The following is a 72,089-nucleotide window of genomic DNA, read 5'->3' on the forward strand; positions in this document are numbered from 1 at the left end:
AGCACCCGCTGTGCTCAATGTAAGAAATATTGGAAAGACGCTAGTCACCAGGACCCAAGGAACCAAAATTGCATCTGATGGCCTCAAGGGTCGAGTGTTTGAAGTTAGTCTTGCTGATTTGCAGAACGATGAAGTTGCATTTAGGAAATTCAAGCTGATTACTGAAGATGTTCAGGGCAAAAACTGCCTGACTAACTTCCATGACATGGATCTTACCCGTGACAAAATGTGTTCCATGGTCAAAAAATGGCAGCTTAAATCATTACTGAAGCTCATGTTGATGTCAAGACTACTGATGGTTACTTGCTTCGTCTGTTCTGTGTTGGTTTTACTAAAAAACGCAACAATCAGATACGGAAGACCTCCTATGCTCAGCACCAACAGGTCTGCCAAATCCGGAAGAAGATGATGGAAATCATGACCCGAGAGGTGCGGATAAATGACTTGAAATAAGTGGTCAGTAAATTGATTCCAGACAGCATTGGGAAAGACATAGAAAAGGCTTGCCACTCTATTTATGCTTTCCATGATGTCTTTGTTAGAAAAGTAAAAATGCTGAAGAAGCCCAAGTTTGAATTGGGAAAACTCATGGAGCTTCATGGTGAAGGCAGTAGTTCTGGAAAAGCCACTGGGGATGAGATAGGTGCTAAAGTTGAACGAGCTGATGGATATGAACCACCAGTCCAAGAATCTGTTTAAAGTTCAGACTTATAATAGTGGCAAATAAAAAGTCTTACTTGTGAAAAAATAAAATAAAATAAAGAAGGCCTGGCCCAGTGGCTCACGACTGTAATCCCAACCTTTTGGGAAGTTGAGGTGGGTGGATCACCCGAGGACAAGAGTTCGAGGCCAGCCTGGTCAACATAGCAAAACTCCGCCTCTATTAAAAATACAAAAAATTAGCTGGGAGTGGTTGTGGGTGCCTGTAATCTCAGCTATTTGGGAGGCTGAGGCAGGAGAATCACTTGGACCAAGGAAGCGGAAGTTGCAGTGAGCTGAGATCACGCCATTGCACTCCAGTCTGGGTGACAGAACAAGACTCTGTCTCAGAAAAAAAAAGTAAAGAAATAAAAGAATGGCTACTCTATAGGCAGAGCAGCCCCAAGGGCTGCTGGTTGACAATTTTTATGGCTATTTCTTAGTTATATGCTAAACAAGGGGTGGATTATTCATGCCTCCCCCTTTCAGACCATATAGGGTAACTTCCTGATGTTGTAAGCTGTTAAAACACTGGTGGGAGTGTAGCAGTGAGGACGACCAGACGTCACTCTCATTACCATCCTGGTTTTGGGGGGTTTTAGCCGCTTCTTTTCTGCAACCTGTTTCATCAGCAAGGTCTTTATGACCTGTATTTTGTGCCGACCTTCTAACTCATCACACAAAGATTTTAAAGTAGTCAGTGTAAAATTACTTGAAGAAGTAATTATGGATTACTGTGAAGTAAATGAAAACAAGAGGATATCTGCCAAGTCATAGAAATTATAGAAAAGAAGAAAATGGAAATTATAACTAAAAAATGTGAGAAACAGGCTCTACAGTAGAATGGAGATGATGAAAGATATAATCAGTGAACCTGATTATATCTATGTTTCCCTGTTTTATATTTTACATAATCAGTGAACCTGATTATATGTTTTTTCTCTGCTTTCAGATTGAGTATATCATATTAATCTGTACATAAGTACTGTACTCATGCACAGTTATGCAGCATACTGTACTCATGTACATTAATCTGTACTCAGGTACAAATTAGTAGGATATACTCAATCTGAAAACAGAGAATAACAATTAAATAAAAATGAACAGAACTCTGGGATTAAAACAAAAGTTCTAACATTTGAATCACCAGAGCTTCAGGAAGAGAGAATAAGTATTTGGGGGCTAAAGACAATAATCAAGTATTGCTGAGGAACCAGGGAGCTATTCTGATATGTAACATGCTTGGAATTTCTTTGCAAAGAAATTTCTCAAACAGAGGAATTCTTCACACAGAATAAAACACCCATTCTTCAAACAGAATAAAACTGGACAAAATTAAAAATCAATGACTTTTCAAGATCCCATCAGATAACTGAGTTGTCAGGACAAACCACCATCCTGAAATTTGAGAAGTACATGAATCCAGAGCATCATAGCTAGGTAGATCACAGCTAAGATCTACTTAACAGGAACAGAAACTGGTTGAACCATAGCTGTTATAAATTTAAACTGTAATTTTGACAAATAGCTTGAGGTTGAGTGTGAATTAGAATCAGGGTGCTCGCCATGACCACAATCCTGTACCCAAAAAAAACCCCAAACTCCACTGGCAGAAGAACAGAGCAGTGCAGCAGAGAAGGAGAGACAAGAACAAGCCGCTGAATGTCTAGAGGAGAAACGGCAACTGAGCATCAGAGACTACAATAGATGTGGCTTGACATCAGATGGCAGGACTTTAGGGAGGAGCTTGGCCGCAGGAGACTAGGCTTCAGGGAAGATCACCTTCTTCCTGCACCATCTCCCTTCTAGTTCCCCTTCCACTGAAAGCCACTTCCACGGCTTAATAAAGTCTCTACATTCACCTTCCTTCAAGTCCCTGTGACCTGATTCTTCCTGGACACCATGGAAGAACCGGGGTACCAAGAGGGCAGAGTGTAACAAGCTGTCACCTTGACTCTCCACTGAGCTGGTTAACATTTAGCCATCCACAGATGGCAACTGCTAAAAGAGCATTAATTGTAACACACCCCTAGTTGCTGCGGTGGGGCCAGAGCTCAAAAGTGCTCAACCTGGCCCAGCAATCGCTCGCGTATGTGCTATCCCCTTCCTGCAAGGGGTTTGAGCTTGGTGGCAGAGCAAAATGAGTCATCCCCTGCCCCCATTCCATCACAAATCCCACAAGGGGGCCAGGAGGGAACCATCCCATCTCACTACATCTAGATTGTTCTTTTCCCTTTCATGAAGAATAGGGAGACAATGACCTTAAATTACTTTCAGCCACTGAATGGAGGACCCTGAGGACCTGGGGCCTGTTGGCACCATCTGTGCATGTGGAGCAACCCACCTACAGTCAGCCTGTGAAGGTCACTGAGTGAGTTGGCCCTCTGGGGATTAGCTGTAGCTTCAGGGAAATAGGACATGCTGTTTCCTTCATTTTGGGAGGCAGAGTGGTTTATCCTGCCCACCAGGCCATAAATAGCTGTTGGAACTGCTGCTGATTGGTTGATTAACTGGATATTTATTTTTAAGAAATAGAAAAAATTATGTGTGGACCATTTTCACATCCAGCCATGACTGTGATGAAATAACTTGTTACAATCCTACTCACCATGGACAAAAAGTTAAAAAGCTGGATGAAAGAAAAACAATGGGCCAGATGTGGTTACTCACACCTGTAATCCCAACACTTTGGGAGACAAAGGTGGGCAGATCATTTGAGGTCCGGAGTTCAAGACCAGCCTGGCCAATATGGTGAAACCCTGTCTCGACTAAAAATACAAAAAATTAACCGGGTGTGGTGGCAGGCACCACCCCAGCTACTCGGGAGGCTGAGACAAGAGAATCACTTGATCCCAGGAAGGGGAGGTTGCAGTGAGCTTAGATCACAGCTCTGCACTCCAGCCTGGATGACAGAACAAGGCTCTTTCTCTAAAAAAAAAATAAAAAGAAAAAAAAAAAGAAAATGTTATTTGAAGGCATCAGAGAACTTATATTGTGTCCAGGACATCAGTGGAAGAATCTAGAGGTTAGGGAAACTCACTGAGGGGAATTCAACAATCTTGTGCTGCTTTTTCCCTCAGATAATTTGCTAAATCCCAAACTGCCCTGTGTGAGAGGACATCACTCAACACACAAAACATTTGCTAAGAGGTAGAGAAGGTATCAGCTCTTCAGAAAGCTACGGAAACAAAACTTAGAGTTCAGACAACCAAACTTGTCAATATTTGAGAAGTCAAGATCTCAGGAAAAAGAAAAGCAGACAAAAGTGAGACCAATATGGGGTGGTTTTATTCCTAGAGGCATTTGTCCATACTTAAGCTACAGAAAACATGTGACTAAGAGGCTCAACAGACAGCACTTAAAAACCTCAGCAGATTTTTCAGCAGCTCCCAGCGTTGCGTAATAAAATACTGAATTCAGAAGTCGCCCAAAATGGGACTTCTACTAAATACCCCAGACTCATAGTTAAGAGCCCTGGCGAGCTGCAACTTGAGAGGGAAAAATCAGAGGTAGATGAAACTTTATAAAGTCTGAAGCATCCTTGAGTCAGCTGTCTCTGGATGGACGTGATTGTCCCTTCACTAACAACCTGCCAGAAGAGAGAATGAATCTTCTGGGGAGGGAGATAACATCATGTAGAGCCCATAAAACTTTTTTTTCCTTTTTTATCTATTTATTTCTGTTTTAAAGATACGGGGTTTCGCCATGTTGGCCAGGATGGTCTCGATCTCCTGACTTCATGATCCGCCCTCCTTGGCCTCCCAAAGTTCTGGGATTACAGGCATGAACCACTGTGCCTGGCTGAAACTTTTTGATTAGTAATGCCTGACATTTAATTCAATTACCAGACTTATCAAGAAACAGATCCAGAGAATAAAAAGACAGAAAAAAATACCAACACCCCAATATTGGAGCAAGATAATTATGATTAATATATTCAAGAATATGGATAACAAAGTTCGGATTTCATCAGAAAACTGGAATTTGAGCATCAATTGCTATGGCTTGAATATGATCTGATCTCAACAAAACTCATGTTGCAACCTTAATTCCCAGAGCAACCATGTTCAAAGGTGAAACCTTTAAGAGGCGGGGCCCAATGGAAGGCATTTAAGTCATGGGGACCCTGCCTTCATGGGTGGTTTGGTGCCTTTCTCTTAAGAGTGACTCAGTTCTTGTTTTCCTGAAGCTGGATTAGGTCTCTCAGGAATAGATTACTTCCCAAGAGAGCAAACTGTAATAAAGTGAGGTTGCCTTTCATGTTTGGCCTCTTTGTATGTGTCCACTTCCCCTTTGACCTTGCCCATGATATGACACAGCATAAAAGCCCTCACCAGAAGCCAAGCGGATTCCAGCACCATACCCCTTGAGCTTCCCAGCCTGCAGAACCATGAGCTAAGTAAGCTTCTTTTCTTTATAAATTACCGAGTCTCAGATATTCTGCTATACAGAATGGACTAAGACATCAATCAAATGGATTCACTGAAAAATGGAGAACTGAAAATTTTAAACCTGAAACTAATAATTCAATATTTGAGTTTAACTGAGTATTGGAAACAGAAGAATAGAAGAAGGAAAGGCCAAATAGAAATCACATGTTTGTAAGGTTTGTTCCTTCATAGATCCACCTGCATAGAACTGGCAAGGACAAATAATGGTGAATGTGGTAGCTATTGGGAACCAGCCCAACCCTGTGCGTGGGTGCCCCATGTCCCAGCGGTGTAGACGGAGTGAGAAAAGGAAATAAAGACAAAGACACAAAAGTAGAAGTTTACAGCAGGGGTCCAGGGGTCCAACACACTCATGCGAGGGGTGAACTGCGTTGGCCCCAAGCTCTGGGCTCCAAACACTTCTTTTTTGTTTTTTTTGTGTGTGTGTGTGAGAGAGTTTCGCTCTTGTTGCCCAGGCTGGGGTGCAATGGCGCAATCTCCGCTCACCACAACCTCCACCTCCCGGGTTCAAGCGATTCTTCTGCCTCAACCTCCTGAGTAGCTGGGATTACAGGCATGCACCACCACACCTGGCTAATTTTTGTAATTTTTTAGTAGAGATGTGGTTTCACCACGTTGCTCATGCTGGTCTCAAATTCCTGACCTGTAATCCGCAGCCTCTGCCTCCTAAAGTGCCAGGATTATAGGCTGAGCCACCAGGCCCGGCCTCCAAACACTTTCATTATGTGCACAATCTGATTGATTTTATGGGCGTGGAAGGGGAGGGTGAAGGCGTAGGTAAGACTTGGGGGGAGAGCACTTGAGATTCTTCAAAGACATGCTAAACTAGTGCTCAGAGTTTATCACTGATTGTTATCAGGGTGCGCTGAATTAGAAGTGTAGCAGAGGAGGAGCAACCCGGTCTGACCACACCCAATGCATTCAGGGGCTTTTATCTCCCAGCGTTGAGGACATGGAGCAATTAAAATCACTCCATATTCCGAAAACCTAGGCAGAGCCTGAGGCATTCCATGATTTCTGTCCTACAAGGCTTTTCTCCTCCTCACCAGCTCCCATCTGCAAAGAACCTCCGGGTGTGAGCAGAGGTCACCTCCCTTCTCAGAGATCTTTGCACAAGCTCTTTTTACGAGACCCTCATGCAGTCTCCTTGTGGGGAGGCATTTGTGGGACCAGAGCAGTTTTGCCTACTCTGCAACCACCCGGCGGTGTTCCCTGGGGTTATTGCGCTCTTAAATGGTCTTTACCTTTGGCCTCCTGTTGCCACTTGATTTCTAATTAACTGCACCAATAATATAGTTTAGTTCGGTGTATAAACTTCAGTGTACTCTGAGCCAAGCAAGCTTGTAATTATTTAGCTAGAGTTAGCATAGATCTCCCCCTAGCCATCTTGACCCACAGTAGCTAATATCTATGGCAACTAATACCAATACCAGCACTGTGTGATGGACACTGTCTGGACTACAGTCATTATCCAGAGACAGAATATAGGTGTCACATATGTTCAAATCATTACATGAAATATGCCTCACGCTGTGCTGAGCAAACAATAGATCTCTTTTCCTTCCTCTGTTGGTGTTTCCCATGGTGATTTGGGGAATCTTCAGAAGTGATTATGACCAGTGGCACAGGGAAAAATCATGCCCCATGAAGTCACCAACCAGAATGCTGATTAAACCATGTGGCCCCTTCTAACTGGGCTTCTATTCTAGTCCCTCATACATAACATGGATATAATGCCAATTTTTGCTTTGTAGAACTGTTGTGAGTACTGAACAATGTAGCAGATAAAAAAAGGAAGTTCCCTGGACACAGTATATGGCTTAGTTACTGTGAGTTTATTCCTTTCAGTCCATATTCTATCCTTGCCCCTGACTCTTGTTTTTGATCCTAGGAGTTCTGCTTTGTCACTGGCTTTGTCAATTGCTGGCCCAACAGCCTCTCCCACCAATATCAGGTGGTAAACACACTGATTTTGTTCAAGGAAGCAATATGTCCAGTCCTGGGGGGCCCCATCAAGATTCTTCTAATCATGGCTATCACAATCCCCTTTGTCAAACGATGGTTTTCAACCTCCCCTGCAGCTAGTAGTGGACATGGGACCCGGGTGTGCCCAGTGAGGTGTACAGAAAATGTCTGGGAGTCTTCTGTAGAAAAAGATAGTTTCTTAAAAAGATGTCAAAGGAAAGAATGCTGACACTCGGAATGCAACACAGATGCCTGGAGTCATGCTGTGACAAGCAAGAAGTCATAGAGACAACTTGTTGAAAATGGCGAAGCAGTATGGAAGCCTTGATGTTTTTGTGGGTCTCTGAGCAGCTGAATCAGGACACGTGTACTTTCAGCCTTCTTATCACAAGAAATTAAAAGAATGAGGCCCTGTTGATCTTTGGCTTTAAACTTTAGCTTAAGCACATTTGAAGGTAGTTTTAGAAATATTAATGCTCTGGCCCCATATCCAGAAACTCTGAATTCAGCAGTCTACATTGTGATGGATTTGGACATTTTAAAAAAACAATCTGTTATAAACATTGTCAAGCAGATACACGACAAGCTATTATATGATAAGGAACCTACATATAGATCATACTCCACTTCAACAATCATAAACTCTTGGTCAATCTTATTCATGTATACCCACTAACTTCCCCCACCCCTCCAGCTTAGCTTCAGGGAAATGCCAGACATCATATCAGTTAATCCATATATACCGCTGAATATATCTGTCAGAGAAAAAGACAACCTAAAAACGCTACTTAAAAATATAATGCGTTCCATTATCATGCTTAAACAATAATTAATAAGTGCCAAATATCTTCAATCTTCATTCACAGCTAATATTTCCCTTATTGTGTCATAAGTACTAATGTTTTCCTTTGAGTTTTTCAACTCCAGACCCCATTTAGTCTCTCGCATTGTAATTGGTTGTTATGCCTGTTAATCTTTAGTAAAATTCACTCTCTCTGTCTCCCTATCTTTCTTTTGCGAAATGAGTCCTTTATTCTATAATGGCTCCCACATGCTGGGGTTTGCTGATTTCTTTTCATTGACATTGTTTAACACACTCCCGTTTCCTCCCTTTCCTGTGAATTCAGAGTTAGATCTGGAGTTTCCATCATATTTGGCTTGATATTTTAGCAAAGGTACCTCAGAGGCAGAGTTGCATAAATCCATTAGGGACACATTCTGAATGGTTGTCTGTCCTTTGCAATGGGAGCAGATATTGGTGGTCATTGCCTAGATCATGTGTCATTTGGAGGCTTACTATGAGGTCTTTACCTCTACGTATCCTTCTTCATTTGTCAGATGGAAATCTTCTCTGAAAAGAAACTTCTCTGATCTCCTACTTGGTAATCAAGTATTATAGCTTATATGACACAGTTAATTGTTTCAATTTTTCCTCAGTTTACCCAGTTTCAAAATAATGAATTTGTTCCCTAGCATCTAACATTTTTAGACATTTTTTTCTTTTCTTTATTTGCCTTTTTTCTTTATTTTTAATAGCATAATAAAAATTGTAATGTGTACAACATGTTGTTTTAATTATGTATTCATTGTAGACTGGCTAAATTGGGCTAATTAACAAATGAATTTCCTCACTGCTTATCTTTTTTTTTTTTGATACAGAGTCTCGCTCTGTCACCCACACTGGAGTGCAGTGGCACCATCTCAGCTCACTGCAACCTCTGCCTCCTGGGTTCAAGTGATTCTCTTACCTCAGACTCTTGAGTAGCTGGGACTACAGGCGCACGCCACGCTTGGCTAATTTTTGTATTTTTAATACAGACGGGATTTCACTATATTGTCCAGGCTTGTCTTGAACTCCTGACCTCGTGATCCACGTACCTCGGCCTCCCAAAGTGCTGGGATTACAGGCATGAGCCACCACGCCCGACCTATATTCTGTCAGCAATTTTTAAGACCTAGAATTTTATCATGGAGGAAATGATATTTTCTTTTAGAGCTAACTATGCACTCAAAATGTACTTGTATTTGAATGTATGTCAGTTATTATTTTATGGACACTAACATTTTTCCCACATGATGCAAACTTCCCATCCGAATCTGCCTGCTAGAACACAGGGGCACTCACAAAGCAGGTGCTTAGTAAATGTGTGCTCAAAGTATGTCGAATGACTTAGTGAGGTATATTGACATCATACTTGATTGTTTTATTATAACATTACTGTTCCCGTCCTTCCATCAGATGTTTAAAACTGTCATTACTACTTTGCTGTCTCTGGCGTTATTCAAGTACGACTGCATTTGGAGACAGAAAAACTAAGACACACTCTCATTTACTGGATCTTGCTACTTATTAGGGAACAAGTGATCTCAACTAGGCTCATAGATTTGATTATCTTTTGGCTTGCAAAATTCATTTCTTCACATTATCATTAATTCTCATTCACGCTGTTTGCTCTATGCTAGTCTGTGTAGTCATCTACTATTGCTCTACTTCCTACAGTCTTGCCCAGCTCAGATTTGCTCATTCCCTAACACACTTCCTCTTTACTGTAGTAGCAGCGCTCCTATGGTTGTAATTTGTCAATGAATCACCAAGATCCTCTTCTCTGCTTCTTAATCTCTATGTTTTTTATTTTTTATTATGGGTGTGCATTTTGAGGACTAATGAGTGTTTGGGTTTTGGCCACATCAAAGAATCTTTTGTGACCAGCCTTTTTTTCCTCAAACATCAATTTTCTGATTCCTAACATGGAGCTAAGAGCTTGCTCTCCTGTGTTATTGCATGCAAATTCTGGGATGTGTAAGATATATGTGCACATGTTTACTTGGTGACTTAGTCCATGAATGCTACTATAACAAAATACCTGAGACCACGTAATTTATAAAGAGCAAAAATTTGTTTTTCACAGTTCTGGAAACTGGAAGTCCAACATCAAGGTGTGGGCATTGCAAGAATTGGGGACTGCCTCAGAATGGATATGGTTTGGCTCTGTATCCCTACCCAAATCTCACCTTGAGTTGTAATAATCCCCATGTGCCATGGGAGTGACCCCGTGGGAGGTAATTGAATCACGAAGTGGGATTTTCCCATGCTTTTCTCATGATGGTGAATAAATCTCACGAGATCTGATGGTTTTATAAAGGGCAGTTTTCCTACACATGTTCTCTCTCTTGCCTGCTGCCATGTAAGACGTGAATAATGACCACAATCATACAGCACAACTGAGTCTCAAGGAGAGCTGCCACCTCTTTCACAGTTGGAGAGTTGAGGAATCAGGAGGCTTCCACTACAACTGCAAGTTGTTGGCATACAGTACCTTAGTTACCTTCCTAGAAATAGGAAACTCCACCAGAACTGGGAGATACATTTCCCAGCTAGGTCTGTACTTCCAAGTTATGCCTGCCTTACCCCACGTTGCTCTACACTTAGATTGGCTCTAAATGAAATCTGTCTAGGGTGCATCATATTGACAGAAGGTAAAATGCATTTGGAATCCTAGCAGCAAAACTCTAGGAAATGGAGGCTTAAGCTTTTTAGCATTTTCAGTACTGAGAAGCATATTTGTGAATGGGGCTGCCACATATGACAAGAGAACCAACATAAGGCACAGTGTTCTTAACTCTATGTTTACTAGCTCCTTAATATTTTTCTGTTCTCCTCTTTTCAGCCCACCATACACCACTGTTAGTCAAACCTGGATGAAGCTTAAGACTCTGCTTGTGCCCCAGGTTGCCCAATGATGCTAGATGTAAGATGGGGAAAGAGAGGAATCTCATCACCTAAAGCATTATGTGCTCTAGTCTGGTGCTGCTTTTGTTTACCTAAATTCTTTTTTTTTTTTTTTTTTTGAGATGGAGTCTCTCTCTGTGGTCAGGCTGGAGTGCAGTTGCGTGATCTCGGCTCACTTCAACCTCCGTCTCCTGGGTTCAAGCGATTCTCCTAACTCAGCCTCCCAAGTAGTTGGGACTACTGGTGCCTGCCACCACACCCAGCTGATTTTTGTAATTTTAGTAGAGATGGGGTTTCACCATGTTGGCCAGGGTGGTTTTGATCTCTTGACCTCGTGATCCGCCTGACTTGGCCTCCCAAAGTGCTGGGATTACAGGTGTGGGCCACTGCACCTGGCCTTGTTTACCTAATTTCTTTAAAAAATAATTTTATTACTCCCAAATCAGCTACCTCCCCAATACCATAAGAGCCTATTGTAAGTCCTCCCCTATTCGTAATTTTTCTTATTGCAGTTTTCCCTCACAATTTCCAATCTCTTACTTCAGGAAGGAAGCACAAATCCTCAGGAAAGAACTACACTGAATTATCCTTTCTCTCCTAAATTTGTTATATTTCCATTCTTTCCAGATAATCTAAGATTTTACTTTCTCCCTCTATTTGTGATTTAACCCTGCCAAATCTCCCCATTCCTTTCTTTACATATAATAGATGATACAAGCCAGTGTGGTCTTAGAATCACATTGTCTGTGTTTGAACTCCAAGTCTACTATTTATTAGCTATGCAACCTTGAGTAATTCCCCTGGCCTCTCTGAATGTTATTTTCTTACCTGTAAAAGAGAGTGATAAGACTACCTTCTTCACAGGATGGTAGGGAAAATTAAATGAGAGAATTCATATAAAATAATTGAAATATGACCTGCACTTAGGAAGCACTCAATGAAAGTGACTATCAGATAGATGCAATTCAACTATGAAATACTGGCAGAGAATACAGAGAGCATTTATGCAAAGGAAAAATGTTTATTTTTAATTATATTGATGGTGGTAGTACTGAGACTACTGTATGAATAGGTAAGATAATCAAATGAGTAATTACTTTATTTTCTAATTCTATCTATCTTTCCATGTTATCATTGAGAACCAGTATTTCCGGTTTGGCAGAAATTTGTAAAATTGGCCTGGTACATCTTGTCACACCATATAATAAGCAAACCATCAAGGACTACTAGCATAGTCTCAAAAGCGTTCAGAACTCAACCTGAAGAGGCATCCACTGTCAAATGATTATCAATAAGTATAGTCAGTAAAATTTCTCAAAATGACTCAAATATATGCAAATCCAATAATTCATAATTATTCCATTTAAAATCCTTATTTTGTCATCTGTGAAAGATTCTAGGGAACCAACTCATTATCTTTGAAAACTCCTAAATAACACAAAAGAATCAAACACTTTACCTGCATTTCCTTTACAATCTATATCTCAAAGTAACAAAATTGCTGAAAGAAAGTTTTTGAAGCAGCACTCCAGGTAATAAAAAAACAAAGAATGACAGAAGTGCAATATCACAATTATACAACCTCTAATATGTTTCTGCACAAGTATAAATAATTGTGGCTAACTGTAAAAAGAGTCACAACCCAACCTCATGTGCTTCTTGACGGAAATAATCAAAATTCCCTTGAAGTATTCTTGTCAAAAAAGTTGTGCCTGAGGCTGGGTGTGGTGGCTCATGCTTGTAATCCCAGCACTTTGGGAGGTTGAGACAGGTGGATCACCTGAGGTCAGGGGTTCAAAACCAGCCTGGGAAACATGGTGAAACCCTGTCTAAAAAAAAATAAATTTTTTTTCTTTTTTTTTTGAGACGGAGTTTCACTCTTGTTACCCAGGCTGGAGTGCAATGGCGCGATCTCGGCTCACTGCAACCTCCGCCTCCTGGGTTCAGGCAATTCTCCTGCCTCAGCCTCCTGAGTAGCTGGGATTACACGCACGCGCCACCATGCCCAGCTAATTTTTTGTATTTTTAGTAGAGACGGGGTTTCACCATGTTGACCAGGATGGTCTCGATCTCTTGACCTTGTGATCCACCTCCCAAAGTGCTGGGATTACAGGCGTGAGCCACCGTGCCCGGCTCAAAAAAAATAAAAATTTTTAAAGAAAAAATTTGTATCAGAATCTGGTCAAGCTAAAAGATTTAATTATTGATAAACTGGAAATACAGAGAACAAAGAAACATTGTAAACTCTACCATAGGGATACAGTCAGCAAAGCTGAGAATGAACAACAACAACAAAAAAGGATGCGAAGGACCTCTTCAAGGAGAACTACAAACCACTGCTCAAGGAAATAAGAGAGGGAACTAATCGATGGAAAAACATTCCATGCTCATGGTTAGGAAGACTCAATATTGTGAAAATGGCCATACCACCCAAAGTAATTTATAGATTCAATGCTATCCCCATCAAGCTATCATTAACTTTCTTCACATAATTAAAAAAATTAAAACCTTAAATTTCATATGAAATCAAAAAAGAGCCTGTATAGCCAAGAAAATCTTAAGAAAAAAAAAAGGGCTGGACGCAGTGGCTCACACCTGTACTCCCAGCACTTTGGGAGGTCGAGGTGGGTGGATCACAAGGTCAAGAGATCGAGACCATCCTGGTCAACATGGTGAAACCCCGTCTCTATTAAATATACAAAAATTAGCTGGGCATGATGGTGCATGCCTGTAATCCCAGCTACTCAGGAGGCTGAGGCAGAAGAACTGCCTGAACCCAGGAGGTGGAGGTTGCAGTGAGCCGAGACTGTGCCATTGCACTCCAGCCTGGGTAACAAGAGTGAAACTCCGTCTCAAACAATAGAAAAGAAAAAAAAAAAGCTGGAGGCATCACTCTACCTGACTTCAAACTATATTACAAGGCTACTATAATCAAAACAGCATGGAACTGGCACCAAAACAGAGATATAGAACAATGGAATAGAACAGAGGCCTCAGAAAGAATGCCACACAACTACCCACCATCTTATCTTTGACAAACCTGGCAAAAACAAGCAATATGGAAAGGATTCCCTATTTAATAAATGGTGTTAGGAAAACTGGCTAGCCATATGCAGAAGGCTGAAACTGGACCCCTTCCTTACACCTTATACAAAAATTAACTCTAGATGGATTAAAGATTTAAACATAAGACCTAACACCACAAAAACTCTAGAAGAAAACCTAAGCACTACCGTTCAAGACAGAGGCATGGGCAAGGACTTCACGACTAAATCAGCAAAAGCAAAGGCAACAAAAGCCAAAATAGACAAATGGGGTCTAATTAAACTTAACAGCTTCTGCACAGCAAAAGAAACTATCAATAGAGTGAACTGGTATCCAACAGAATGGGGAAAAAATTTTGCAATCTACCTGTCTGTCAGTGGGCTAATATCCAGAATCTACAGAGAACTTAAACAAATTTACAAGAAAAAAACAAACAACACTATCAAACAGTGGGCAAGCGATACTTTTCAAAAGAAGACATTTATGCAGTCAATAAACATATGAAAAAAAGCTTATCACCGGTCATTAGAGAGATGCAAATCAAAACCACATTGAGATACCACCTCAGAACAGTTAGAATGGCGATCATTAAAAAATCAGGAGACAACTGATGCTGGAGAGGATGTGGAGAAAAAGGAGGGCTTTTACACTGTTGTTGGGTGTGTAAATTAATTCAACCACTGTGGAAGACAGTGTGGCGATTCCTCAAGAATCTAGAAATAGAAATAGCATTTGACCCAGCAATCCCATTACTGGGTATATACCCAAAGGATCATAAATCATTCTATTATAAAGACACATGCAATGTATGTTCATTGCAGCACTGTTCACAATAACAAAGACTTGGAACCAACCCAAATGCCCATCAATAATAGATTCAATAAAGAAAATGTGGTACATATACACCATGGAATACTATGCAGCCATAAAAAAAGATGAGTTCGTGTCCTTTGCAACAACATGGATAAAACTGGAAACTATCATTCTCAGCAAACTGACACAAGAACAGGAAACCAAACACCGCATGTTCTCACTCATAAGTGGGTGCTGAACAACGAGAACATACGGACACAGGGAGGGGAATATCACACACCAGGGCCTGAGGGGTAGGGGGCTAGGGGAAAAATAGCAGGAGGTGGGGGAATTGGGGAGGGATAGCATTAGGAGAAATACCTAATGTAGATGATGGGGCAATGGATGCAGCAAACCACCACCATGGCACATGTATATCTATGTAACAAACCTGCACGATCTGCACATGTACTCCAGAACTTTAAGTATAATTTTAAAAAAAGAAAAAAAACCTCTACCAGTCACATCATCCACTTTCCTCAATAAATAAATAACATGAAAATGGGAAGGATAAATTAGGTACTTATAGATTAAAAGAGACTTAAAAGAAATATCAAAAAAGGCAAATCGAACTGTAGTGTCTGAGTATATACATTTGTATAATAAAACTATACAGAAAATTGTATAGGTTATTACAGTAAATGTCACAATAGAAGTTACATTGAGAGGTGGAGGAAGTCATTTGTGATTGAAAAGGGGGAGGTAGGCTTTCTGGGTTGGCTGGCAAATTTCTGTTAACTTGGATGGTTGTTACAAGTGTGTTTCCCTTCTCCTAAGTCAATAAGCTATAATTTTTTAGTGTGACTTTTTGTGTTTGTGCTATATTTTACAATAAAAAGTATTTTTAAAGGAGGAAACAGATTGAATTGAACAATGGTTAGATGTTACCTACACTCTTTTTTAAAGGTTTTGATGAGGAAAATTGTCTCATTTACTGATGAACTCTTAGGCAGAGAGACTGGAGACAAGCATCTCATCACACAAACCAAAACATTTTTGTCCAAGGCCAATCTCTCTGGAAACAATCTGGTCAGTGCCTCTCTCTCTCTCTTGGGTTGACCTGGGACCCCCAGCAATGATGGCTTATGAGGGCATTCACAGACTGTTTCTCATTTCTCCTTTATGATTCTAACAGTGAGGTAATCCTCTGTTCTCTGAGATATCACTAAGTAGCAGTCATGCCCATATGCTCATGACCAATGCATTTGACTCAGGTGAAAGAAAAATCCTAGATGTCCCTGCTTCCCTGCATGAATTACCTTATGTGAACATGACTGCCAAAACCTTGACGGGTTCTCCCAGAAATGTCCCTTGTAGGTTCACAGAATGTCCAAGAAGTCTCCCGCACTTGTGTGGAGTATTGTCCAGGGTCTCTCTGCACATTCCACCTCTCAATTCTTCCTGTTTATTGTGAATAACCATGCACATTCTCTTTATGTCACTGCACATAATGAAGCCATAACCAGAGGCAAAAAGAATGAAGGCGTTTGGTATCTAAAGGTTTGGAAACACTACAGAACTAGTAAAATAGTGGCAGCCCCAGAAAGAAAACATTGAGGGTACAAGTCTATCTTTTTTTTCTTATCCCTAAAGTCTGGAGAACACAATTCTCAAGTTATAAATCAGGTACTCGGTTTTATAATATTTAGCTTTGTTGTTGGATTTATTTAACCTGCAACTATGTGACACCATCTTGTACTAAGCAGATTGTTTGGACAGAACAATCTTTTTAGGTATGTCATAAAACCTGAATTCATAAAAGGAAAAGGTGGCAAATTTGAGTACATGAAGACTAAAAACAGATTTAGAGGAATAAGTTTATTTTTTCTATCACAGTTTGCACTAAATTAATTAACAAACAAGATCACTGAGGCTTTGGCTCAACTGTTAACACTTTCTGAGTGAGATTCTTTTGATTAGGGTCTTAAGGTCTTTGTTCATCTCAGAGGTCCTAATTGATTTAATTAGGCTGACTCCTACATCCCTGTCTCATTACCATAAATTGAAGAGGGGTTCAACAGGACACTGATTGTTTCTTAGACCAAAGCCAGCGCCAGCAGTGAGTAGGGTTCCAGGCCCCCCGAAATGAGGCAGGAAAACCCGAGGCCTGTGGACGCAGGGCGTACTCTGGGGAGGTGCTGGTGAGTAGCGGAGGTACACCCAGAATGCAGTTGGTTGGTAAAACAAGAGTGATCTGAGTGCTGTGTTTGTCTGTGTGATCCACCATTGAATGGTAAGCCAGCCATTGTGCAGGCATCTGCATATGAAGTGACTAGAAGCTTCATTGAAATAAGGATCTCCTTGGAAATTCTCTCCCCCCACACAGCCAGGGTGCTTAACATGAAAAGAAGTTGTAACCCTATCCTTAAACTATAGAAGCTATTAGCAGAAGCTACAGGCTTATGGGGGCCCACTGGAAAGGGAAAATCAAAAGGCCTGCGGATTTCAAATTAATAAGTGATCTTAAGTTGCATTTCCTAAGTTCAGCTACAAACTCATATATTTGTTGAGTCCCTCCCTACTCACTCCTTATCTCTCCCTTCAGTTATTGGGTTTCTGGATATCCGTCTAGTTAACCCTTATCATGCCTCCCATTTGTTCAATAGGAATGTTCACTTTTACTTGAATCTTTTTAGTAGAATTGTAAATCATGTGTGCCTGTCTAGGTTTAATCATCAGATTTTGGTCAAACTGCTCTGCCAGATCGTGTGAACAAAAAAGTGAATGGAAATTTTCGTTTTAAAAAATAGTACTTTTGGACTTAGTCCCTGGCTGAGAAGTAAGGAGGCCAAGCGTACGGATGGCAGCGAGGGGTCAATCCACCCCCGGCGTTGGGTCGGGGGTGGAGGAGTCGGAAGTGGTTGGGGTTTGGGGGAGGAGATCGGCTCACACACAAGAGGAGAGTGTTGAGCCGCCATATCTGCTGCTGCCGCCGCAGTTGCGAATGCAGCATCGGCGCTTAGCTGCTTTCACGGTGCCGCTAAGGTTCGCGTCGCTACCCCTTGGCCCTTCGCTCTTGCTGCCTTAACCCCGCCGGCGGAGCCCGCTCTTTCTGGCCTGTTGAGCCCGCTCCCTCACTGCCACACAGCAAGTCTTGAGACCATGGATTCGGGCAGCAGCAGCAGCGACTCGGCGCCCGACTGCTGGGACCAGGTGGACATGGAAGCCCCGGGGTCCAGCGGGGATGGAGTCTTCTCTGCGGTGGCCGAGGCCGGGCGCGAGCCCCTCAGCTCGGCTTTCAGCCGTCAGCTCAACGTCAACGCCAAGCCCTTCGTGCCTAACGTACATGCCGCGGAGTTCGTGCCGTCCTTCCTGCGGGGCCCGACTCAGCCGCCCACCCCGCTGGCCGGCTCCGGCCGCAACGCTGAAACCTGCACCGGCGCGGGATACCCTCAAGGTAAAAGGATGGGACGGGGGGCACCTGTGGAAACTTCCCGAGAGGAACCGTTAGTGTCGCTTGAAGGTTCCAATTCAGCCGTTACCATGGAACTTTCAGAACCTGTTGTAGAAAATGGAGAGGTGGAAATGGCCCTAGAAGAATCATGGGAGCACAGTAAAGAAGTAAGTGAAGCCGAGCCTGGGGGTGGTTCCACGGGACATTCAGGGCCCCCAGAAGAAAGTGGTCAGGAAATGATGGAGGAGAAAGAGGAAATAAGAAAATCCAAATCTGTGACCGTACCCTCAGGTGCTCCTAAGAAAGAACACGTAAATGTAGTATTCATTGGCCATGTAGACGCTGGCAAGTCAACCATCGGAGGACAGATAATGTTTTTGACTGGAATGGTTGACAAAAGAACACTGGAGAAATATGAAAGAGAAGCTAAGGAGAAAAACAGAGAAACCTGGTATTTGTCCTGGGCCTTAGATACAAATCAGGAAGAACGAGACAAGGGTAAAACAGTCGAAGTGGGTCGTGCCTATTTTGAAACAGAAAGGAAACATTTCACAATTTTAGATGCCCCTGGCCACAAGAGTTTTGTCCCAAATATGATTGGTGGTGCTTCTCAAGCTGATTTGGCTGTGCTGGTCATCTCTGCCAGGAAAGGAGAGTTTGAAACTGGATTCGAAAAAGGTGGACAGACAAGAGAACATGCGATGTTGGCAAAAACTGCCGGGGTAAAACATTTAGTAGTGCTTATTAATAAGATGGATGATCCCACAGTAAATTGGAGCATCGAGAGATATGAAGAATGTAAAGAAAAACTGGTACCCTTTTTGAAAAAAGTCGGCTTCAGTCCAAAAAAGGACATTCACTTTATGCCCTGCTCAGGACTGACCGGAGCAAATATTAAAGAGCAGTCAGATTTCTGCCCTTGGTACACTGGATTACCATTTATCGCATATTTGGATAACATGCCAAACTTCAACAGATCAATTGATGGACCAATTAGACTGCCAATTGTGGATAAGTACAAGGATATGGGCACTGTGGTCCTGGGAAAGCTGGAATCTGGGTCCATTTTTAAAGGCCAGCAGCTTGTGATGATGCCAAACAAGCACAATGTAGAAGTTCTTGGAATACTTTCTGATGATACTGAAACTGATTTTGTAGCCCCAGGTGAAAACCTCAAAATCAGACTGAAAGGAATTGAAGAAGAAGAGATTCTTCCAGGATTCATACTTTGTGATCCTAGTAACCTTTGCCATTCTGGACGCACCTTTGATGTTCAGATAGTGATTATTGAGCACAAATCCATCATCTGCCCAGGTTATAATGCGGTGCTGCACATTCATACTTGTATTGAGGAAGTTGAGATAACAGCCTTAATCTCCTTGGTAGACAAAAAATCAGGAGAAAAAAGTAAGGCACGACCCCGCTTTGTGAAACAAGATCAAGTGTGCATTGCACGTTTAAGGACAGCAGGAACCATCTGCCTCGAGACGTTCAAAGATTTTCCTCAGATGGGTCGTTTTACTTTAAGAGATGAGGGTAAGACCATTGCAATTGGAAAAGTTCTGAAACTGGTCCCAGAGAAGGACTAAGCAATTTTCTTGATGCCTCTGCAGATACTGTGAGGAGAATTGACAGCAAAAGTTCACCATCCACTCTTATTTACTAACCATTGACTGACTTTTCTTCATATTTTGCAAAGAAAATTTCACAGCAAAAATTCATGTTTTGTCAGCTTTCTCATGTTGAGATCTCAGTTATGTCACTGTTGAATTTACCCTCAAGTTTCCTTCCTCGGTACCACTCTGCTTCCTTGGACAATTATCAGTAATAGCTTTCTAAGTGATGTGGACATAATTGCCTATAGTAATGAGAAATTAATGTACTTTAATTTTTCATTTTCCTTTAGGATATTTAGACCACCCTTGTTCCACGCAGACCAGTCAGAGTGTGTCAGTGTTTGTACATGTTAAAATGATAACTAACATGTGAATAAAATACTCCATTTGAAACTCTATGGTTATTTGAAATGCTTTTGAATAATGTTTAAATTTCATTATGTAATGCTATTCAATTAGCTTTATTACTTTCTCAAATAGTTGAATATGTTCTATCACTTTTAAAAACTCTTCGCCACTTACTGTTTTAAGTGAGGAATTTACAAACAATGCATAAATGAATTAAAGGAAAAAATTTTAATTTTGAGAAAAACTTATGTTAAGGCTCTTCCCAGTGAGCTTTGTTTTCTCTGTCTAAGTCCAGTCAATAAAGGAGCTCTTCTGCTTCCCAACTTGTGATTTGAAAATGAAAGACTCAGGCTGTCTTTATTTGCATAGCAGTAGCTCACTCAACATTATCCATAGGTTCTTGAAGACTGCAACATTAAGCAAAACAATGTATACCACGTATACAAACAATGTACGACATTGTTCAGTGTTGTTTAGTTACAACATTGATGAGGTGAAAAAAATTCGTTTAGTTAGGTGTTATTTCACTTCAAATCACAATTTCCAAGAACCAGTGGACAATGTTAAGTGAGGACTTACTGTGTTCCATCAGGTCCCATCATGTTGAGCATGGCCAAATTACAAATACGCCTGGGGATTCAGACCATATGTTGAAAAGACCCCCCCCTTTTTTTTGAAGACAGTATCTCACTCTGTCACCCAGGCTGCAGTGCAGTGGCACAGTCATGGTTCACTGCAGCCTCAAACTCGCAGGCTCAAGGGATCATCCCACCTTAGCCTCCCAAAGTGCTGGGATTGCAGGTGTGAACCACTGTGCCCAACCTTGACTAGACTTATCTGTACTCCGTCATCTTAATAAACACAGCTCTTGGTTTTGTTCCTCGTGAAACTTGCATATGGGACACCACACAATAAGAGGTATGGCTATTGAGAAGATAAATGCTTGTAATATGGTCATTGGTCACTGAGTAAAAACTAAAGTTAGTGACACCTAGGCTGGGAAATGAGATTATTTCACCCTTGTATCTTTCGTGCTTCGGTTGGCAGGAAAGGGGGAAGTCATTTTTATAATCAGATCAGGACCTACACTTGGGGTCAGAGGCACTGGATATTTCTCTGAACAACTTCTTGAGGAAAACACCAATTATGGATTCTGAGGTGGCTAAATTATTGCCTTATAACCTGCATATAACTGTCAACAACTAAGGAACCTTCTGTCTTGTTAAGTGGGTAGTGCCTTAGGCACAGCAGTATAACTGGCATGAGAGACAGTTTGCTTTGTTTTCAGACCTCATGGGCTCATTCATGCTCAGATAAAGGCAGTGTCTCCTTCTACATTGTCCCCTTTGTGTGCACATATACCTCCAGGGTGTTTAACCTGTCAGAGATAGCCACACTCATCTGGTAGGATCATCAATTAGTATCAGTGCTGTACTGTGAATTATCCATAGTAGGTCTTCAGAGCACCCATGTGGGAAATGAGGATTTTTATTTTGTCATACATCAGCTAACTGATCCACATGGATATGCCTCATACATCTCGGACTCAGTTTTTTAATCATTAGAATGTCAGTGGTAAGTTTCATTTTTATCATAAGAGCTCTATGCACTGAACTTCATACAACATACACACCAATCCAGTACTTGGTACGTTTTGCCCTAGAAGCCACTTTGTAAAAAACTTTTTGCTGCTGCATCAATCTCATTGTTTTGCAATTTCAGTAATTTACTAATAGTAATTTGTGGCTGTCTTCCACTGATAGGCCAAAACCACAAGCCAGTACAGAACTCTTTGTCTCCATCCAATTTGGATGATTTCCCATCAAAAACTGGCTCCTAAATCTCTTTCTCATTAGCCAATTGTTTAGCAATTTCCCTACCAGAAGTTTTGAACTGTTTATAAAAACCTTCAGAGAAAAATACGCTTTTTGGAAATAGATTTTAGAAACCAATTCTTTGCATTTCAGTGAGAAGTAGATCTTCCAGGTGCTTGGAGACATGGGACTGTCTCTTTGAGAAAGTATGTTTCTCAAAACATACCGAACTCACGGTAACATTTCTTTCCACCTTCCTGGATACATTTCTTTATAGTTGTTAATATCTGACGTGTTCTCCAATACTCCAAATTGGGGCCATTCACAGAGTACTGGTTTCCCTAGGGCATCCAACTATTTATAAAACCGTGTTCAGGCCAGTTTCCCTTCAGAGATCCCATATTTTCTCTAATTCAAGTCAGTTTGATTTAAATGTCCTCAGAGCTTCATCTCTAATTCCCAGCAGCCAAGATAATATGGAGTCTTCTCAAATCTGGTTGCACACTGTAAGTACTTTATGAGCTTCCTACTTCACACTTTCTTAGTGTCTACCTATTTGTTCTTGGTAATAGTTTTACCAATTTTCCTTTATTCCTAGTCATTATGGGACAAATCTGAGGAGATTTAAGGAAAGGGGCCAACTTACTCTGTATGTCAGCAAAAACCTGAAAAGGAAAAAAGGGGGAGTGCTTGGGCCGGATGGAAGGTAGTAAACCACACTGCTCACTTTCAGTATCTTTCCCTAGTACCTGGGAAAAACAGCCATTGCTTTTACTATCCACTAAGGCCTCTGTTCCTGTCCTCAAAAGACAAATCCTCTCTCAAAATAGACCCTCCTTTCACAATATCATGATTTTGATTCATTGCAGTGCAAGCACTTGCCCTTTTTATTATTTACTTATAAACATTTTGCAGTATACATACTCATTTTGGTAAAAATGAAAGTGTAAACAAACTATCCACAACTAGAGAAGTTCTGTCAAAACCTGAGCATTTGAGTTGTTCCAGTGCCTGTTTTCATGTCCAATATTACTCTTTCTATATTTTCTGTTAAGACTATTGCCCTATTTTTAATTTTTCTAGTTTTCAATTACAGTATCTACTCATTGGCCATTGAGGGGAAGGAGAATTTGAGCCAAGGCTTCTCCCCAGGGGCACCACTTGTTACTTCCACAGAATGGGGAATTTAGACCTACCTTAGAATTTGGAAGAGGCTTTTTCTTTCTTTTGTTTTGTTTTGTTTTTGAGACGGAGTCTCACTCTGTCGCAGACGCTGAAGTGCAGTGGTACGATCTTGGCTCACTGCAACCTCTGCCTCCCTGGTTCAGGCAATTACCTACCTCAGCCTACCGAGTAGCTGGGATTACAAACACCTGCCACCACGCCCGACTAATTTTTGTATTCTTAGTAGAGACAGGGGTTTCACCATATGGGCCAGGCTGGTCTTGAACTCCTGACCTCGTGATCCATCTGCCTCGGCCTCCCAAAGTGCTAGGATTTACAGACATGAGCCACCGCTGCATGCCAGGAGAGGCTTTTTCAAAGCGCCTCGTGTGTGTGTCTGTGTGTGTGTGTGTGTGTGTGTGTGTGTGTTCAGCAAATAACCAAAATCAGCAAAGGAAAGGGAAAAGAAAAGAAGAACCTGCTGAGTAAATGTGCCATGTATCAGAACAAACAAGCGAACAAAAGCTTTACTTACATACAGAAGACATAGCTTACAACGTTACACTACGGCTCCTGGAAAATACTGAATATTGGCCCCACACACAGTTCAATCCTGCACTAGACTATGCCAAATGGTTTTAGAGAAAATTTGTCTAAACTCTAGGGAGCGTCTCTTTTCCTACACTTAGCCTTTAAAAATTCTATAATTTCTTTTTATAAATCAGTGTTGATAAAAGCTTCAGGCTCTGAGACTCAGACATCAATCAAAAGGAATTTCATTTCTGCAAAGCCCCTTGTTTTCTCCTTAGATTAATATGAAACACTAATATTAAATTTGCATAAACATAATTTGCAGACATGTCTCAGGCCTCTAAAGAAGATGTTTCTCAGCCAGGCGCGGTGGCTCAAGCCTGTAATCCCAGTTCTCTGGGAGGCTGAGGTGGGTGGATCACAAGGTCAAGAGATCCAGACTATCCTGGTCAACATGGTGAAACCCCGTCCCTACTAAAAAAATACAAAAAATTAGCTGGGCATGGTGGCGTGTGCCTGTGATCCCAGCTACTCAGGAGGCTGAGGCAGGAGAATTGCCTGAACCCAGGAGGCGGAGGTGGCGGTGAGCTGAGATGGCGCTATTGCACTCCAGCCTGGGTAACAAGTGAAAGTCCGTCTCAAAAAAAAAAAAAGAAGATGTTTATCTCTTTGCTGAACTTTTTCCAAAGTCCAAGCAGATAACATTGACACTTGACCTTGGTTTTGGTATACAAGTACAGAAAAGTGTTTGTTCATAGTCAGGTTGCTGTACACAATCATGCCATTACGTCTCTCACCTGGTAAGATATATGTACAAAATATATGCATCTGTAGCCCTTCTTTCACATTTGGGTCATTGAGTAACAGAAACTTACATGAATCATTTCCTCCTGAGACTGCCTTTACTTGTTCTATGGCAGTGTAACAGTGAACTTTTGCCAAACCAATAAATTCACAAAAGGACACTTTTGTCACATGGCAAGTGACCAAAAAATACCCCAAATAGCTTCTGCAGATTTAGCTGGCAGTTCCTGGGTTCAGTGTTAGTGTTTGATCTCCATCCTTGAATTTCTTTTTTCTCTCTTCTTTAATTGATGCTTCTATCACTTTCTAAACTGTCTTAACTTATTTTGTCAGTTAGGTAGTGTGTAAATGAATGGTGAAATCAAATGTATCATTACTTTTTTTTTTTTTTTTGAGCCAGAGTTTGGCTCTTGTCACCCAGGCTGGAGTGCAATGGTGCAATCTTGGCTCACTGCAACCTCCGCCTCCCGGGTTCAAGTGATTCTCATGCCTCAGCCCCACAAGTAGCTGGGATTACAGGCATGCACCTCTGCGCTCATCTCATTTTGTATTTTTAGTAGAGATGGGGTTTCACTATGTTGGTCAGGCTAGTCTCGAACTCCTGACCTTAGGTGATTAGCCCACCTTGACTTCCCAATCATTACATTTTTTAAACATCCAAAGGCATAGTTCTTGAGTGATGTTAATAACACAATGCTCCATCCGCAACCACAGTCATCAGTGCGTGCTAAATTAAAAGAAACTTGTCTGAGAGGGTAGGTGATCCACAAGCATAAATTTAATACATTCAAGAAGTGAAGGCTGGGCACGGTGGCTCACACCTGTAATCCCAGCACTTTGGGAGGCTGAGGCAGGTGGATCACCTAAAGGAGTTTGAAACCAGCCTGACCAATATGGTGAAACCCCGACTCAATTAAAAATACAAAAATTATCCAGTTATGGTGGCATGTGCCTGTAGTCCCAGCTGCTCGGGAGGCTGAGGCAGGAGAATAGCTTGAATCTAGGAGGCGGAGGTTGCAGTGAGTTGAGATCGTGCCATTGCACTCCAGCCTGGGCAACAGAGTGAGACTCGGTCTCAAAAAAAAGAGTGAGGCTTTGAAGGTCAGGAGCTATAGTTGAGGAAGCCCTAACTTTAAAGGATGATGATTGCAGACAGATGAAAGGTGGCTTCATAAGATCGTCATGATGAGTAAAATGTCCTAGTGACCAAATGTTAAGTCAAGAAGAACGGTTTGCCTCCATGGGTGGCACACTATTCAAGGCCTGGAGGAAAACTGGGGGCAGGAGAAAAATAATATTGATTTCCTAGCAGAATCTGAGCTGAGCTCAGAGATGGCTAGGGAACTAATGCATATCAGATTCATTCCATAAGACAAAGAAGTCAAAGCTGCTGGCAATATAGATAACATGGCAGCCAACTCTGAGGATGGTGAGATTGCCAAGCCTCACCGACTTCCAAGTATGAATGTTAGACCCCACATATCTACCAACACCTGACTGAGTTAGTGGCATCCAAGATACCACAAATGACCTGAGTGTGTAGCCTGGCAGTAGCTACAATGAAGAGCAAGTTCTATTCTGGGCCACCCTTGGGCCCTCAACTCTGCCAGCAGTTCCCACCATCAGACTAGGGGCCAGAATCAAAATACTTTCTCCTCCCAACGTGAAATATGCCTAGCACTGTGCTGAGCAAACAACAGACCCTCTTCCTTTCCCTGCTGGTATTTCTCATGGTGAACTTGGTATCTACAGAAGTGGCTATGATAATGAATGCCCCATGGAACCACCAATCAGAATTCTGAGCAAAGCACTTGGCCCCTCCCCTATAAGTCTCTTGTCCCTCATGCATAACAGGGAGATGATGCAGTTACTTGGTTTGTAGAACTGTTGTGAGGACCCAACAAGGTAGCAAATACAAAAATTGCCTGGATGCAGTATGTGGCTCAATTGCTTTGAGTTTCTTCCTTTCAGTCCATATTCAGTCCTTACTCCTCACTGTATTTTTGACCCTAGGAGCTCCGCTTCTCCTTTCTCACTGTATTTGCGAATTGATTACCCAACAGCCTTTCCTACTAATGCCCAGTGATAATAAAAACTGATTTTGTTCAAAGAAGGAATATGTTCAGTTGTGGGTCAAGGGTGGAGAGGCTCAGAAATTCTCCAATCCATGCATGGCTATCCTATTCTCCTTGGTTATATGATGGTTTTTCCAGCTTCCCCTACAGCTAGGGGTGAATGTGACCCATTTCTGCCCAATGGGTGTACAGGGAATACTTTTGGACTTCTGTAAAAGACGCTGTTTCTTAATAAGAAGGGCAGATGTGAGAGAGGTGGTACTTGGAATGTGATAGAGATGCCTGGAGCTGTTGCAGCCATGTTGTAACAAACATGAGGTCCCAGAGTAAACTTTATGAAATGGGCAAACTGGAATATGGAAGCTGTGGTGTCCTTCGGGCATATTTGAGCAACTGAACCAATGCAAGCATACTTCCAGACTTCTTATGGGGAGGGGAAAAAATTAAGATCCTGTTTGTTTATACCGTTGGCTCTAAACTTTAGCTGCACAGTAAACTTATTTGAAGGTAGCATTTAGAACTGTTAATGCCTTACCCCATATCTAGAAATTCTGATTTCATTAGTCCATATTGTAACTCTGTACACTTTTTTAAACTTTCTATTGTAAATAGTATGACATACATGACAAGATATAATATTATAAAGAATGCATTTAGATCTTACACAGCTTCATTAGTTAATAACTCTTGGTCAATATGATTTTATCTAAGCCCTCATCAACTTCTCTCCACCCAAAGATTAGTTTGAAGCTAATCTTAAACATCATATGACTTAATAAAGATTATTTTAGTATGTATCTGTAAAAGATGTAGACACTTTAAAAAATATAAGCAGAATAATATTATCACATGTAAAATATTAATTACAGGCTGGGTGTGGTGGCTCACTCCTGTAATCCCAGCACTTGGGGAGGCTGAGGTGGGTGGATCTCTTGAGTTCAAGACCAGCCTGGTCAACATGGTGAAACCTCATCTCTACAAAAAATACAAAAATTAGCTGGGTGTGGTGGCATGTGGCTATAGTCCCAGCTACTTGGGAGGCCGAAGTGGGAAGGTGGCTTGAGGCCAGAAGCCAGAGGTTGCAGTGAGCCGAAATTGTACCACTGCACTCCATCATATACTCATTCCTAGTTCAAATCGTCCAATTGCTTATAACTATTTAATTTTTGAAATTTGATTTTCAACTCACGATTCAATTTACTCTCATGCATTATAATTTGCTGATTTGCTTTTTGAATCTCTTTCAATCGATAGGTTTTCCCTTCTCTGCTTTTGTTTTTTCTTGCAATTTATTTGTTGAAGAATTGGGTCCTTTATCTCCAGAGTTTCTTACAGTCTGGCTTTTGCTGACATCCTTCCTTTGTCCTTGTTTAACACGTCCCTCTGTGTCCTGGCTTCTCTGTAAATTAGTTGTTGGAGCTAGAGGCTTCACTAGATTCAAGTTTGCTTTTTCTCTTTTATGGTTTTTTACTTGCATCTGTCCATCTGGAAATAGATAGAAATACATGGCACTACCTGGGAAGTGTCTGTTTATCCCCTTTTTTAGCAGACATTGATGATTATTGGCTAGAGCCAATATATTTCACTACAGATTGTAGAATGAAGACGTTCCATTTATCTGTCTACATTTATTAGCTAGATATTTTTTTCTTTTTTTTTTTTTGAGACGGAGTCTCACTCTGTTGCCCAGGCTGGAGTGCAGTGGTATGATTTCGGCTGACTGCAACCTCTACCTCCCGGGTTCAAGCGATTCTTCTGCCTCAGTCTGCTGAGTAGCTGGGACTACAGGTGCGCGCCACCACACCAGGCTAATTTTTGTATTTTTAGTAGAGGTGGAGTTTCATTATATTAGTCAGGCTGGTCTTGAATTCCTAACCTTGTGGTCTGCCTGCCTCGGCCTCCTAAAGTGCTGGGATTATAAGCGTGAGCCACTGCGCCCTGCCTAAGATAATTCTTTAAGAAGAATCTTCCCCGCATTGACTATTTGGTGACACAGTAAATAGTTTATATGCAAATAGAAGGCTAATTATTTGATTCTTTCCTTGCATTTATTAGCTTTCAAATAATGAATTTATTCCCTGGCACTTTTAGAGATGACCACAAAGTATATTTTAGAGTCATTATGAACACGATATTTAAACATACTTAATGCGTCTGTTTAAATCTGTTTAGTTGTCGTATATGCTCAAACTATTCCATTTTTAGGCATTCAGGCTCTTCAGGTTGGCTCTTGAGTTTTTTTTACATGGCCCCAGTAGTCTTTGATAGCTTCCTGCTTTCTTATACATCAGGTTGTTCAAGTCTCACCTTATATGTTTCCCCAAATCACCTCATTCATTATGCACTGATTTTTTTGGGTGAGAAATGCTTTTTAGGGAGTAAAATCATGGTGCTTTATGGCATGCCACTGAGTTCATCATGGTTTCTGATGCCTTGTAGAGAACTGAACTAAGAGATACATATTTAAGCAAAATGTATCATGAGTTTATACTCATACTTCCCATTCAAATTTAGGGCTCCAGGATATGTACTTTATGTCATTAATTTTACTTCGGTATATCCTTTCTGTGAAGCCACAAGCACTGACTCTGAATGATGCCAACAAAATTACTCATTATTGTTATCCACTAATTTACACCTGACAATATCTGAAAAACATGCCAACACTATCATTAAAAATGCTAAATCTCAAAACAGTTTAAACATTTTGTGTGGTTCTTTTGGTCCTTAGGTTGTATCTCACAAGGAATGGAATGTACAGAACAAATGACTATGTTTATAAATCATTTCAAATAGTTCCACTCTGTGTTATAATGCCACCAATTGAACATACAATAAAATCAATTTTGCTTTTCATTGATTGGAATTATTTTATATTATTTAATTAGCTTTTATAAATATGTGGGAAGTTTACATAGCACGGAAGTCAAACCTACAGAACAACATATTTGAGCAAAGTCCCCCTTGTATTCTTGTCCCTCTCAATCTGAGCTTCCTTTCCGTCAAGTACATTTTTTTCTAGCTTGTTGATTATGATTCCATTTATGGATTTATTCACCGTTTTTACTAAATAATAATACACTATGCAGCTTTCTCCATCTTGATTTTTTTTGTTTACCAATATATCCTAGAGAGTGTTCCAACTCAATATATAGAAAGTTATCATTTCTTTTTATAGTTGCATAATATTAAATTATTGTATTTGTCAAGTCTTCTATTAATGATTATTTAATCACTCCAGTTTTCTCCATAACATATATTTCCACAATCAGCAACATTCTCATATTTCCCCAGTGTTTCTTTGATTTTGAGAATTGGGATTTATAGGCCAACAGGTATGAATATATGCCAGATCTTGCTAAATCCCCCTCCATAAGAATTTTGCATTTCGTAGGGAGTTTGCCTTTTGTAAAAGTTTCTCAGGTGATTTTGCGGTTCTTCAAGGGTTGAGAACCACTTGTTTAAGTCATTGTTACCAGATTGTTGCTGTTTGTTTTGTTATTGATGCTAAACACAAAATAATCTAGTGTAAAATACATAATTGGAATCTTCCTACTATATCCAGTACTAGTAGAAATCAGGGACTGTGCTGTGTTCTTCTCAATACCCATAGTGGCTATTAAATATATGTTGAGCGTTAAATGAGGCAGTGAAGTGTAGTGACGTCACCATTAATTGATTTCTTATACAAATATATTGCTGTGCCTGCCCCTACATCAGATGTTTCATTCTCTGAAGGCGTAAAGTGGGTATTATCCATACGTTAATGTGGCAAACATTTATTTAGAATGTACCATGTGACAGTAGTATTCTAGATGATGTAGATAGAATAAAAACAAAACAGGTAAAAATCTATGCCCCTGTGGAGTATTGCATTTTAGCAAAGAAAGAGAAATATTAAAGAATATAAGAATTGAATATGGGCCAGGCGCAGTGGCTCATGCTGGTAATCCCAGCCCTTTAGGAGGCCGAGGTGGGCAGATCACTTTAGGTGAGGAGTTCAAGACCAGCCTGGCCAACATGGGGAAACCCCGTCTCTACTAAAAATACAAAAATTAGCTGGACGTGGTGACACATGCCTGTGATCCTAGCTACTCAAGAGGCTGAGGCTGGAGAATCGCTTTAACGCTGCAGTCAGAGGTTGTGGTGAGCCGAGATCGCACCATTGCACTCCAGCCTGGTTGACAGTGCGAGATTCCATCTCAAAAAAAAAAAAAAAAAAAGAATTGCATATGAACAGAATAGTACTTAATGTTAGTAAGAAAATTAAAACAGTGTGACCCATGAGACTGACAGGAATTTTAAGCTGTTGTTAGACTTGCTCATGCCTTTTTAATGGAAACGTGAATTAAATGAAAGATGACTTCTCATAGAGGGTTATCTTTGAGTATTCATTGAATAAATGAATACGATTTCCAAGAGAATCTTCTGCCTCTGGCTATGTACTAGTCACTAGTACTAGATTAGGGCGTCTCTCCCTATTCCTGTATGCTAAGTTTCTCCTTTTTCATCCCCTAAAATGTCCCATAAGAAATCCACCTGGGACAAACTGCACCTATGGATCCTGAGTGATAAGCTGGGATTACAGGTGTAAGCCACCGTGCTCATTCATAATTGACTTAGATTTAAATTAAATCTTTTTACTTCACTTATTAACTACGCAACACATCATTTTTTCTTGCTTTCCTTTTCCTTGCTCCTTTTTCTTCTCTTTTAATGTTCTCTCTTAAAATCTATAACATTTTCATATGCTTTCACCCTAGTCCCCAACTTTGTTTTAGTCCTGAAAACCACAATTTCCAATGAAGACAAAACAGTTATGAATATTTATGCACAAAATAACACATACATATTTTCATAAAGCATAAATTATGGGAGATACAGGGAGGAATATAAAAGAACATGCCAATAACAGTTTGTAACACAACTGTTCAGCGGGGCATGGTGGCTAATGCCTGTAATCCCAGCACTTTGGAAGGCCAAGGTGGGTGGATCACCAGAGGTCAAGAGTTGGAGACCAGCCTGGCCACCATGGTGAAAACTCATCCCTACTAAAAATACAAAAATTAGCCGGGCAGACACACCTGTAATGCCAGCTATTCGGGAGGCTGAGACATGAGGATCATTTGAACCCGGGAGATGAAAGTTGCAGTGAGCTGAGATCATGCCACGGCACTCCAGCCTGGGTGACAGAGTGAGACTCGGTCTCAAAAAAAAGCAAAACAAAGGAACAAACAAACAAAAACCCCACAGCTGTCCAAAATAGGCCAAATGAACAAAAAATAAGCAAGGATGTAGACATATTTCACATAATCAATAAGGCAGATCTTCTAGATATATATCAAGCTTTACAACTCGATAATTAAAAAACACTTTCTCAAGCACTCAAGGAATATTCGTAAAACTTCACCATATTCCAGGTCACAAACAAAGTATCAGGAAATTCAATAACGTAGAAATAACACAGCCAGCATTCTTTTCTCATAATACACAGGAAAAAAAAAAGTCTTTCCCCGGGTAAATTTTGAAACTCTCTACTTATAAAAACTCCTGGTGCTGGGCGCGGTGGCTCACGCCTATAATCCCAGCACTTTGGGAGGCCGAGGAGGGTAGATCACGAGGTCAAGAGATCAAGACCATCCTGGTCAACAAGGTGAAACCCTGTCTCTACCAAAAATACAAAAATTAGCTGGGCATGGTGGCGCGTGCCTGCAGTCCCAGCTACTCGGGAGGCTGAGGCAGGAGAATTGCTTGAACCCAGGAGTCAGAGGTTGCGGTGAGCCGAGATCGTGCCATTGCACTCCAGTCTGGGTAACAACAGCGAAACTCTGCCTCAAAAAAAAAAAAAAAAACTCCTGAGTGAAAGGGGAAATACAAACCAAAATTGCAGTGTTAAAAAACAAAACAATGATAATAGAAAGTCTACATAGCATAATATGTGTGATGTATTTTAACAGTTATTAGAGTACATCAATACTTAAATATTTATATCAATAACACCCCTAAAGTTAGGCAAAGATCAAAAAAGGAAACCAAAAGAAAACACACGGAAGCAATAATAAAGATAAGAGGAAGCATTAAAGAGACAAGACATGGAAGAGCAATAGAACTAAATTAATCAAAATTCTCTTTCCTTAATAACTTAACAACATGCTTAATACTTAATATATTACTTAATATAATAAACCACTACTACTTGATATAATAAAAAACCACTACTTAATATAATAAAAAAAGAGAAAACAGAGATACACAAAATAAGAAATGAAAAGAAATAACCACTAAAACAGAAAACAATTTTTAAAATAATAATAAAAGACTGTTTTTTCACAATAAATTGAAAACCCAAAAGATAAGTACGATTTCCTAGGAAACAAATAATTCATCAAAATTGACACCAATAGTGATGAAACTCTTAAGGAAACCAATTTTAATGGAAGAAATTGAGAGATTTATTAAAGCACTTTCTCAGAAACAAGTATCAGGCTTTAATATTTCCACAGGATAATTTTACCAAAATTTAAGCACCAACTAATCATAATGCTACATATGTTATTGCTCTCAATGCTACACAACATTTTCTAAAGCATAGAAAATAAAGAAAAAACCAAATTATTATTATAAAACAAATATAACATTGATACCAAAATCTGATAAAGATGATATAACAAAAGAAGTTACAAATCATTTTCAATTTTGAATATTGATGCAAATCTTCTAAATTAAATGTCAGTGGACAGAATCTAATATCACATTAAGAAAATAATACATCACAAACAAGTAGGATTTATTCTAGGTGATTGGGATGATTCAATAATTAGGGAATCAATTAACATAACTCATCTTATGATAGGTCTAAGGAGCAAAAGCATATAAAAATTTCCAGAAATCCCTATAAAGCATTCAGTAAAATTCAATGTTCATTCCAATAAACTAAATCAAAACAAAACAAAATGAAAAAATATTCAATAAAATGATGTATGCTCCATATATATTATGCATGTGTATATATAACAAGTATATGATATATACACACATGCACATAAAGAAGTACCCACCATATATCTGTATCACTATGCATGTAAAGACTAAAATTCTAATGGAAAACATAAAAGGCATTCCTGCTAAGGTTAAAAGCAAGGAAAGAGTTGCCCAGTCTCTCAGCTATTCAAATTTGTAGTGACGATATTAATCAACACAATTAAAAAGCAAACACTACAAAAACAATTATAGGCATAAGAACTGCAAAAATATTGTATTTCTTTTTGTAGATTACATAATATTTTTACTTGGCCAACTTGAGAAACGTAAAAGTAAAAGTAACACAGACAATAAAAGATTTGATAAATTTAGGAGGATATAAATTAATATACAAAAATCAGTGACTTTACATACATATAAACAATAACAAGAAACAGACAAAATATAATGAAAGAACAAATCTCTATAATAGCAATAAAGAAGATAACAATCTTAGCAATAGCTGTGACAAGTAATGTGGAACACCTGGTATGAGGAAAGATTTAAAGACTCCTGAATGCTCTAAAAAGAAGGAAAAATATCCCTTCATCTTACTTGGGAAGGTTCAGCATCATTAAGATGTCAGCTAATTTATAAACTTAATGAAATCTTAATTAAAAATATGCCAGCAAGTTTTCTTTTCTCTAGAGGAAGACAAATTGATTCTAAAGTTCCTCCTGAGGGTGAGGGAAACACTACGCAGGAACAGCTACAACAATGTGAAAAAATAATAGCAATAAGGAAAGACTAACCCAACCAGGAATAAAACAAGCATGCTATTAAGTCCCAATAATTAAAGTTGTATGGTACTGGCACTCCAATGAACAGAATAGAAAAGTATGAAATCACCCATGCACATATGGAAAATTCATATATAATAAATGTGGCAACGTATAACTAGGGAAAAGGAAAACATTTTTAATGAATGCTGTTAGGACAATTGGGTAGACATTTGGTAAAAGATAAAAGTTGATGCATAACTGGTGAAAAGAATAATCTCCAAGTGGTTTAGAGATCTGTATGTAAAAAATGAAGCTCTTTAATACTAGAAGGGAATACAGATAGTTTCTGTAATAACCTGGGAGTGTGGAAAGGACTTCTATCAAGGAATCAAAATCCAGACACAAGCAAAGGAAAAATTGATAAATGGCCCCTCATAAAGAAGACACATTTTGGCCTAGCTAAAAAGTGAAAACAAAAACAGAAAGACAAGCAAATAAAAAATCATAAAGTTGGAGAAAATATTTTCGAAATATATTCTTTGAAAAGCTAATATCCTCAATAAATGTAAAGCACTCTTTAAAGTCAAGTAAAAAAGATTACAAACCCATTACATAAATTGGCAAAAGACCTAAACAAATAGTTTACAAAAAAAAAACCACACACACACAAATGGCCCCAAACTACATGAAAAGATGGTCAAATCTACTTGTAGTTACAGAAACGTAAATTAAAGCTACTTTGAAATACCATTTCTCACCTATCATGTTGTCTGTTCTCTGTTTCTATCTGTTGCGATCCATGCACCGTTATTTCAAACATGTATTATTTTAGGTTTATTATACAGTATGCTGAAAAATAAGCTACTGCTAATCAAGCTACCTATAAAGAACAAGGAGTAGAATCTACTAGATAGAAAGTGTTCAAATAAGCACCAGCTATCTTTATTTCACTTTATCCCAGTCGTGAATAATATATCACCTGGGTGCTCCTCCAACAGTTTGGGAAACAATTGGTGTGCTCTATCCAGTACACCCCCATTATGCAAGCACTCCACATGTGCACACACCTGCTAACAATAATAAAAATTCCAGATCTGCATAATCATCTCCCAATTATGGAACCAAATAACTTGTAAGGTAGTGAGGCTCTTTGGGAAAAGAATTCTGTTGGCTCTATTTCCTCACTGAACTGACAAAGAGGATGCTGGCAGCTCAGGAAAAGCTGCCTTTGGTGTGTCAAGTCTGAATGAGACTGGGTCAAGTGTATGAGTTACCATGACAACGACACGATCAGGATGCATCATCTCCCATAGCAACTGCATTGAGGGGGCCTAGTGTCTGAGTCGAAGCTTTCTCTCAGCATCAGACCTTATTTGAATCCACATCTAAAGCTATACCCTGGGGTGCTAGTTAAAAGGATACATGGAGAATATAAAGAACCACAGAGGCTAAAATTATATAACGCATTTCAGCAGCTTCATCATTTTAAACCCGTCACTACTATAGTAAACCCACCGCTACTACAGCAAAGTATGGGACAGCAGTCTTAACCAGGGCTGAAATACCTGAAATAGCTAACCATGGGAATATCGAACCCAGTATAGTCCAGTTGTGAGGTTAAAAGCAAAAAAGATGTATCTCCATTGTAAGGCAGTCTTCACTGTCTGCAACGTCCACACCACACTCATCTAATGCCTCCAATCCTAGGTGACAATGGAACTACAAAATCAAAGCTGGCACTATAATCCCACTGTTTTCAGACTAATTCACACACAATTAACATGGAGAATATGAACAATTCCCCCAAGTGGAATCATTAGTCATGCAGCCCTTTTCAATTTCTACCAGTACCCAAATCTGTTACCATAAAATTTAGTGAAACACCCTCAAGAAGAACAGAATTGCCTGATAGTCAAATGCTGGACTAGACCACCAGAAAGTAGTCTACTTTGGGAGTTAAAAGGTGGAAAGAGTACCTTTATAAGTTAACATGATGGCAAGCCAATCCCTGCATATATCCTGGCAAACCCTGAAGAAAGCATTGTTCAGAACAACAGGATAATAGGGTAAATTCAAGGGATTGTTTAATTCCCCTACATTTAATCCAGCACTTCTTATGTGACAGCCTACATCCAAGTAATCATGGGTACAAATGTCTTACATATCTCATAATTTGCATGCTTCATAATGTGTTCACATGTTTTGTAGTGCTCATTTCACAATGACACAGAAGAGTAAGCTCCTAGCCTCATGGCAAAAATCAGAAAATTGAAGTTTGAGAAAAAAAAAGGTCACTAAACAGTCTTTGATATGGCCTACACCCAAACACTCATTAGTTCTCAAAATGCACACCCATAATTGGGGGAAAAAAATCATTGAAAAGCAGAGAGGAGACACATGGTGATTTACTGACAAACTACAGTAGTCCCTTCAAAACCGTGGGGAAATGGTTCCAGGAATCCCTCCACGAATACCAAAATTCTCAGATGTTCAAGTGCCTGATATGAAGTGCATACTATTTGCATATAACTTACATACATCATCCTCTATACTTTAAAGCATCTTCAGATGGCATATCATGCCTAATACATGCCAAAACATCACTTCATTCACGTGGATTCAACACAGTATTTATTCAGCACGTGGCAAATTCAAGTTTTGTTTATTGTACTTTGTAGAATTTTATTTTTTTTTAAAGTGCAGTTGGTTGAGTCCACAAATGCATGTGTAACCCACAGGTACCAAGGGCTGACTGTAATTCCATAACACTCGTTTGATGGTAAGAAGGAGACGTACTAGGGAACAAGAAAATTTGAATGACGCAAGGCTCAGCAATAGCAGATGACTGCACAGACTAGCACAGAGCAAACAGCTTGAATGAGAATAAATGGTAATGTGAGAAAATGAATTTTGCAAGCCAAAAGATAATCAAACCCATGAGTCTAGTTGAGGTCACTTGTTCCCTACTAAGCACAAAGATCCAGTAAAGGAGAGTGAGTCTAGTTTTTCTGTCTCCAAATGCAGTAATACTTGAATAACACCAAAGGCAGCAAAGTGGTGATATCAGCTTTTTTGTTTTGTTTTGTTTTTTTTTTTGTTTGTTTTTTGATACAGAATTTTGCTCTTGTTGCCCAGGCTGGTGTGCAATGGCACGATCTCGGCTCACAGCAACCTCTGCCTCCCAGGTTCAAGCAATTCTCCTGCCTCAGCCTCCCGAGTAGCTGGGATTACAGGCATGGGCCACCATGCCCCGCTAATTTTGTATTGTTAGTAGAGACAGGACTTCTCCGTGTTGGTCAGGCTGGCCTCGAACTCCCAACCTCAGGAGATCTGCCTTCCTCAGCCTCCCAAAGTGCTGGGATTACAGGCATGAGCCACTGCACCCCGCCTGATGTCAGTTTTAAGCATGTGGTGGAAGGACAGGCACAGTATTTCAATGTTATAATAAAACAATTCAATATGATGTGAATACACCTCACTAAGTCCTGTGACATGCTTTGAGTAACATTTACTAACCACCTGCTTTGTGATTGTCCCTGTATTATAGCAGGCAGATTCAGATGTGAAATTTGCATCACGTGGGGAAAATTTTAGTGTCAATAAGAGTAATAACTGGCATGCATTAAAATACATCAAATATGATTACATTTTTGGTCCATAGTAACTCTAAAGGAGCAACGACCTCATGTCTACCATCATAAAATGCTAGAGAATGAATTCACTATGTTAAAATTGGGTAAAGAGGGGCAAATAATGAAACAATTATCCTGTGTTTGACATATGAATTGTATCCCTTGGTTATCAAATATTAGATGAAGTTAGTTCTCATTATTAAGAATTCCAGCTAATACATGAAAAAAAAACCAGAATTAAAACATCTCAATTTTAAGTTTCAAATGACACAGATGATCTAGGTAATGATGGCAAATATCTGTTCTCACTACAAAAAGAAGAAAAACCATAGTTTGTACCTTCTGAAAGGTTAATGTGACACTGTCTCTGAAGTATTCATGCCAAATTATGAAGCCAATAGATATGAATTCCAATTTACAAGAAAGGCAGGGGACAAAAAAGAGTGCTAAACAACACCAATGAAAAGAAATTAGCAAAATCCAGCATGTGGGAGCCTCTATAGAATAAAGGATTCATTTCTTACAAGAAAGAGAAGGGGAACGAGAGGGTATATTTTATCAAGGATTAACAGGCACATCAACCAATTGCAGCACATGAGACCAGATGGGATGTGGAGTTGAAGAAAAAAAAAGAAACTAAGTGAAAACATTAATGATACAATACAGGAAATATTATCTGTGAATAAATATTGAAGATGTTAAGCAACTACTCATTGTTGAGGCACGATAATGTTATATATCATATTATAAAGTAGTATTTTTAAATGTATTTCTCTTTGAGAGAGATATTTTGCAGTATATGTATATTAATTGATATGATGTCTGGAATTTTCCTGAAGCTAAGCTGGAGAGGTGGGGGAAGTTATTGGGTGTAAATGAAATAAGATTGACAAAGAATGTATGATTGTTGAGATGGGGTGTGATCTACATGTGGGTTCTTTATCATATAATAGCTTGTCATGTATCTGCTTGACAGAATTTATAACAAAATGCTTTGTTTTTTTTTTTTAATGTCCAAAGCCATCACAAAATAGACTACTGAAATCAAAATGTCTGAATGTGAGCCAGGGTTTTCGAAAAGCTACCTTCAAATGAATTTAGAGCCAATTATCAACAAGGCCTCATATTTCTTTTCTTGTAACAACAATCAGAGATTAAAATACAGGGAGATACACCAGGGGCAGACATTCACAGAGGGACAACCCTGTGAAGAGGCAACAGAGGGCAATCATCTGCAAGCCAAGGAGAGATGCTGCAGAGGAAACCAACCATGTTGGCACCTCGATCTTGGCTTTCAGCCTCCAGAACTGTGAGAAAATAAACTGTTTCAAGCCAGCCAGTCTGTGGATTCTATTATGGCAGCCCAAGCAAGCTAATACACTTCCACATGCTATCCCTGCTGCCCATTCTGTAGAGCCGATTCACACATGATAAGTGGGATCACAGGAACTGTGCACTGACACAGGAGCTGAAGGCCTGACACTCTTCCTGGGAGGCTGTGAGGCTTGATGATCTTACCATACTCAGAGATGCTGCCATGCTGGTCATGTTGCCAGCAGGTCTGGCCATAATCGCAAGGAATCTGACAGGCATTTGGTTCTATGAGCTCCAGCCGAGCCCCCCTTATGTCCTGCCAGAACATCAAAGAAAGTTCCTAGAAGGCCTTTCTTATGCTCCACAACTTCCTTTCATGCCAACAAGAGATTGCCATTCATAGAGGCAAATAGCTACTCTTTATTATGTTGATCCCTTACCATGTGTTTTATTTTTATTTATTTTTTTTGAGACGGTCTCACTCTGTCTCCAAGGCTGAAGTGCAGTGGTGTAATTTTGGCTCACTGCAACCTCCACCCCCCAAGTTTAAGCAATTCTCATGCCTCAGCTTCCTATGGGATTTTGCCATGTTGGCCAGGTTGATCTCGAACTCCTGGCCTTAAGTGATCTGGCTGCCTCAGCCTCTCAAAATGCTGGGATTACAGGCTTGAGCCACTGTGCCCAGCCATGGTATTTAAAATACCATGTATTTTAAATGCAGAATCTTGTGACTCGATTCTCCTATGTCCTTTGTGTCCATCCTTTAAGACTTGAGTCTCCTGAGATGTGGCTCCTGCCAATAGAACCTTCTTTGTCCCCTTGTTAAAGAGATGCATGTGGCTTGCCAGCATTTGTAGACTAAAGAATTCTTTGTGTGTGTGTGTGTGTGTGTGTGTGTGTGTGTGTGTGTGTGTTCTGATGAAGAACATGAACAGGAAGAGAATTTCCATCATTAAAACAACTTGTGATTAAGCCTGTGGGTGTTTTAAACATATACCATTATTTTTTGTGTGTGACGGTGTCTCACTCGCTCTGTCACCCAGGCTGGAGTGCAGTGGCGTGATCTCAGCTCACTGCAACCTCTGCTTCCCGGGTTCAAGCGATTCACTTGCCTTAGCCTTCTGAGTAGCTGAGATTACAGGCGTGCACCACCATGCCTGGCTAATTTTTATATTTTTAGTAGAGATGGAGTTTCACTGTGTTAGCCAGGCTAGCCTTGAACTCCTGACCTCAAGTGATCACCAGCCTAAAGTGCTGGGATTACAGGCATAAGCCACTGCACCCAGCCTACCATTACATTTTATTCAACTTTTCACATGTCATGTAAACACTGATTGTGACACTATAATCTTGCAAACTTGGCAGTTGACATGTGACTCTTTTGCTTCTTCTGAAACCTACTGTAGACTTACTAACCTTTCTATATAGGAAATCAAGGCACAGCAAGGTGAGAACATTTTTGTTCACAGTAGATAACATAGGTAAGAAAGGAAGCAGAACGGATCACAGGATGCTCCTTGTTTATTAATTAGATTATATTTTGTCTATATTTACATGCATGTCTATTAGTTATAAAATCTGTTTTGCAATAGATGAAGTGAACCACTCAGATCTGAAAATGAGAAAAGAAAAGTAGCGGAGTGTCAATCATCTTGGCATGTAAATAAGAAAAGATGCCACCTCAAGAAATAGAAAGAAGTCTTTTTCTCTCTACCCCATCTAAGGTGACTGAGCTTCCCTGGAAATGGTTGGTGTGCAACATCTCTGCTGTCATCTTGAAATAATTAACCCACTAAGGAGAGAAATTTTACCACCAAAGGCCCTAGAAATTAGTGTAGATAATATATTGTTTAATTTAATTTAATCTTTAGTAGAAAATAAATGATCTGCGATCAAAACCCCTTTTAACTCTTTTCTGTCTGGTAGAATTCAGAACATCTCACTCCCTTATTTATTGAAACACCCCATCTATTATTTGGCAGGCTTGTCAGTGGGAGAGGAATCCTACTTAATCTTTGCCTCAACACTCCAAAACACCCGAGATGTGACTGAAAATGCATACAATAAATTATGCACATGCTTATAGTGGACTACTAAAGGTTGGTTCTAAATTATTCATACCAGCTCTAATGAAAATGGAAAACTCGTTATTTCTTTTCTTTCAAATATCTTTATGGGAAGAAAAAGTTTGAATGTGATTAATGACACAGAATTATACACTTAAAAATGGTTAAAATGGCATAATGTATTATACATATGCAAACACCATAAAAACTCTTTAAAAAATCTTTAAGATTTTTTACCAGGAACCTGAAACATCTGAAAAGTCCTACAGCCAGATGTACTCATCTCTAAGATGACACCTATGTTCTGCCTCTGGATAATGATTAGAGTCCAGATGAGTGTCCAGCACACAGCAAGGACTTCAAAGATACCAGCCGCCACTTTACCATCTGTCCTTGCCCTTTCTAACAGATGGTGTATCTGTGTTGTCTCAGGGACAAACTTTACATACCTATAAACTTTTCTGCTTGGTCTTTCCCTCCCCCTCTCTCCTGCTGTTTCCAATATTCTGTTAAATTCAAATACATGAATTCTTAGTTTCAGGGTTTGAAATTTTCAGTTCTCCATTTTTTAATGTATGATCAATATGACTGATTTTTAAATTCCATTTTCTATTGAAATTTAAATTTTGTCATCCATATTTGAATATATTAATTATAATTACTTCATTGTCCATATCTGATAAGTCCAATGTTGAATGGTGGTGGGGATTTTTCTGTTTTTGTTTCGTTTTGTTTTTGATGGAGTTTCACTCTTGTCTCCCAGGCTGGAGGGCAATTATGCGATCTGCGATCACTGCAACTTCCACCTCCCAGGTTCAAGAGATTCTCCTGCTTCGGCCTCCTAAGTAGCTGGGATTACAGGCACTCGCCACCATACCAGGCTGATTTTTGTATTTTCAGTAGAGATGGGGTTTCACCAGGTTGGCCAGCTTGGTCTAGAACTCCAGACCTCAGGTGATCCACCCACCTCGGCATCCGAAATTACTGGGATTACAGATGTGAGCCGCCACGCCTGGCAGTTGTGGGTATTTTTCTTTGTCTTTTTATTCTCTCGACCTGTTCTGATACAGACAGGAGGCAGGGAAATATGGGGTAGAAGAGGGCAGTTCCCCAGCACAGGCCCCACCCTCAAGTGTGGAAACCCACAGCCCTAAATGGGAACAGGCATTCCTGTTTTGGCGCCCAAATGTTACCTTTTTCAAGAGCAAACCCCAAACCCCACGCTCCAAGAGCGGAAGAGCAGCAGAGAGGGATAGAAGAGAAGGAGTGGCCGTCCCACAGACGATCTGCTCTCCAACCATCCCCAGAGGAGTTTGGCCGGGGATGGCTGGAGAGGATATCGGCTGAGGCATGGTGGAACTCCAGGGGAAGAGCATCTTCCCACTCCATTCCCTTTCCAGCTCCCCATCCATCCTGCTGAGAGCCACCTCTATCACTCAGTAAAACATCCACATTCACCACCCTACAAGTCCGTGTGTGACCTGATTCTTCCTGTAAGTTCGGACAAGGACCCGGGTACCAAGATGGCAGAGTGTAAAAGACTGTCACCCTGACTCTCCACTGAGCTGGTTTAACATTTTAAACTGTTAAACTGTTTAAACTGTTTGTTAAACTGTTACACACTGTTAAACTGGTTTAATAGTTGCCATCTGCAGGTGGCAACTGCTAAAAGAGTATTAATTGTAACACACCCTTAGACACTACCGTGGGGTTGAACCCAAAAGTACTCGCCCGGGCTCCTGCACTTGCCTGTCTGAGGGTTCCCCATCCTAAAAGGGTTTGAGCACTCCGCGGCTAAGCCACGCCACCCCACAAGTCCCGTGAGAGGATCTGGGAACTTTCCTGTTTCATTTCTTGATGAATCTGGTAATTGAATCAAATGTCAGGCATTGTTAATGAAAAAGTTTATGAGCTCTTCATAATGTTATCTCCTTCCCTAGAAGGTTCATCCTGTTTTCTGGCAGGCTGCTAGTGTACGAATAATCACATTCATCCAATCAGAGACAGCTGACTCAAGGATGCATCAGGCTTTATAAGGCTTCATCTATCTCCATTTTTTTTCTTCCAAGCTGCAGCTGTCCAGGATCCCCAACTGTGAGTCTGGGGTGTGTCTTGAGGGTCCTATTTTGGGTGACTTCTGAATTCAGTATTTTGCCATGCAATGCCATGAGATGACAGGTAAATCTGCTGAGACTTAAGTGCTGTCTGCTGAGGTTCTTAGTGGCATGTCCTCTGTAGATTAAGTGTGAACAAATGCCTCCAGAAAGAAAACCACCCCATATGGATCTCACTTCTGTCGCTCCTTCTTCTTCCTAAGATCTTTACTTCTTAGGTACTGACTGGTTTAGAAGTCTGAACTCCAAATTTCGTTTCTCGAATCCCATGAAATTTTCTGAAGAGCTGATGTCCTTTGCTTCTTAGTGGGTGTTTTACATACAAAATGATGTCCTCTCATCAGAGAAGTTTAGGATTCAGCATATTCCCTGAGGGAACAACAGCACAAGATTGTTGGATTTTAGCCCCATAACCATTGGCAAGTTATTTAAATTGTATGTGCTCTAGTTCCCTCATACATAAAATAAAGATAAAACCCATCTTGGCTGGTGGCTTACGCATGTAATCCCAGCACTTTGGGAGGCCGAGTCAGGCAGATCACAAGGTCAAGAGATGGAGACCATCCTGGCCAACATGTTGAAACCCCTGTCTCCACTAAAAATACAAAAATTAGCTGGGTGTGGTGGTGCACACCTGTAGTCCCAGCTAATCGGGAGACTGAGGCAGGAGAATTGCTTGAAGCCGGGAGGCAGAGGTTGCAGTGAGCCGAGATCGCACCACTGCACTCCAGCCTGGCGCCTGGTGACGGAGGGAGACTGTCTCAAAAAACAAACAAACAAACAAAAAACCGTTTCTACCAAAACATAAAAAAAAGTAGCTGGGCGCAGTGGCAGGCACCTGTAATCGCAGCTACTTGGAAGGTTGAGGCAAGAGAATTGCTTGAACCCGGGAAAAGGAGGTTGCAGTGAGCCGAGACTGCACCATTGTACTCCAGCCTGAGAGACAGAGCAAGACTCAGTCAAAAAACAAAACAAAACAAAACAAAACAAAACCTACTTTATTGTATTATGATAAGGATTAACTCAATACATTTAAAGCACTTAAAACAATGGCAGGGCAAGCACTCTATAACTTTTGCCCTTATTAAGCACAGAAAGTACTCCAAGACACATTCTTTTTTTTTTTTTTCAGTTGTTGAATGAACTTTATTGAAATATTTTTCTTTGTGCTTCTTTTTCTTTTTTCTTTTTTTTTGAGATGGAGTTTCACTCTTGTTACCCAAACTGGAGTGCAATGGCATGATCTCGGCTCACCACAACCTCTGCCTTCTGGGTTCAAGCAATTCTCCTGCCTCAGCCTCCCGAGTAGCTGGGATTACAGGAGCCCACCACCATGCCCAAGTAATTTTTGTATTTTTAGTAGAGACGGGGTTTCACCTTGTTGACCAGGATGGTCTCTATCTCTTGACCTCGTGATCCACCCGCCTCTGCCTCCCAAAGTGCTGGGATTATAGGCGTGAGCTACGGTGTCCGGCCCCTTTGTGCTTCTTAACTAGCTGGGCATTCCACAGCACCACTGTTGATGTCATCTATGATGTCATGAGTGTGGCGGCCATCAACATTACAGCCCACAGACTGGGCAGTCCCCAGGATCTCTTTAATGGTTCCAGAGAGTTCTCCGGCTAAAGATCGGTGCCACATCTGTCGAGCAATGTCGACAATCTCATCGAAGGTGATATTCCCGCTGTGTTTAATGTTTTTCTGTTTCTTTCTGTCTCTTAGTGGTTCCTTAGGGGCTTTGATGATCAGGGCAGAGGCAGAAGGCACCACCTCAATCTGGGCCTGTCTGTTCTGAATGGTCAGTTTCACTGTAATTCTCAGGCCCTTCCAGTCAACCGTTGCCTTGGCAATGTCATCACCAACCTTTTTTGGAGACAGACCCAGGGGGCCGATCTTGGGGGCAAGCGCAGAAGTGGCACCGACTTCACCCCCAGTGCACCTCAGGTATACAACTTTGATCTCGTTGGGGTCGAACTTTGGCGGCATGGTGGAGGCGGCTGGTGTCAGATGAACCCGAATTCGGGACGACTGAAGAAAGTTGTACCTTGGCCTCCTCTGAGCCGAAAGCTGAAAAAGCCAAGACACATTCTAAGATGAAAAAATGCTGGGTCCACACACCATTTGGTACTCACCATTTATATATTAAGAAGTTTGGAATGACGTATATGCTTGGATACCAGTGATTTACCTCTGAAAAGTCTCTAAGAGCCCAGTGGGAAAGAACGGTGGCCTTTGGAATAGAGTTCTGGATGGTTCAGCAAGGTGGTGAGAAGAACCCATTGCCTCCATAGTTTTGAAACTTTGGAATTTTATACCAACTGTGTATGTTTTACCTATTTCTTTTTAAAAAATCTTTGTTAAAGAAAAGAACAGAAAAGAAAATGAAATAACAGGTTTGGAGCTATGCAAGCCTGAATTTGTGACCCTTCTCTACCATGCAGTAAAGCAATATAATGAGGGGCCTTGTGCAAAAGGAACATGTGGGGTCTTTTGTTTAAAAGCAGCAAAAGCTGACTCCTTTCTTACTCAGTCTCTCTTTTGACCTCTCACAGTTTTTGTAGCTGCAATTTAATGTGGTGCTCCCTCAGTTAAGGGGGCACGCATAGAATGAGTGAAGGTCCCTACAGGCATCCAGAGCGCTGCCCTGTGGCTTGGCATTCTCACCCTGCCCCTCCCTGCACCCACACCCAGGCCCACTCCTGAGGATGAAGTGCAGCAGCAATTGCTGGGTGGCAGAGGAAAGGGGAGTCTGAGAGGGTGGGTGAATGGGCAGCAGAGAACTGTCCCAGTGAGGCCAAGAGGTGGTAGGAGCTGGACCACATGACAGCTGAGGCTCCAGGACCCCTGCACATACCGCATTGCTTTATCAGAGCTCAACTACCAAGCACAAATTCAAGGAAAAAAGTAGTTAAGAATTTCAATACAGCCACACTAAACCTCAAGCCCAGGAGCCCATTCTGAGAATGGAGCTCTGTGGGACTATCTTGGTTACAGTCTCATGAAGCTGGCCCTGCTTGTGTGCCATGATTTATTTTTCTGTGGCCTCAGTTTCTTCATGAGTAATGTGGATATTGACAAAAAAAAAAAGCCTCATATGTATTTTCTAAGACTTAAATAAGATATTGACAGCCAAAGGACGCAGCCAAATGCCTAGGCAGATAGGTGTCGGTCCCTGGTGAAACTCCACCTTCAAGCCAAACACATCCTGAAGGCTGAAAGACTGGACTGCTAGTCCCAGATGAAACCTGCAACCCAGAGAGAACTTCTGTTTCTTCAAATATTTTACAGAGTCAGACTCTTTCTGTGAACAATTAAGTTGGTGCTCGAACACGCAGGGCCTCAGAGAAGCCTCAGGATCTGGAAGAAGTTGCCTAAATGCGAGACTAAGGTACCAGCAGGGGCCCATTGAAAGCCTCCCAGACTTCAAGCTTCCCTTCAGGTAGAACTGGTAAGTCCTTCTGAGCCTTGGACCTCCCTTTAGTTGATGGTCCTTAATTTCTTCGGAGCCACATTTTTTCTCCTAGGAAGCTGGTTGTTTAGGATCCAAATTCTAGTTTGAAGGTGTATCCTAAATGATCTTCACTGCTTGTATCTCCCCAAATTAATCTCGATTAGACTTGTGCGCACATTTGCATCAAGAACTGAGTTGTCATTTTCATAAATGAGAGACTGAGTTTTCTCAGTTCTGAAGAGAATTGGCATTTTGCTCCTCCCAGCCAAAGGTGCCCCTGGGTGACTGGAGGCCAACTGGGAGTGTCTGGGGTGTTGAACCCCCAGTCCCACATGCAGCAGCCCTGTGGGGAGCTCCCAACAAAATTAGCTTAAAAAGGGTCCTCCAGGAAGCACATATAAGAGCTGGTCTTTGATGTGCTTTGAGCCTTCCCAGAGATGCTAGGCCTCTGGAGAGAGAAACTGAGACACATAAGAGGACAGAAACAACTCAGTGGTGACACACTGTGGCATCCCACCTGCAACCACCACACTTTGATCCACTCCAGTAAAACCCTAGGCCTCAGTTCCTCCTTTTATTTTGGAGACAGAGTCTCCCTCTGTTGCCGAGACTGGAGTGCAATGGTGCGATCTTGGCTCACTGCAACCTCTGCCTCCTGGGTTCAAGTGATTCTCCTGCCTCAGCCTCCTCAGTACCTGGGATTACAGGCGCCTGCCACCATGCCTCACTAATTTTTGTATTTTTAGTAGAGACAGGATTTCGCCATGTTGGCTAAGCTGGTCTTGAACTTCTGACCTTAGATGATCTGCCTGCCTTGGCCTCCCAAAGTGCTGGGATTACAGGCATGACCCACTGCTCCCAGCCAGTTCCTCCTTTTAAAGAAAAAAAAGATGGGAAACAAATTATCTAAGAATGAAGAAAAAAACAAGGAAAATGACCCTCTTTCAGGCACTCCTTTGGGTTTGTGTCACCTCTACTTGTGAGAGTTTGTGTAAAATGGAAATACTATGGTCTTTTAGTGAACGATTACATCAAAGGAAAAGACCCCTAAAGTTGACCTGCAAACTATAGAGTTCCTAACTTCTCTTTTCCTCTATTTTCTTTTCTGCCTGCTTTAAATCTGCTGTTGTTTTTCTACTGAGATAAAAAATACTGTTTGGGCCGGGTGCGGTGGCGCGTGCCTATAGTCCCAGCTACTTGGGAGGCTGAGGTGGGAGGATCGCTTGAGCCCAGGAGTTCTGGGCTGTAGTGCGCTATGCCGATTGGGTGTCTGCACTAAGTTCGGCATCAATATGGTGACCTCCTGGGAGCCAGGGACCACCAGGTTGCCTAAGGAGGGGTGAACCAGCCCAGGTCGGAAATGGAGCAGGTCAAAACTCCTGTGCTGATCAGTAGTGGGATCGCGCCTGTGAACAGCCACTGCACTCCAGCCTGGGCAACATAGCCAGACCCCATCTCTTAAAAAAAAAACAAAAAACTGTTTGGATCCAGCTGGTTGCGTGTGTGTGTGTGTGTGTGTGTGTGTGTGTTGTTTGTTTGTTTTGCAAGCCAGTAAATTTGCATTATGTCATGGGTACAATTCTGAAGTAAAAGCTATAGGATCTTGTGTGTGTGTGTGTGTGTGTGTGTGTGTGTGTGTATGTGTGTGTGTATAACATAGATATTTAAAAGGCCTTTATGTTTTCTGTTTATTTGATTTCTTTGCTATGACCTTGTTCTTCTTGAGTTTTTCTTAGTGTCTAACAACCTGGGATTCCTTAAAGGAAACAGAGAAGGCATCAGACTCCTTTTTGGGGAGAAAACTCTGTTTTTCCTTATGAAATCCCAAGAATATAAACAGACAAGTTTCCCTTCAGATATTAAACTACTTGTTTGTATTGTGTGACCTGACTTTTTTCAACTAAAATAGTTACTACAACAGATGCTACTCTTGGCTGCTTAAAATAAGAAAGGGTGTAGCTTACTTTTTTGTTTTATTTTATATTTATCGATTTATTTTGAGACAGAGTTTCACTCTTGTTGCCCAGGCTGGAGTGCAATGGAGTGATCTCCACTCCCTGCAACCTTCACCTCCCGGGTTCAAGCAATTCTCCTTCCTCAGCCTCCTGAGTAGCTGGGATTACAGGCATGTGCCACCATGCCCAGCTAATTTTGTATTTTTAGTAGAGATGGGGGTTTCTCCATGTTGGTCAGGCTGGTCTCGAGCTCATGACCTCAGGTGATCTGCCTGCCTTGGCCTCCCAAACTGCTACGATTACAGGTGTGAGCCTCCGTGCCCGGCCTATTTATTTATTTATTATACTTTAAGTTCTGGGGTACATGTGTAGATTGTGCAGGTTTGTTACATAGGTATACACATGCCATGGTAGTGGTTTGCTGCATCCATCACCCCGTCATCTACATTAGCTATTTCTCCTAATGCTATCCCTCTGCAATCCCCCCATCCCCTGCTATTCCTCCCCTAGCTCCCCATCCCCAGGCCCCAGTGTGTGATGTTCCCCTCCCTGAGTCCATGTGTTCTCATGGTTTAACACCCACTTATGAGTGAGAATATGTGGTGGTTGGTTTTCCTTGTGTCAGTTTGCTGAGAATGATGGTTTCCAGTTTCATCCATGTCCCTGCAAAGGACATGAACTGATCTTTTTTTATGGCTGCATAGTATTCCATGGTGTATATGTGCCACATTTTCTTTATCCAGTCTATCATTGATGGGCATTTGGGTTGGTTCCAAGTCTCTGCTATTGTGAATAGTGCCGCAATAAACATACGAATGTATGTGTCTTTATAACAGAATGATTTATCATGCTTTGGGTATATATCTGTTGAAAATGTGCCCTTTGAATGAAGAGACCCCTCCAAACAGGCTTTGTGTGAGCAACGTGGCTGTTTATTCACCTGGGTGCAGGTGGGCTAAGGCCGAAAAGGGCATTAGCAAAGGGCAGTGGGATAGAAGTTGGCTTTATAAGTTTGGGGTGGGCAGTGGAGAGCTGCAGAGTAAGACCAGTTATAATGGTGGGGGTAGAGGCAAGGAGTATATACTACCATAAGTTCAGTTACAATGGTGAGTGGGGGTGAAGCAGAAGGGCAGTTAAGATGGCAGGATGAGTGAGAGGTATTCACATTATCATAAGAACAGTTAAAATGGCAGGATGGGTGAGAGGTATTCACATTATCATAGGAATAGTTAAGATGGCAGGGTTGGGTGAGGGGCTGGGCGATCAGGGACAATGGCGAATGCAGGCAGGGCGTGGGAGACGATCGGGAGGCAAGCAGGACTTCAGACTTTCAGGCTCCAGGCTTGCACAGGGAGACCTGACAATATCCAGTAATGGGATTGCTGGGTCAAATGGAATTTCTATTTCTAGACCCTTGAGGAATCGCCACACTGTCTTCCACAATGGTTGAATTAATTTACACTCCCACCAACACTGTAAAAGCGTTCCTATTTCTCCACATCCTCTCCCGCATCTGTTGTCTCAAGATTTTTTAACGATCGCCATTCTAACTGGTGTGTGACAAAAGCAAGCAACGGGGAAAGGATTTCCTATTTAATAAATGGTGTTGGGAAAACAGGCTAGCCATATGCAGAAAGCTGAAACTGGATCCCTTCCTGACACTTTATACAAAAATTAACTAGATGGATTAAAGATTTAGACATGAGGCCTAACACCATAAAAACCCTAGAAGAAAACCTAGACAATACCATTCAGGACATAGGCATGGACAAGGACTTCATGACTAAAACACCAAATGTAATGGCAACAAAAGCCAAAATAGACAAGTGGGATCTAAATTTACCAAGGAGCTTTTGCACAATAAAAGAAACTCAATAGAATGAACCAGCAACCAGCAATGGAAAAACATTTTTGCAATCTACCCGTTAGTCAAAAGGCTAATATCCAGAATATATGGAGAACTTAAACAAGTTTACAAGAAGAAAACAACCCCATCAGAAAGTGGGCAAAGGATATGAATAGACCCTTTTCAAAAGAAGACATTTATGCAGCCAACAAACATATGAAAAGAAGCTCATCATCTCTGGTCATTAGAGAAATGCAAATCAAAATCACATTGAGGTATTACCTCACGCTGGTAAGAAACAGTGTAGTTTAGACACTTAGAGAAATGTCTTTGTTAAAAAAAAAAGTGCACTGTAAAACCATGGTCTAGTCTCATGATAATTCTCTTTTTTGGAGACCCAGGATTCAGTGTGGATTCTGCCCAGAGCTTAGAGGTCCAATTAAAAGATGGAGACTAAAATTAGAACTACCTATCTAAATAAAATTTGTCTCCTTACACAATTCTATGACAGATTTCTATAATTTTATGCTTAACTTGGCAATTAAATTTGTTTTATTTCCCTCTAGCATACCAGATTTTTTCTCTCTGTGCTTTCAGATGTCAATTTTGCTATCTGATTTTTCACCTAAAAGCCGTTTCTTTTAATATGCAAATTTAGGGCTATTCAGCTGACAACTACTTAGGGTAAGGAAACAGGTTACCAAGAATTTGAGTCAGGTTTAGCTCATGCCTGTAATCCCAACACTTTGTGAGGCAGAGGCAGGCATACCACCTGAAGTCAGAAGTTTGAGACCAGCCTGGCCAACATGGTAAAACCCCATTTCTACTAAACATACAAAAATTAGCTGAGTGTGTTGGTACATACATGCCCGTTACCCTATCTAGTCGGGAGGCTGAGGCAGGATAATTGCTTGAATTCAGGTGGTGGAGGTTAGAGTGAGCTGAGATCACACCATTGTGTTCCAGCCTGGGTCACAGAGCAAGACTCTTGTCTCAAAACAAACAAATAAACAAACAAAAAACATTCCGAAGTCTAATAAAATGTACTTGATTGGCATACCTAATACGGGTATGTATTTGTGTTGTGTGTATAATATTTCACTATTAAAAATATTAAAAAGTGCTCTAAATAATTGGCTTAAACATTTTCTTTTTTCTTTTTTTTTGAGAGGGACTTTCACTTTTGTTACCCAGGCTGGAGTACAGTGCCGCGATCTTGGCTTACTGCAACCTCCACCTCCTGAGTTCAAGCGATTCTCCTGCCTCAGCCTCCCGAGTGGCTGGGACTACAGGCGTGCAGCACCACTCCCAGCTAATTTTTTTGTGTGTGTTTTTTTAGTAGAGATGGAGTTTTACCATGTTGGCCAGGCTAGACTCAAACTCCTGACCTCAGATGTTCCGCTCACCTCGGCCTCCCAAAGTGCTGGGATTATAGGCGTGAGCCACAGTGCCTGACCCAGAAAATTTTTTTACAAGAAAAAATAGAGCTGGGTGTGGTGGCTTACACCTGTAATCCTAGAACCTTGGGAGGCCGAGACTGGCAGATCACAAGGCCAGGATTTCGAGACCAGTCTGGCCAACATGGTGAAACCCCGTCTCTACTAAAACTACATAAATTCGCCGGGTGTAGTGGAATATGCCTATAATCCCAGCTACTCAGGAGGCTGAGGAAGGAGAATCGCTTGAACCCAGGAGGCGGAGGTTCCAGCGAGCTGAGATCACGCCACTGCACTCCAGCCTGGGCAACAAGAGTGAAACTCTGTCTCAGAAAAAAAAAAAAAAAAGAGAAAAAACAGAGACTTTAAGTCAAATGCTTTTTCAAGCTCACATGACTTAAATAAGCTGGCTTTAAAATTATTGGTAAAATAATATTAAAAATGTCTTAAAAATGGTTAGCATTTTTATTTGCATATAGTAATCAAATGGTTTCATATTTATCTCTGCAGAATATTATAAGGTGTCAAGATTTGCCATAAGGGTTATAAAACTATAAACCCAGCCCCAGATAGAAGGATCTTTACTTGTGTAATTTTTGATAAATAAGACATGTAATATGGTTGTTTAATGATAACAGCTGAATCCTGAGTTATTGGTTAAAAAAAACCAATTAGGTTTTTTAACCATATTTAACTCTATATTTAACCATAAGTTTCCTTTTTTTTGGTAAACACATGAAATTCATAGGTTATAAAAATGGTTAATGGAGAATACACTTTAAATGATGACTATCACAGTTTTCATAAATAATCTAGGTAAACTAAATAATCAGGTAAATGTAATGGTATAAATGCTTGTAAACAAACTTGTCATACAATTTAGAATCTAAGGTTATATTAAATAATAGATATTTTAAATGTCTTCCAATTTAAAAATTATCAGAAAAAATTTTTTAAATTTTTTTTTTTTTTTTTTGAGAGGGAGTTTCTCTCTTGTTGCCCAGGCTGGAGTGCAATGGTGCAATTTTGGCTCACTACAACCTCCGCTTCGCAGGTTCAAGCAATTTTCCTTTTTTTTTTCTTTCTTTCTTTTTTTTTTTTTGAGGCAGAGTCTCACTCTGTCTCCAGGCGCCAGGCTGAATCTCGGCTCACTGCAACCGCTGCCTCCCAGGTTCAATTCCCGTCTCAGCCTCACAAGTAGCTGGGATTACAGACATGTCACCACTCCCGAGGAATTCGTGTAATTTTAGTAGAGACAAGGTTTCTCCATGTTGGTCAGGCTAGTCTGGAACTCCCGACTTCAGGTGATCCGCCAGTCCCGTTCTCCCAAAGTGTTGGAATTACAGGTGTGAGCTACCGCGCCCGGCTTTAAAAAAGTATTTTTATTAAAGGGTAAATATTTTTGCCTAATTCAAAGTTATTTAAAGCTTAAGTATAAAACAAGGTAAAAGGAATCAGTAAATTAGAGCTGTAAAGTAAGTTCTAGCTATAAACAGGTGTTTTGGTAAGAAAGTTTAAAAGGAAGGTAAATTGGCCGGGCGCGGTGGCTCACACCTATAATCTCAGCACTTTGGGAGACCAAGGCGGGTGGATCACGAGGTCAAGAGATCTAGACCATCCTGGTCAACATGGTGAAACCCTGTCTCTACTAAAAATGCAAAAATTAGCTGGACGTGGTGGCGTGCGCCTGTAGTCCCAGCTACTCGGGAGGTTGAGGCAGGAGAATTGCTTGAACCCAGCAGGCGGAGGGAGGTTGCGGTTAGCCGAGATCGCGCCATTGCACTTGAGCCTGGGTAATAAGAGCGAAACTTTGTCTAAAAAAAAAAAAAAAAAAAAAAAAGGAAAGTAAGTTTATATGAGAAAGAATCTTGCATGGTGAAATTTTGTTCTAAAATAAAATTTTTCAAGAAATAGGAATATTTGGAATAAAACAGTCCAAACATGTGTAAGTCATAATAAGGTCATTTAAAAAACAATGTTATGACTTTAAAGAAAATATAAAATTTTTCTAAATTGAACTATGATATTAAAAATACACTCATACAAAACTAAATAATTGGTTAAAACAAGATTTTTAAAAAATGTTAACATTCTTAACGCAAAAAATTTTTAATTTTTGAATTCTATAGTCTGTCTGAAATTTTTCAGATTAATATCTCCGAAGCTCAACTCCCTCTTTTTAAAAGGCCTTGCCCTGGGCGCGGTGGTTCGCACTTGTAATCCCACCACTTTGAGAGGCTGAGGTGGGCTAATGACCTGAGGTCAGGAGTTCGAGACCAGCCTGGCCAACGTGGTGAATCCCTGTCTCTAAAAAAAAAAGATTGAGAACGAGGGGACATAACAGAGGGAAGTCGGAGCCGCTGCTGTCGCCATGACCCTCAATAACCTGCGAGAGCTCGCCCACTGGAAGAATACGAAAAAGCAGAGCAACTCGGTTAAGGGAAAGCGCCGAGATGATGGGCTTTCTGCTGCTGCCCGCAAGCAGAGGGTGGGAGTGCAGCAGCCAAACGCTGAGCTTAGTCCCATCCACGTCAATCTTATCCTTTGTGCCCTTCATCCCCCTGTGTCTTGTCCTTTTTGCCCTCTGGTACCTCCCAGTGCCCCATCATCTCTACCCCCAGGGACTCGGAGATCATGCAGCAGAAGCAGAAAAAGGCAAACGAGAAGAAGGAGGAACCCAAGTAGCTTTGTGGCTTCGTGTCCAACCCTCTTGCCTTTCGCCTGTGTGCCTGGAGCCAGTCCCACCACGCTCGCGTTTCCTCCTGTAGTGCTCACAGGTCCCAGCATCGATGGCATTCCCTTTGCCCTGAGTCTGCAGCGGGTCCCTTTTGTGCTTCCTTCCTTTCAGGTAGCCTCTCTCCCACTGGGCCACTCCCAGAAATGAGGGGGTTACCCCTTCTCAGTTTTTTATTCCTGTGGGGCTCACCCCAAAGTATTAAAAGTAGCTTTGTAATTCAAAAAATAAATAAATAGATAAATAAGGCCTTGAATGATAACTTTCCTTCACCTTCTATTGGTTCCTGTAACTTTTAAAATCTAAAGTAAAGGAGAAATTTTTTTTTTTAATAGGCAAATGAAATATATTTTGGATCTGCCTTTTTAAATTATGTATGCCTGTTATATATCTATCTTTATATGTGTCATGTGAAAGTGCTACTTCAGTACCAAATTATATGAAAGAGCTCTAATCAAGTAACTTTTTAAAAAAAGTAAGAACTTACTAGACTGGTAGAAGATGCCTTTTAATTCACATCACTTTGATAATCTTTGGTAAGATTAATTTGGTAAATTTAATCTCAAAACTCTCTCCAGTAATTTTAAATCTTAAAATCGTATCATGCTAAATTAAGTAATTTCAGGGTTTTTTAAATTTTAATTGAGAATTTAGGTTACCAAAAGTTAAAACTGTAGAGGCAGGCCAGGCATGGTGGCTCAAGCCTGTAATCCCAGCACTTTGGGAGGCCGAGAAGGGTGGATCACCAGGTCAAGAGATCGAGACCATCCTGGTCAACATGGTGAAACCCCTCTCTACTAAAAATACAAAAAATTAGCTGGGCATGGTGGCGCGTGCCTGTAATCCCAGCTACTCAGGAGGCTGAGGCAGGAGAATTGCCTGAACCCAGGAGGCAGAGGTTGTGGTGAGCCGAGATCGCGCCATTGCACTCCAGCCTGGGTAACAAGAGCGAAACTGTCTCAAAAAAAAAAAAAAAAAAATTGTAGAGGCATGAAAATGTGTTTGGCGAAGTTTATAAAACTCAAGGATATAGATTTTGCTAAAGAAAATGTAGGGTTTTTTCTAGTTAAGAATCTATTTAAGATTTGCTTTAAAATAAAGGAAAAATTATACAGATAAAACTAAATGGATACAAATAAAAAATTAAGCCAGAGCAACAAAAGTTAGTTCTGAGAACTGTGATTACCAAAATGATAGTCAATGTAGGGGAAGGGCAAAATCAAGTAACTATACCAGAGGGTATAATGTAAAACCAGAGGGTATAATGTAAAGGAATTGTTCCATTTTGTAGACTGCTATCATCAGTTTCTTGAGAAACGTTTACTATAATAGACAGCAAAAATAACCATCTTAAGGACAAAATCCTTAATTTTAAATACTACAGAATTTAAGAGCTTGTTTGGGTTGATGCAGAACCCAGAGCTCACTATTGAACCATTGCTAATGTGTATATGTGATTCCAATGCACAGGAGGTTATTCCCCAGAGAACGATTAGCCTAGCTGACCAGCTAAATGGCACTGTAAGGTCTGTTTGCCCTGAGGAGGGACTACCCAGCTCTCTCTATAAAATATCAAGTGGAGAATCCCAGCTGAAGCAGTTAGTATGCTTCATATGCAAGCCATGTGGGACTGGCTTTATGATAACTGGGCTATCCCCCCACCAAATATGCCTATTACCCTGCTCACGGTAAATTTTGGGGTTAAGGGAGGAGCCCTTTTACATGGGTGCCCCTTATGTAGAATCATACCACTGTCTGAGAAGCCTTATCAAGTTTGCTGGCCCTCATTGGGTTTTGACGATGCAACTCCCTGCTGGGAACCTAAATCGTTTTTCACTAGAAAAATTACGATGGTCTGGGGATAGTATAAAAAACTTCCTGGGACCAGAATATAAAAACGTACAGGTCAATAGAATTATGAAATGTAAGGTGTTTAAACAGGCTTTATGTAAGGTAGCTGTAACCCCTTTACCTAAAATGTCTTATGAAAATAAGTATTGTATCTGACTGGGGGATGTTTCCCCTATCTAGCACTATAAAACTGAAGATATGTGCATCTGCTCTTTGAGAACCGTTAACTGGACTCACTAAATGAAAACTAGTAAGATTGCTTGAATCCACAAAATACACGCTAAAGGGTGGGTGGAGTGCTAGTTGAGACAAATTTTCCACTTCATAGCCCTTTGTGAAGCATTTATCGGGGCTTATGGCAAAAAGACTATATTTCCCAGTGACAAAGATTGGAGTAGAGAATTTCCACTTGAGGAACATGCAATACCTTGCTATGGAATGTTAACTGAAGCTACTGTTATGCTGAATGAAAATAATGGTGCCCCAAAGAGTAAAATAAAAATGGGTTACATAGAATCTTGCTACCTGGGGATACAAGGAGGAGATATTTATAAGCAGAGAGCTGCTCTTTCCGCTAGGACGAATTCTCACTATGTGAGGATCTGCTAGATTCTACAGTGCCTGATACACAACTCTTATGGGTTATTTGGCTTGTGAATGGCCATTTCCAAGGTGAACATTTTGTTTGAAAGCTGCTGCTCTGATTAAAGCAGATACAAAAAGAAAATCTTTTCCTTTTGAGTTATTTGGGTGAAACATGTTTTTGTAAGCAAATTTATGTTTCTCTCTGAGTTCTCCAAAATTCGGGTTGTGATTTTATGACAATATAGTTATTTGCATAAATTTCGTAATAGTCCTTTAAAACAAAACAATTGAAGATACTGGTTATTTTACCAAGACTTTAACTAAAATAGCATATTTTAGGTAAAGTTCCAGCAAAGCCAACTTAAAAGGAGCTTATATGGTCAATCAATTCTTTTTGCATTTTATGCAAGTAATCAGGCCAAGTATAATAAGCCTAAAACTTATTTTGCACACAAATTGATCTTACTATAATTTCTCTCTTTTTTGGCGGGGGCAGGGGGGAGGATGGAGTCTCGCTCTGTTGCCAAGGCTGGAGTGCGGGTCACTGCAACCTCTGCCTCTTGGGTTCAAGCAATTCTCCTGTCTTAGCCTCCTAAGTAGCTGGGATTACAGGCGCGTGCCACCATGCCCGGCTAATTTTTGTATTTTTAGTAGAGATGGGTTTCACCATGTAGGTCAGGCTGGTCTCGAACTTCTGATCTCATGATCTGCCAGCCTCAGCCTCCCAAAATGTTGGGATTATAGGAGTGAGCCCCCGTGCCCAACCTAATTTCTTTTAAATAGAAAAGGAGGAATAAATTTAAAAAAAAAGGAAAAAAAATAAAAGGAGGGCTAGAGAAAAAGAAATTGTTTCAAAAGAAAAGTGTAGCCTTTGATACTAGATTTCAGCCTTAACGTTTCTTTTTTTTGAGTGCAGATTGAATGATGAATTATTTCTTGGCTACAATAATCCTCTACAGAGTACTAGATTATAATTATTCTTCATATCTTTAGTTGGTGCCCTAATGGAATAGGTTCCTTTTTCTGTTCAAACACACAAATACTCTTTGGTGGTCAAAACATTAATGCTATTATCTCTCCTTGTTTTACTTTTAAGGAAACCCAAATCATGATATTCTGAAGAACAAAGATGCAAATCTCTCTCATTTTGCATCCCACTGGGTCTGATCTGTTTTTCACTGCAAATGCCCTGTTGCTAAAACTATACAAGTACCATCCCCCAGGCCCAGGTATTGTCGGGAAGAGGTGGGTATGAGAGATAATAAGGGCTGGTTTTGAGGAATAAAATTAGATCAAGGTCAGACTCTCCAAGGATAGATACAAAGATGCCTAAAGAGCTGGTAAAACAAGGGACTTTGCCTTCTAAGCTATTATGTGTCACTTTTGCATTCACCCCAACCATAAAGTATTTTTTGCTTCTGTAGAATGAAAAGAAAATATTTGCTGACAAAATAAAGATACCTTGTGATAAAGCTCCCTGGATATAATACTCCCAGTTATGAGTTGAGAAGTTAAATATGTTAAAAAAATTTTTTTTTCACAGCAATGCTAGTGTTTTGTATAGCTAATTCTACAAGTCTGTAACTAAATCCAAGCTTAAAGTAGGTCAACACATAAAAGTTACAGTCAGTTTTGTAAACTTGCCTTTAGTTTTGTGTGTTGGCTTTTACTTAAAATAATAACTTTAAGAGATAATGAATACCTGTCCATGTCCATCCTATCTGGCCTACAACAATTAATTGGCTGCAAGTCTTTTTTTTTTTTTTTTTTTTTTTTTATGAGACAGAGTCTTGCTCTGTCTCCCAGGCTAGAATGCAGTGGCACAATCTAAGCTCACTGCAACCTCCGCATCCCAGGTTCAAGCTATTGTGTCTCAGCCTCCTGAGTACCTGGTATTACAGGCAGCCGCCCCCACACCCAGCTAATTTTTTTGTTATTTTTAGTAGAGACGGAGTTTCACCATGTTGCCCAGGCTGGTCTTGAACTCCTGACCTCATGATCCACCCTCCTCGGCCTCCCAAAGTGCTGGGATTAGAGGTGTGAGCCACCATGCCTAGCTGGCTGTAAGTCTTTTGACTCTTAAGGCCCTCGGCCATAGGGACTCTCACCAAGGGACAGGATGGAGCCAGGGAGGACAGCCCTGCCACCCCAACAACGCTATGAGAGAAAATAAAAATTTGCTAGCCATTGAGGTTGCCTGTGGCAAATCTTGTAGAGAAGGAGGAGAATGTAAACCAAAAATAACATTCTAAGCATCACATCCCAAACATCTGAATGGACTTCCTCCTAGGCCAGGGTACTCTTAAAATTTAACCTGAGAGACTGGTTAGGGCCATAGCGGGACGTGGAGTTTGGACATGCCTCATTATACCTCTTGGCATTCACATTGACACAGACCTTAAGTCTGATAAGAAACATTTGTAATCTATTCTCTCTGAAGCCTGCCACCTGGAGGAAGCCTTCCTCTGCACAATAAGAACGTTGGTCTCCACAATTCTTTATTTTAACCAGACATTTCCTTTCTGTTGATCCCAGGTCTTTAGATAAACTCAACCAATTGTCAACCAGAAAATTTTTAAATCTACCTGTAACCCGGAAGCCCCCTACGCTCACTTAGAGTTGTTCCAGGTTTCTGGACCGATCCAATGTATTTCTTAAATGTATTTGACTGAAGTGTTGTGTCGTGTCTCCCTAAAGTGTAAAAAACCAAGCTGTACCCCGACCACCTTGGGCACATGTTCTTAGGACCTCCTGAGGGCTGTGTAATGGGCCATAGTCACTCATATTTGGCTCAGAATAAATCTCTTCAAATATTTTACAGAGTCTGATGCTCTTCATTGACACTATTAAATTACTAATGAGACTATGGTTGGTATTACTTGATCAAGTAACATCTAGTGAATGCTGCATATGAAATATAAACTATGAAATAAGTTAGGAAATAGTGTAAAGTTGATGTCATGAACACATGCCAACATTACAAGAGATAGAGCCATGGAATAGCAGATTAAACGGGGCTATTCTTCCTTTAGTAGAAGAGGAATTGTCCCATTCATCCATAACATCCAACGAGGCCAGCTGTTCACCCACCTGCAGATCATCTCAGCCAGTTCACAACAAAGTATCCTGCCGTTATGAATCCAACTGGGAAGAAGCCAGTCCCGGTGAGGCACCTGTGGTTCCCAGAAGCGGGGTCAAGGACCTGAGTCCCCAAGGCAACCAAGTATATCAGGAAGATCCATCTCCCTTAGGAAATGCAGGGTGAGGCTTTCCCTAAGGGTCAGGCTTGGAAGCTGGTGGGAAGAGTTGGTGCCTGTCTTCTGGGTATTGTACTGTTTATACCAGAAACACATCCTGTCTTCAAACTAAGAACATCTGTTGGTGTGCCATTTTCATGCTTTCATTGGAGCGGAGTGTTTATAGGTTTAGCCATCTTTCCTGTCCCCAGCCCAGAACATCATCCTCTTTGCCTCTATCTCCCCTGCCTTCCTCATGGGTGTGGGTAGCTCTTCTTTTCATTCACTGCAGTGCCATCATCCCTGTCCATGCTCTGCTCATCCAAGATGCTCCAGGGTATGTTCCCTTCCTCACATCCCATTTATAGTACAGTGGGTGGGGTGGTAGCCAGATGGGGATATGGAGGTTAACAAGGGAGAGATCATAGCATGTTTGTGGGGTGATCGGGATGATTCATATATGGTGTAGGCCAGTGATTCAGTGTCAGTTTTCTCCATGTAATGAGCCTGTTCTCGAAATGTTAATGTTTTAAAGACACATTGTTGGGAGAGGAAAACTGCCTGGAGCCCTGAGCATTCCTTTATGCTTTTGCTGAGTACACCAAGAAGTCAAAGTCCCCCCACTCTTTACCTGGGAGATTCCTCAGGTTCTCTTTGCAGTGAACAACAAACAGGGATGCTTGAAGGATGAGGTAACACCCCCCACAGAGAGCAGGACTGCTCCCACTCCCAAGAAAGGCATTGGATCTCCCAAGCTTAGGGTTCCTCTCTTGTAACACAACCCTCTGCAAGTGTAAGCATCCATGCAAGTTCACCATCACCCCAGTGGGGCTTAGAGGACACATAGAGCCAGTGCAAAGAGGAGGCACTGGCGACAACTTTTTGCTGAAAGGAATAAAGCCCTTTACCTCTGAACCAGTGGGCTTTGTCTTCTGCCAGCATTCTAATCCGTGGCAAATCAACTTGTAAGCTTGCAAGTAGGATAAAACCCTAGGCCCTCTACCATTCTTGACATGTAGACTTAAGTACACCAGGTCTTTGCTTCCCTTTGCAACTTGCATCAAAGTCAACTCCACTAATACGGTCCTCACGGTCTTCCAGGCCCCGCATAGCCTGGCCCTGCCTACCTCTCCAGGCTCTTGTGCCAGCTGTGTCCAAATCTCTCTGCTTTTGAGTCACATGAGGAAAAATTTGTCCCTGACATCTGGCACTGGTATGACACTTACAAGTAAACTTCCAGGTTGCTAGTAGCATGGCCTTTTACTGATGGGTAGATCATGTTGTTCTCCAGATGGCCGTAAATACCAGAAACACCCAACCAAATCCCAAATCCCGTAACAGATTCTTTCCATCATCATCTTTCTGAAACACCATTGTTCTTCCTGATATGCGTTGTCCTTTATTGCCACGAATAGTAAATCCAACTTATTTAACCACTTGTGCATTCCTGGTGATCTTTGGCTGGAGGACACTGGCATATACACATGCTGATCTTTCAGTTTATCCACATGCCGTTTTCTGTCCTGCCACAGGCACTCTGCACTTACTATTTGTTCGGCCTAGAACATCGTTCTCTTCACTTCCTTGACGTCGATAGCCCCTCCTCATCTTGAGGTTCTCAGCGTAGGTATCACTTTCTTTAGGGTGTTTTCCTAACTCCTTTGGTAAAATATGGGTGTATACTCTGATAGTACCTTGGATTTTTCCCATTATATACACTTTTCTAATTTGTAATACACATTCGTTTGTGTTACTCTATATTTACTTAATATTGTTAAGGGTAGATACAAGTCTTTCTTGCTCATTGCTATAGCCCAGCATCTATTAGGAGGCCCAATACATTGTGGGAACTCAGTATTCATCGTTTCTTTATTCTACAAATAGTTATTGAGTTGATCTGGGATCCAAAGTTAAATCTGTCCAAGTGCTGGTCCTCATGGAGATTACATTTTAGTCAGAAAAGATAACGTAAGAAATAATTAAGTTCCTTAACAAGTACTTATTAAGCAACTCCTAGATACTGTACAACGTTCTGGAAGCTAGGGATGTAGCAGAGAACAAATCCAATACAATTTGTATTGTCTCAGATTTTACATTTTGTTTTACATATGTTTATGTTAGTGTATAAATATATTAATAAATGGCTGGGTGCGGGGGTTCACACCTGTAATCCCAGCACTTTGGAAGACCAAGGCGGGTGGATCACAAGGTAAGGAGATCGAGACCATCCTGGCCAACATGGTGAAACCCCGTCTTTTCAAAAAAATAGCATCTGTATGAGGTTTAGTACTGATAAGATCTGGTGAAAAATAAAAAGGGTATGGTAGTAGAGAATTAGAGTGGGTGCCATTTTTGGTGTGATAGTCAAGGTCTCTTTGAAAAGCTGATACATGACCTGTGGAAAAATAGAAAATGCCGTCATTGATCATGTATGCCCTTGATGTTCATCGTAGTAAGTTTTTTATCCGAGCGAGGTGGAGGGCCATTGGAGATTGTTGAGCAAAGTAGAAAATTAACTTACATTTGAACAAGATTTCTCTAGCTTGTGAGGAATACTGACTGAAGAATGGGAGGTGAGGGACTACAGTGATAGGGAAATTAGGTAAATGGCTACTCAATTACTCAAATGAGAAATGATGGTGGCTTAGATCATGATGCTGTGGCACATATGGAGATGCAGCTGTGGAATCCCTCTTTAAAGTGGGACTTGCCAACCAACTGAGAAGAGTGTGGTTAGCTGACAATTTCCACGTATTAGTTCCTTCAGGATCTGCCTTTGCTTTCTGACTGAAGTCTTGATCTTTCCTGCTTGCTCCCAATTCATAACAGAACAAGAAAGCCAAGTTCAAGCTTGGTATTGAGTGACCCCCAGTCAATGAATAAACAAGAAAGTTGTACAAGAGCCTAAGCATTTCCGCCCTACACGGTTTCCTCTAACGGGCAATATTTGCCACAGAGCTCCTCAGTGGGCTGGAAGACTCTTTTCCGGGTCCATATAATGGAATAATAGCTCTCCCTGCTCAGTGTTTCTTTTTCCCTTTCCTTTCACAAGTATTACTTTCTCTGGTGGTTAATTTTATGTGTCAACATGATTGGGCCATGGGGTACCCAGACATTTGGTCAAGTATTATTCTGGGCATGTCCGTGATGGTGTCTCTGGATGAGATTAACTTTTGAATAGGTAGATTGAGAAAAACAGATTGCCCTCACTAATGTGGGTGGGCCTCATCCAACCAATTGAAGACCTGAATAGAACAGAATGGCAGAGTAAAAGGAGGTTCTTCCTGCCTAACTGCTTAAGCTGGATCATTGGTCTTTTCCTACCTTTGGACTTAAACTTCAAAATTGCCTCTTGTTAGGTTTTTGAGTCTGCAAGTTTTCTGACTGGAATTTACGTCATCAATTCTCCCAGTTTTTAGGGCCTTTCGACTCAGACTGGAACCATACCACCTCTCCTGAGTCTCCAGCCTGCCAGCTGCAGATCCTGGGACTTCTCAGCCTCTATCATTCTGAGAGCCAATTCCTTATTCAGGTGGTCTCCAATGTATGATGGCTTGACTTACACTTTTTCAACTTGTTGATGCAAAAGTGATGTGTATTCAGTAGAAACCATACTTCGAATTTTGAATTTTTGGATGAACACAGTGGCTCATGCTTGTAATTCTAACACTTTGGGAGGCGGAGATGGGAGGATAGTTTGATTTAGTTGTTCAGAACAAGCCTGGGCGACATAGCAGGAACTCGTCTCTACAAATTTTTTTTTTTAATTAGCCAACCATGATGGCATGAACTTGTGGTCCCAGCTACTCAGGAGGCTGGGATGGAAGGATCACTTGGGCCCAGGAAGTTGAGGCTGCAGTGACCCGTAATCATGCCACTGAACTCTAGCTGGGTGACAGTGAGATCCTGTCTCAAAAAAAATTTTTAGACTCTTATCTTTTCCTGGGCTAGTGACATGCAGTATGATACTGTCCCATTGTCGGGCAGTGGCAATAAGCCACAGCTCCCAGCCAGGTGCATAATCCCAGTGGTAAACACATAATACTATACAGTATACAGTATTCAATAAACTTATATGAAATAGCTGCCACCTTATTATAGAATATGTATTATATTAGATTATTTTGCCCAACTTTAGGCTAATGTAAGTGTCCTGAGCATGCCTAAGGTAGACTGGGCTAAGCTATGATGCTCAGTAGGTTAGGTGTATTTTATGCATTTTTAAGTTATGATATTTTCTTTTCTTTTTTTTTTTTGAGACAGAATCTTGCCCTGTCACCAGGTGCCAGGCTGGAGTGCAGTGGGGTGATCTCTGCTCACTGCAACCTCCTCCTCCCAGGTTCAAGCAATTATCCTGCCTCAGCCTCCCAAGTAGCTGGGACTATAGGCGCACGCCACCACGCCCAGCTAATTTTTGTATTTTTAGTAGAGACGGGGTTTCACCATGTTGGCCAGGATGGTCTCGATCTCTTGACTTCGTGATCCGCCCCCCTTGGCCTCCCAAAGTGCTGGGATTACAAGCGTGAGCCACCGCCGGCCACTTACGATATTTTCAAATTACACTGGGTTTATCTAGACATAAACCCATGGTAAGCTGAGGAGCATCTGTAACAAATCTCTTAACATATCTCATATTTGTTCAGTTTCTCTGAAAAACTCTGACTAATACAGCCCTGAATAAAATTTTGACACTCCTAACTGTGTCTCATTATCTGCATGCCAGTGGACCCAGTCTGTGACAGAGTTTAATAGAGGATAGGAGAAGTGTACACATTCAGGATACATTTGCAGATAGAGCTGACAGAATGTGCTGATGAATCAGATATACCATGTAAGACAAATATTTATTAACTGTTTCTTAAACAAATATGTGATAGATAATACTACTCTTCACCAATTTTGAATCTGGGAAATTCTGCACAAAGGGGAATGTCACATTTTCCTGTCCTCTTGAAGTTAGATGTAGCAATGTTCTTTTCTCTGGTAAATGAAATTTAAAAAATGGTCACTTTCTTTTGGGAGCAATTAAGAACTGTTGAGTTTCTCCATGCTTTCTTCTCCCTACTGCTATAACTGATGAAGTCCAGAGGGTATAGTCGCCATCATTATGTGTCCCTGAATGAGCTCAGTGTGGATCACATACGCCTTCCAATTCATGATAAACATGTACAGTGAACAAGTAATAAACATTGGTGTGTTAAGCTACTGACCAAGAAAATGTTATATTTTATTACAACAGCCTAATCTAATTTAACCTGCCTAAAATAGCTATTGGTACTGGAAGTGAAGTGCTACAGAGACAATCCCATAAAAACGTAAATGGCATTGACTAAGCAGTCAGATGGTGAGGAAAAATTCACTGAGAATTCAGAGATATTAAGGACATTGCTTATGCTCACACATCTGGTAAATGGGAGAGCTGAATGTGAATGCAACTCTACTTGACTGTAAAGTCTATGACATTTGTCACTCGAGCCTCTCAGTTTTGGCTTATGTGGTTGGTTGGATAGTGGTAATCTGTCTTTTACTGATACATTTATTCTTTCAATAAATATTGATTATTTGTAGTATTGACTGTTCTAGCACTGTTCGAGACAGGCAGAGGAAAATACAAATCAGTAAATCAAGTTTTAGTCATGTTGAGTTTGACCTGGCTTTGGGATGGCTGGGTGGAGAGAATAGTCCAATAAAAATTAATTAATTAATTAATGTGACAAGCGTGTCAAGCATTTATACTGTTTGTGTTATCACTGGGGCTGGAGTGGTGAGAAAATCCCTCTTAATCATATTTTCTAATTCGTTTTATACATTTTTGGATTCTATTTTTAATATTTTGTTGTTTTTTTAAAAAAACATCTAGGTTCATTAGAAATAATGGTCTGGCCAAGCGCGGTGGCTTACACCTGGAATCCCAGCACTCTGGGAGGCTGAAGTGGGTGGATCACTTGAGCCCAGGAGTTTGAGACCATCCTGGTTAACACAGCGAAAACCTGTCTCTCCAAAAATACAAAAAATTAGCCAGACGTGGTGGTGTGCATGTGGTCCCAGCTACTTGGGAGGCTAGGACAGGAGGATCCCTTGAGTCTGGGAGGTGGGAGACTTCAGTGAGTTGTGATTGTGCCACTGCAGTCCAGCCTGGGTGACAGAATAAGACCCTGTCTCAAACAATAATAATAATCATCATCATCTGTAGCTTTCCCCTTTTGTACTGCTTTTGTTTGGTTTTGGAATTAGGGTAATACTTTTTTTTTTTGAGATGGAGTTTCGCTATTCTTACCCAGACTGGAGTGCAATGGCACGATCTCGGCTCACCACAACCTCCGCCTTCTGGGTTCAAGCAATTCTCCTGCCTCAGCCTCCCGAGTAGCTGGGACTATAGGCGCGCACCACCATGCCCAGCTAATTTTTGTATTTTTGGTAGAGACGGGGTTTCACCTTGTTGACCAGGATGGTCTTGATCTCTTGACATCATGATCCACCCGCCTCGGCCTCCCAAAGTGCTGGGATTATAGGTGTGAGCCACCACGCCCGGCCTACTTTTTTTTTTTTTTGAGGCGGAATCTCACTCTGTAACCCAGGCTGGAATGCAGTGGTGCGATTTTGGCTCACTGCAACCTCCACCTCCAAGGTTCAAGCAGTTCTCTGCCTCAGCCTCCCGAGTAGCTGAGATTACAGGCGCCCACCACCGCACCTGGCTAATTTTTGTCTTTTTAGTAGAGACGGGGTTTCAACATCTTCGCCAGGTTGGTCTTGAACTGCTGACTGTTTGGTAGAAAGTCCCACCATCTTTCCCCCAGGTTTCTTGCCCCCACCCTCCCCCCAGGCTTCCTGCTGCCCTGAGAAAAGCCCGCCAAGCCTGCTCTGTTCTGCCCAGCAACAACAAGCAGCCAATCATCGCAGCAGGAAAGCCCGCCAAGCCTCGGCCTATCCTGAACCGACACGTAACCCTCTGAGCCACCTCAGCAGTCTGCCCAGAGACGGACAGCCTATCCTAAGCTCCTACGACACTCCGCCAGCCCTGTGTCCACGCCCGTCCACCCCCTCTATAAAATCCTCCTACCCCAGCTGCGCAGTCGCAGCCAGCCCCGATCTCCTTCCTTTCCTGGCCTATCCGCTGGTCCCAATAAACCTGAACTCGGCTTCCAACTCTCGAGCTGTTATTTGGGGTCGAGTACCGGGCAGGGGTCTACAAGGGGGTCGCACACTGACCTTATGATCCACCTGCCTCAACCTCCCAAAGTACTGGGATTACAGCCATGAGCCACCGCACCCAGCATAGGGTGATACGTAAATCATAAAATGATCAGGAAGTGTTTCCTACTCTTTTATTTCCTGGAAGAGATTGTGTATATAGATTTTACTTTTTATTTTTGGCATGGAGTCTTGCTCTTGTCACCCAGGCTGGAGTGCAATGGCACAATCTCTGCTCACTGCAACCCGTCTCTCTGGTTCAAGCAATTCTCCTGCCTCAGCCTCCCAAGTAGCTGGGATTATAGGCGCGTGCTACCACGCCCAGCTAATTTTTGTATTTCTAGTAGAGACAGGGTTTCGCCATGTTGGCCAGGCTGGTCTCGAACTCCTGATCTTGTGATCCACCCGCCTCAGCTTCTCAAAGTGTTGGGATTAAAGGCGTGAGCCCCGGTGCCCGGCTATTAGTTTAAATTATTCTTTAAATGCTTGGTGGACTTCTCCAGTGAAACCATCTTCCTACGGAGACTCATTTTTCTGAAGCTTTTAAATTACAAATTCAATATTATTCATGGTTAAAGGATTGTCAGATTATGTATTTTATCTTGGCTGGGTTTTGGTAAGTTGTGATTTTTTGAGGAATGTGTCTTTTTCTTCTGTGCCATCAAATGAATGAACAATGTAAGCTCTACAGTGGTATCCCATTTCATTCCTGATATTGGTGATTTGTGCTTTTATTTTATATATATATGTATACTTTTTAAAGCTAGTCAAGTGAAGCAGTGGGAGTGGAGAAGGATCAAAGAAACCTGTAACTGGTTGTGATCGATTCGTTGTAAACACCACTGCACTCGGACCAGCCGATTTGTGCTTTTTTATTTTGTTTTTCCGTCAAGAGGTTTATTAATTGCATTGACTTTTTTTTCATAGAACTTCCATTTGGTGACATTTGCAGTGTATGTCTTTTTCCATGCTTTCACTTTAACCTACCTATGTCATTTAATTTGAATTGAGTTTCTTGTAAAAAGTAACCTATTTTGGCCTATTTCCATGTTCAGTTTAGATAAATTCTATTGATAGGTCCTCACTTCACCAATTCTATCCTCTGTCTTCTCCACTTCAGCTTATCCAGCCAGCGTTTTCTTCGTTCAGCTCTTATAGTAATTTCTGACTGAGAGTTTCTATTTTTTTCATTTGTTTCAAGAGAATTTCAAATTTCCCGTTGAAGTATTTTTATGATGGCACCTTTAAAAATCCTTGTCTAGGGTGTCTCATCCTTGGAGATGAAGAGGCTTCTGGGAGGAGCTGCTTGTGGTGGTGGGAATATGCTGGATCCTGTTACACTGTTGCAGTCTGTCTCTGGTGATAAAGGCCAGCCCAACAGAGAAGAAAAGAAAGCACTGTCCCTGGCTGCTTACTGTCAGCAGACCCCCCTGGCCATTGCTATCAAGCTCTGTTGGTATTGATGATGGCACTTCAGTTCAATTCAGGGAAGAAATGAGCCTGCCTGGGCTTTCTATTGTACTTAGGTTGGAGTTCCGGAAATGCTGAGCCTGGGTTGCCTTATTCTGTTGAGTTGGAAGATCATAAGACACCCTACTCCTACAGGTTGCTCCTACAGTCCTGGGATCTCTTACTAGTTTACCTTCTTCTTTCTACCTTTCAGAGTTCTTTTTTGATTGCTTCTTGCATTAGTTACATAGTATATAGTTGTACTTAGCAGGGAGAAGCCAGGAAAAATGAGTTCATGGACTGGATGTTCACTTGTATCATTTTGAATTATCTCTATTATTTTGGGGTGTATTTCTTTGTATAGAATTTTTAGTTGTTGCTTTAGGTATTACATTATAGATTATGTATATTATTGCATTATACATACATTTTTATAGTTTACCCATGGCTTCATTTCACCAGTTCAAGTGAAGTGTAGAAAACTTTCTAGGCTTTAATTCTCTTTGCCTCCCCTATTTATGATACAATCATCTTAAATACTAATATTTTCTATGTACTTTATGAACCAGACAAGACAATGTTATAACTTGTACTTCAATTGTCAAACATAATTTGGAAAACTAAAGAGAAGAAAACTCTGTTGTACTCCCCCTAATTTTGCTCTTTTCATTGTTCTTCCTTCCTGATGTTCCAAGAGTCCTTCCTTTTCATTCTTTTCTGTTTATTTTCTCTAACCATTCATTCAGGGTAGCTCTGTTCCAGACAAATTCTCTTAGTTTTCTTTAAATCTGAGAATATCTCAGTTTCCTCTTCTTTTCTGAAAGATGTTTTCACTGGGTTTAGATTTCTAGATTGATAGCTCATTTCTTGTAGCACTTGAAAAATGCTTTGTCACTTCCTTCTGGATGTCATGGTTTCTGATGAGAAATCCACTGTCAACCTAATTGCTTCCTCTTTATAGATAATGCATAACTTCTCCCTTGCTGCTTTCAGGAGTTTTCCCTACAAATTTGGAAATTTTTCTACTAATATTTCTTCATATATGCTTCCAGCTCCACCCTGTTTCTTTCTTCCTGCGAGGCTATGATGGCAGGAATATCAGGTCTTTGGTAATAGTCCATCAAGTAACTGAGGTTCTGTTCTTTTTTTCTTTCAGTATACTTTCTCTCTTTGTTCATATTAGGTAATTTTTATTATCCTATTTCAAGTTCACTGATTCAATCTTCTGTCTTCTCTATTCTGCTTTTGAGTCCATCCAGTGATTTTTTTAAAATTTCATTTTTTAATATTTTTGGCTTTAAAATGTATCTTTGAGTTTTCTTTATGTCTTCTATTTCTTTGCTGAGGCTTTCTGTTGTTTGTTTCAAGTGTGTTTGTAAATGCACATTGAAGCCTTTATATGATGGCTGCTTTAAAATGCTTGTCAGATAATGCCAACATCTGTATCCTTTCAATGTTTTTCTATGTTATGAGACTCTAGATATTATTTAAATCTTTTGTTTCAGCAGACCTCCTCTGACACCATATCAGTGGGGAAAGGAGGAATGTTGCCCTATAACTGCTAGGTGAGTATGGAAGTCCAGATTCACCACTCAGCCTCCCTTGATACCCAGAGCAGGAGGGGTTCCTCATTACTATTGGGAAAGGGGTAGGAATTCAGAGTCCTCACCAGGCCACCACTGAATTACTCTGTCTGGGTGTTGTAGCAGGTATCTCATTACTGTTTCCAGTATATCCTCTACTGAAACCATGGGGGAATGCCTCCTTATTACCAAGTGGGGATGAATGTCATAGCCTCCCATTCATCTTCCTCTGAAACAACCCTGATGAGGGAGAAGTAGTGCTTTGTTATAGCCAGGTGAGAATGCAAGTTTAAGCTCCCCACTTGGTCTTTGTTAATCCAAAGGTGGAGTAAGACCACATTCTTTGCCATGATATTTGGCTGGAGTAGGGTGGTTATTTTCTAAAGTTTTCTGTTTTGTTATGCTGATCTTTTCCTGGTCCTTTGGCTAGAAAGAAAGGCTTTTCTTGGACTTTTTAAATCTGTGCCCCTTAGCATTTCTGAGTTACTACATTCTGCAGTACCTAGTCTTGGATATGTAATTAAGGTAAAAGGAAAATCAACAGTCTCACGGCTGTGTTGTACCTCATGTTCTGAAGTTCCTACCTGGTCAGGTTTCTTCTCTCTGCCTTTCAAAACCTTCTTATGTAGGTTTTATATACTATCCCAGGGTTTTTAGCTATAGTTTGTGGGAAGAATAGGGAGAAATGCATTTTCTCCATTTTGTTCCAAACCAAACCTGACTGGCAATTCTAAATGAGAATTTCAGTTTGCAAATGGACTAATGATTTGCATCTTTGCATTTGTATGTTCTCTTTCTGTCTTCACAGGAAAACAAATCTTAATAAGAAGCTTCCCTGGTGAGCAAATAACAGTCATAGCCAAGTGATTCTTACTGGTTACGTCAATGAGCCTAACATGCTTATCACTGCTACCAAAAGGAATTAAATGTTCAATTTTTATTTTCATGTACCATTTTTCTTTTTCTTTCTTTGTTTTTTTATTTTTTTTAGATGGAGTCTGACTCTGTCACCCAGGCTGGAGTGCAGTGGTGTGATCCTGGCTCACTGCAACCTCTGCCTCCCTGGTTCAAGCGTTTCTCCTGCCACCACGCCCTGCTAATTTTTTAGTAGAGACAGGGTTTCACTTTGTTAGCCAGGATGGCCTCAATCTCCTGACCTCGTCATCCACCTGTCTTGGCCTCCCAAAATGCTGGAATTACAGGCCTGAGCCATCGCGCCTGGTTTTCATGCACCATTTTTCTGGACTCTATAATAACAGTCCATTCCTCCTTTGCTTACTAGTTTTTTTTCAATATGTGCCCAATGTAGTTCATTAGGTTTCAAATTTCTTGGATTCTTTTTTTTTTTTTGAGACGGAGTTTCGCTCTTGTTACCCAGGCTGGAGTGCAATGGCGCGATCTCGGCTCACCGCAACC

General features: G+C 41.0%; 1 protein-coding gene and 1 pseudogene across 1 annotated transcript; one reads left to right on the forward strand and one right to left on the reverse strand.

Moving 5' to 3' along the window:
* Positions 1 to 17,630: 17,630 nt before the first annotated feature.
* Positions 17,631 to 20,438, forward strand: GSPT2 (G1 to S phase transition 2). The gene has a single exon (XM_002762890.6). It carries the CDS (start codon positions 17,845 to 17,847, stop codon positions 19,723 to 19,725), a length of 1,881 nt encoding a protein of 626 aa, XP_002762936.1. The 5' UTR covers positions 17,631 to 17,844; the 3' UTR covers positions 19,726 to 20,438.
* A 24,400-nt stretch (positions 20,439 to 44,838) lies between these two features.
* On the reverse strand, positions 44,839 to 45,382 carry LOC100397128 (large ribosomal subunit protein uL11 pseudogene; annotated as a pseudogene).
* Between the last annotated feature and the right edge of the window lie 26,707 nt (positions 45,383 to 72,089).

The sequence above is a fragment of the Callithrix jacchus genome, chromosome X, assembly GCF_049354715.1.
Source record: "Callithrix jacchus isolate 240 chromosome X, calJac240_pri, whole genome shotgun sequence".
In the NCBI taxonomy this organism is placed as follows: Eukaryota; Metazoa; Chordata; class Mammalia; order Primates; family Cebidae; genus Callithrix; species Callithrix jacchus.

Bases quoted from the DNA above. Each gene is read 5' to 3' on its own strand.
- GSPT2 (XM_002762890.6), top strand. From the start codon at position 17,845: ATGGATTCGGGCAGCAGCAGCAGCGACTCGGCGCCCGACTGCTGGGAC.